The 72,089-nt window shown below is 44.7% G+C and overlaps 5 protein-coding genes and 1 pseudogene across 6 annotated transcripts in view; all 6 read left to right on the forward strand.

Annotated features, from left to right (window-relative positions):
• Positions 1–7,532: 7,532 nt before the first annotated feature.
• Positions 7,533–8,477, forward strand: LOC308387718 (olfactory receptor 8G17-like; the record flags this gene model as incomplete). Its single annotated transcript, XM_080867969.1, has 1 exon — positions 7,533–8,477. One exon carries the CDS (start codon positions 7,533–7,535, stop codon positions 8,475–8,477), a length of 945 nt encoding a protein of 314 aa, XP_080724095.1.
• A 13,698-nt stretch (positions 8,478–22,175) lies between these two features.
• LOC308387720 (olfactory receptor 8G17-like) lies at positions 22,176–23,120 on the forward strand (the record flags this gene model as incomplete). The annotated part of the gene is made up of 1 exon (XM_080867971.1): positions 22,176–23,120. One exon carries the CDS (start codon positions 22,176–22,178, stop codon positions 23,118–23,120), a length of 945 nt encoding a protein of 314 aa, XP_080724097.1.
• Positions 23,121–32,424: 9,304 nt separating this feature from the next.
• Positions 32,425–33,820, forward strand: LOC308387516 (olfactory receptor 8G17-like; annotated as a pseudogene). Its single transcript has 2 exons — positions 32,425–32,955; positions 33,582–33,820. The product of its transcript is annotated as an olfactory receptor 8G17-like (transcript).
• Positions 33,821–34,017: 197 nt separating this feature from the next.
• LOC308387716 (olfactory receptor 8G17-like) lies at positions 34,018–34,962 on the forward strand (the record flags this gene model as incomplete). Its single annotated transcript, XM_080867967.1, has 1 exon — positions 34,018–34,962. The coding sequence occupies one exon, from the start codon at positions 34,018–34,020 to the stop codon at positions 34,960–34,962; it is 945 nt and encodes a 314-aa protein (XP_080724093.1).
• Positions 34,963–44,850: 9,888 nt separating this feature from the next.
• On the forward strand, positions 44,851–45,795 carry LOC308387717 (olfactory receptor 8G17-like; the record flags this gene model as incomplete). The annotated part of the gene is made up of 1 exon (XM_080867968.1): positions 44,851–45,795. The coding sequence occupies one exon, from the start codon at positions 44,851–44,853 to the stop codon at positions 45,793–45,795; it is 945 nt and encodes a 314-aa protein (XP_080724094.1).
• Positions 45,796–71,877: 26,082 nt separating this feature from the next.
• LOC308387517 (olfactory receptor 4K2-like) overlaps positions 71,878–72,089 on the forward strand; it is a gene marked incomplete at both ends in the record, with an annotated part of 833 nt that continues 621 nt past the window's right edge. Inside the window, 2 exon segments of the mRNA XM_080867622.1 lie at positions 71,878–71,890; positions 71,893–72,089. The exon segment at positions 71,893–72,089 is cut by the window's right edge and continues 621 nt beyond it. Of these exon segments, the coding sequence (XP_080723748.1) occupies positions 71,878–71,890; positions 71,893–72,089 (210 nt within the window).

Genomic DNA, 72,089 nt, shown 5'->3' on the forward strand with positions numbered 1-72,089 from the left:
ATAAACACATCACAGAGAGATGTGGCATTCTTCAAAGGCTGTTACCAGGGGACGTAGTATTGGCTGACAGAGGCTTTAACATCAGAGATGCTGTAGGAATGATGTGTGCGGAGGTCAAGATTCCAGCTTTCACAAAAGGCTACTGTCAACTTGATGCAAGGGACGTTGAACAAACGAGAGCAACTGCCCACCTGAGAATTCATGTTGAGCGAGTAATAGGTAGTTTGCGCAATACGTTCAAAATGTTACACACTACAATGCCAATCCGATTACTCTTATCATGTGAGGCTGAAGACACAACATTTCTTGATAAGATCGTTAAGGTTTGCTGTGTTTTTGTTAATATGTACCCCAGTGTTGTTGTCAAACCAGGGCCAAATGACATTTGCTCCTGTTGAGTATTCTTAAAGCTGTTTTTTTGGATGTACAGTACATTGTAAATAGTTGTACTATGTGTGAAGTTGTTTTAATAAAACAAAAAAGAATAGTATATTTGTTTGTTTTTCTTTATTATAGATCTATTCACATGTACACAGCAATCACATAAAAATGAAATGCAAACTATTTACATCGCACCACACAGCTGTCATCAATCTTTAACCAGAACATGAAACATTACAGGCTATTTAGAGCAGCACGTTGTTTCCAGAAGTATTTCCCAACAAGTTCAGGAAGGCACACTTTACGAAAGAAGTCTTGTGCTTGCTTTAAGCGCGGTTTCCAGAAATCCACAGCAGGGAAGGGAATCACAGCAAGGTCTCTCTGTGTCCACACAACGAGGTCACAAAGATGCACGCAATTTTTTCAAAGTACTGTCTCTTGGCGTCTGGGCACAATCGGTTGCGATAAAGCTCTTTGTCTTTTGCGCTGATTTTGAGCATGGTTCTGGCAGTCCCGAATCCAACACTCCAGTACTGTGCGCTTGTTTTGCTTTCTGGCTTACTGACATGGCGCCATGATCCCTGCGGCATGACATCAACTCCAAAGCCCTATTAGGATAACCATCTTAGCAGGGGCGACCGCGTCCTCACAAAAGTTGAGATAGTCTGTCAGACAGTGTGTCGCCCCCTCTATCTCCTCACCCTGTGGGTTCAGAAGCACATCCCAATCTGTGGTGTCATAACAGTCCCTCAGAGCATCCTCCTTTTCTGGGGTCCATCTTCTAATGGAGCGTGTTGTCACAGGCTGCCTTTGGACAAAGGGTGTGTATTGTGGCTGTAGGTAAACCAGATTGTAGTCTGACTTCCCTAGTGGGGGGACACATTAGCATACAGTAGGTCAATTGTCCTGTTGCTCCTTGTGGGACAATTCACAAACTGGTGAAAAGCAGTCAGAGTAGAATCCAGTGTGGCATGATTAAAGTCTCCAGATATAATAATGAAAGCCTTGGGGTGTTGTGTCTGCAGTCTTGCTGTAACTGTGCGTATTTTCTCACAGACAGCTGTTGCGTCGGCCCTTGGAGGGATGTAAACACACACACAGATCACATGACTGAACTCCCGAGGTAGATAATACGGCCGCAAGCTAATGCCTAGCAGCTCCAGGTCCGGTCGGCATACCGATACTTTAACGGAGACGTGTCCAGGGTTACAAAATGTACAAAATGTTAAAATGTAGACAGTGAGTCCCCCACCTCCGCTTTTTCCGCTGGCCTGTGTCCCTTATCGGCTCTCACGGATGTGAATCCACATAGATCTATGTTAGCCTGCGGCGTTAGCTTGGTAAGCCATGTCTCCGTGAAGATAAACAAACTGCACCCACGGTAGAGTCGGTGGTTGTTCAGAGCGCACAGGTCATCAATCGTATTCTGTAACAAGTTCACGTTGCCCATTATCACTGTCGGGATTGATGGCATGAATCGCCTTTGGTGATCCGCTTTCCTCACTCCAGCCTTGCGGCCTCTGTAGCTCCTGTTTCGCTCGGCTGGGATGTTGTGTCTCATGCCAGTCTGTGTCTTTGTGTTTAGTGCCAGCAGCTCCATTCTCGAGTAGATGAAGGAGCTGGTTCCAGAAGTTTTAAAAAGTGCGTTATCCATACTATATCTAAAAGGTAGAAAGTAAAGTAACTTGTTAAGGTTCAAAAATTGAGGAAGGAGAGTACAAAACACCATGGTCCAGAAGAGCTTGGTCAAACAATTGATTTTAATGAAATACACGCGTGGGGGGACCAGCTCCGTTCGCAGACAGCGCTGATCTCCGACTGATCAAAGCATAAGCAGATATTTGTTACCATCAGGGCTTGAATTTAATGACGCCCCTTCAACGTCAGATACATTTCATACATAGGTCAGATCAAAACCACAATGACTTTTAACACAACTGAAACAATATGTGTAATATATTGAATAAATGTCCTAATCAAGAACCTCTACTAAAAGCTTAATCAACAGATATAAATGAAATAAAAGATAACAATGAATAACGTGGTTATTCAAATAGCATCATCCAAACAGCTCCTCAGAATAACCTGCACTTAGACTCTGCTTTCGGTTTCACTTCTGCAAAAGGCACACTCTGCAAACATGCAATCAGCCTGCAACTTAGTCTTTCTGAAAGACACACACTGTTTAAACATCTGAATGCAATATCAATGCTGTAGATTATATTATTAATGCAATGGTAATGATGATGATTATTAACAATAGCAGCAAAATAAGTTCCCTGCTCTCCACAAACTAAAGGAAGGTGGAGAAAAAAAAGTTTGAAAGACAGCGCCGTCTTGAAACTTCCAATGCTATTAATACACAGGTTTAACGATCAAAAGAAACTGAATCGTGTTTAGAAGATAAAATGCCTGTGTTCATTTAGTGCATTTTCATGAGGAGACAGGCTGAACAAAACACATGCTCTATTGTTCACATGTTAAAATGTGTGAAACGAGGGAAGGTTAGGGTTGAAAATGTTTGATTTATTTTACTAAAATAAGCAGTTATAATTATTTTCATACACACATTGTGAATGTGCTCATAAGAGTTGGCACTCAGTCTTTTGAAGGCCAAAAGCTTTGTTCCGCGTGATTGTCCGGACTGATATATTGTATACTGAAATGACTTAGAGTGCAGAGGGGTAATTGCAAACACACTTAAACACATAGATTATGATTAGAATAAGTCTCTGGGTCAGAGAGCTCCGAATATGATATTCTAAACCAACTTTGAATCACTAGAAGAACAATGGATAATAACAGTAGATTATTAAGGCTAGGCAAAGAGGTGTTTTTGTTTTCTGTCTCTTACAGAGAAAGGAGCAGACACTAGGTGAGGTCACGGAGATACGAGGATCCTTGGTAGCAGAAGCCGAGACTGCCAAGATAGCAATTGGGGTCAAGGGTCATGCCATTTGGGCTCCTGCTAGTCACCTCGTGAGGATTCTAGAACCACAGCAATAATCACGAAGGGGGTTGGTGGAAATACAGAAGCACTGCACCAAAGAGGCCGGAGGTCCTGACTTGGCTGAGTCAGAAAAAATCCCGGACCTCAGGGTATTCCACCCCTGAGTTTGAAGCAAGAAGAGGAAAAGAGCGGAGAGAATCACCCGTCCTGGAAGATTAGCTGTTTAACTGTAAAGAAGGTCACAAGAATAGAATAGAATAGCCTTTTATTGTCATTGTACAGAGTACAACGAAATTGGAGTGCCACTCCCTTGGTGCAAGTTTCAATAATAAATATAAATGTAAAATATAAAAAGTACAAAAAAACAATCGTAAGTACTCAAACAATAGTATGTACAATATATACAGGATAGCAGCATAATATAATGACAGTATGAATAGCAGCATAATATAATGACAGTGACGGTATGGAATAGGTTCAATTGTCTGTGAAGGTTCTCAGTCATCCAGGTCATCGTAGTCAAAGGAGTTTGCAAAGAAAAGCGTCTGGACTTTGACCCTTTGACTCCCTCTTTGACTCCCATCACCCTTTGGAACACAAACTTGGAGTAATCAGGACCCTACACAACCGGGCAGAACATGTTCCCTCTAAGCCTGAAGGAAAAAAGAAGGAACACACACATGTAAAGGAAGCACTCAAAACGTGCGGCTATCCTAAATGGGCGTTCTTAAAGTCAGCAAAGAGGCACAGAAAAGAAGACCAGACACCAGCGAGGGAGGATAAGAAGGACAGACGCAACAACATTGTCATCCCCTATGTAGCCGGTGTATCAGAAAAACTCAGGAGAGTTTTCTCCAAGCATGACATCCCGGTGCATTTCAGACCCAGCAACACGCTCAGACAAAAACTGGTTCACCCGAAAGACAAAACGCCAAAACACAGACTAAACAATGTGGTGTGTGCTGTACAGTACAGCGAGGAATGCTCAGACCTCTACATTGGAGAGACCAAACAGCCACTTCACAAGCACATGGCACAACACAGAAGAGCCACCTCCACAGGACAAGACTCAGCAGTCCATCTGCATCTTAAGGATAAAGGACACACTTTCGAGGATGCCAATGGTCACATTTTGGACAGAGAGGACAGATGGTTTGAAAGAGGAGTGAAAGAAGCCATCTATGTCCACTGTGAGCGACCATCTTTGAACAGAGGCGGTGGTTTACGACACCAACTCTCTGCCATCTATAATCCAGTTTTGAGATCCTTCCCAGACGCCTTAACGCCCACTCACATCCTGGGCCATCTGACCTCAGGAATTCGCATGATAAGGTGGGGCCAGGTTTCACAATGAACTCACCCGAAACTCTGGCTGATTGGGACCCACACCCAGTTTCACACCTTGGCTCAGGCGATTAGAGGATCATCAAGGGGTCCTTTTGTCCCTCTGTGGGGGGTTACTCCCACTAGGTTATATCTGGGACTCTCCACCATTTGACCTTAGAACTGAAGAAGCTTCTCGGATGAGAGGTGAAACGTCTTCAAGCAACTTAAAGAAGTCCAGACGCTTTTCTTTGCAAGCTCCTTTGACAATAGGTTCAATTGTTTTTGTGCTTATTTACTACGGTGATAGCTCTGGGAAAGAAGCTATCCCTGAATCTGTTTGTCCTGGTTTTATGTGACCTGTACCGTCGGCCTGACGGTAATAGTTCAAACAGTTGGTTGCTGGGGTGAGAGTGGTCCTTGATGATATTGCCAGCTCTGCTGAGGTACCGAGAGTTTGCAGTGACCTCCAGGCTGGGCAGAGAGCAGCCAGTGATCTTCTGGGCTGTGTTGATGACCCTCTGCAGTACTTTCCTGTCCGCAGCTGAGCACCCTGCATACCATGATGTTATGCCGTACGTTAGGATGCTCTCTATGGTGGCTCTGTAAAATGTCACCAGCAGCCTCTCCTCCAGGTTGTTCCTCCTGAGCACTCTCAGAAAGTGGAGACGCTGCTGGGCCTTTTTAACCACCGCCGTAGTATTTGCAGTCCAGGAGAGGTCATCAGATATCTGCACACCCAGAAACCTCATGGAGTGTACCCTCTCCACACAGTTCCCGTGAATGTAAAGTGGGGCCGGGTCTGCTCTGCCCTTCCTGAAGTCCAAGATAAGTTCTTTAGTTTTTGTGGTGTTCAGTTGGAGGTTGTTAACTGAACACCACTCAGTCAGTCTGTTGACCTCATCTCTGTAGTCCGACTCATCCCCCCTTGAGATGAGTCCAACCACTGTGGTGTCATCCGCGAACTTTATGATGGTGTTTGAGAGATGGGTAGGGGAGCAGTCGGATGTGTAGAGCGTAAACAGGAGGGGACTCAAAACACATCCTTGTGGAGACCCGGTGCTGAGTGTGATGGTGCTGGACAGGTGGGGGCCGAGTCTGACTGACTGTGGTCTATTTGTCAGGAAGTCCTTGATCCAGAGGCAGATGGGGGTGGAGAGTCCCAGGTGAGACAGTTTCTGGACCAGGATCTCCGGGATGATATGATTGAATGCTGAGCTAAAGTCCAGAAAGAGCATTCTCACATAGCTCACAAGCCCCTCAGAAAGAGGTTCTTGTTTGAGCACAAAGGTGGCAGCAGGAAACAACAAGATTTGGGTGAAGCTGGAAAGTAATGGGAGAGTATTAGCATAAAATCACAAACTATTACGAAAGCTATGTCAATTGCCCGAATACAGCGGTCATCCCACATGTGGTCCATCCGTTAAAGGGGGAGAGAGGGCCCATAGAAAGAAAAGAAGCGTAACAACTAGGAGAACCGACACCTAGTGAGTATAAAGATAGCAATCTGTGGCTAGATTGGCTAATTTAAAATACAAAAGAGCAAAAGGTGTTAGACTGTGTGGTGTGCGCAGCCGCCCGCCCACATGTATTCACTGAACCTGGTCCTCTGTATCCCATTGATACATGGGGGACTTGGTTGTATGTTTAAATTAACTGGAAGTGCTGTTTCTACAGGAAACTACTCCACTTTGGCCAGGCTGTCCCCACAAATTTACGACAAAACAGGTCCAGGACATTTCACCCCGAGAAAAGCTAACTATACTTGTTTTAATTTTACAGTAAGCGATCAGGGAAGCCACAAGCACGACGCTGGAGATGTCGACTCTGACTGGTGATCCGCTGTGATGTATCTGTCCAGAGGAAAGGTAAATCAAATCGGTGAGTACAGGCTATTCGTCAGAATCCCTAGCTGGACTTCTGGCCTGTGTGTCATGGTACGTGTCGGGGCGCCTTTAGTTTTAGTGGGTGAAAAGGGGGTGCGACTGGGTGAACCCGGCATTGCCCAATTAACAGCGAAGCGTGGATGCCATGTTTTGAGGAAGCGCTTGATAGGCTCATTTGACCTTTCTGTGGGTTCACCAACGTGTATAGAGGCTATTGGGCTGCCTAGAGGGGTTCCAAACGAATATAAATTGGCTGACCAAATTGTGGCTGGGTTTAAAACGTTGCCAGTAGTTGTGGGGATTATTTCAATTATCCCAATTACTCCAAATTAGATTGTTGACCTTATTAATTACATCCACTACAATGTGCTTAGGTACGCAAACTTAACTTGTGATGCAGTAGAAGGATTAGCAGAGCAATTAGGACCCACTTCTCTTCTCAACAATACTCCCCCTGATGAAACTGTGACCAGAGCACTGGAAGGCCTGAAGACCTTGTCTCAACTCATGTATGAGCTCTTGGGAGTTGACAATCCGCTGGAGGAGGGGATGACCTCTTTCTCTGGGCAATGGAAAGGTTGCATTATGTCCATTAGGGTTTTCTTATCATAGCTATTTTGGTCATTTGTGGGTGTTGTGTGCCTTCTCTTGGAGGATTATTTGGTAAGGGCCCTGATAACAAAGGATTTGCCTTGAGTTTTCATGAACAAAGCACCTTTGATCTTATTATCATTGCAATTACATCATTCAAAATCTGAGGCAATGTGGACACCCTCTGGGAGTCTGTGCCTATAAGACAGCGGAGAACAGTGACAAACAAGCTGTGCGTTGATGTATTAGTCTACCAACAGCTTTACATCAGCTTTTCTATAACTCAGCCTCATTGTTTTCACTACTATAAAGTTCCTCCTGTAACTTTTATTGTTTCTGATAAGATCATATGGACTTACTATCTCATAAGATCTGTAAGTGTAAAATAACGTTCTTTCAGGATGATGGAGAACTACACCTACAACAGCTACATCCTCCAGTTAGAGGGCTTAAACACTTCAAAGGATTCTCTCTACCCCGCCTTTCTTTTCTTGTTTTTCTCCTACCTGTTTATAATGATTATAAATGTGGGCATTACTATTTTGATTGTCATGAACAAGAATCTTCACCAGCCCATGTATCTCCTTTTTTGCAACTTGCCATTGACTGATATTCTTGTAAACTCTATCGTGGTGCCCCGTTTGCTTATAGACCTTATGAGACCTCCATCTGAGCGCCTCATTAGTTATTATCAATGTGTTGTTCAGGCCTACATTGCGCACTTGGTTGGAACCACAAGTCACACTGTTCTCATGATTATGGCCTATGACAGATATGTGGCCATTTGTAATCCTTTTCACTATGTTTCCATAATGACCAACAAAATGATGATCAAGCTGACAGTTTGTGCCTGGGGAGTGGGCTTTGTTTTGGTCGGGATTCTTCTAGGTCTGACCACACGACTGAGTCGATGCAGGACTTTGATCACAAACCCCTACTGTGACAATGCCTCATTGTTTAAACTTTCCTGTGAAAGTGTGGTCATTAACAACATCTATGGTATCACTTTCACTGTGGCTCTTTATGTGGGCTCTATAGGGGCAATAGTTCTTTCCTATACAAGCATTGCAGTGGTTTGTCTGACCAGTAAGAACAAGTCTTTGAACAGTAAAGCGTTGAAGACCTGCAGCACTCATCTGGTTGTTTATCTGATTTTGACACTTAGTGGAATGGCACTTATTACTCTGCATCGCTTCCCTCAGTACTCAGAGTACAGAAAAATCTCTGCTCTTCTGTGTTATATGGTTCCAGGCAGTCTGAACCCCATTATTTATGGTGTGCAGTCCAAAGACCTACAAAAAGCCCTTTTGAAGTTTTGTGTATCCAAGAAGGTTTTGGCATCATAAACAGAATGTGTTTCTGTTTGTTTTTATAGAAATTCAACATCTAAAGGGAGATCATCTCTGACAGCTATTTTAATCATAATTAGATGGAAGTTAATGTTTTTACTGCTGTAAGAAACTAATGTATAAAACTTTAGTCAGCATTTCAAAATGTGTGTATGTTTGTGTAAAATAAAAGCTTAAGCCAATCTGTGGTTTTGTCTCATTCATGAAGTTTAATTTACATTAGATGACGTTAAAGACAAAAGCAAATGTTCGCTATCTGCTGGTAAGCCTTTGTTAAACACAGACACAAGGACTGTGCAGTTTTATTGGAGCTAAATACATAATTAGTATTTAAGAAAGAACATAATGGTATGAAACCAGCAATAACACCCGGTTATACCGATGTAATGAATCAGAGTAATGGCCAAGAGAATACCTTTGCATGGGAGTAATTTTTAGTATTCTTACTTATACCATAGCTTTCATTTAAAACCAAAAAAGACAATCTCTGGACTAGGGATGGGTACCGGTGTCCGGTGCCATGATGGCACCGGTTCTGACATAAACGGTAGTAACCAGACCGAAAAGCAGCGCACATTTCGGTGCTTTATTTCGGTGCTTTTTTTCCCTGAGCTGTGATACACTTCTAGACAATCATTTTACGTTTCCGAGGATAGTAGGCGGGGCCAGGTACGTACGTTCTTTTATGCAGAGCTACAGATTAAAAATGCCCAAGGCGAAGCGGTCAAAAGTCTGGCTGTACTTCACAGCAAAAGATGCAAACTCAGCAGCCTGCAACAAGTGCTTTAAGCTGATACTGTCAAAGGAGGTAACTCCTCAAATCCGATGAAACACCTAGCGACGCATAGCGTTTTTTTCTCTCCAAAAACCAAGAAATGCGCTGTATTTGATAGCTTGCTGCGAGATCTCACACCGAGCGCATCTACTGCGGTGTGGTGCCTGTTATCGGACCCGGAGTTAGCAACATACCTAAAAACACGAAGAGGAGAGTCCTGGCCCCTAGCCCTGCCAGTGTAGCAGAAATGATGACGGATGATGATGGCAGCAGCAGCAGCAGCCGTTCTTCTCTGCGTGAGTAATTTACGTTGAGTAGGCTAACCACGTTATTAAATTAATGCATGTAAGGTGAACTAGCAAACATCATCATATCTACATGCGGCTGTCTTCTTGTTTGATGGCAGCTACTCCCTTCACCCTGGCCAAAAAGGCTAAAATGACCAAAGAAAAAGAGGGAAACAGCTGAACATGAGCGGTTTTTGGACAAAGTTTGTGTTTTTTCCATTGATTAAGCACTGCTTCCAGCCAAGAGTGATACCATATATGCCCTATAGCTGCAGAAAAGGCTAACATTGTTATCTTTTTACAAAAACCAAATCAAATCAAATCACTTTTATTGTCACATCACATGTGCAGGTACATTGGTACAGCACATGTGAGTGAAATTCTTGTGTGCGAGCTTCACAAGCAACAGAGTTGTGCAAAATACAATAATGTAAACAAGCAAAATACAAGAATGGCTACATCTGAAACTAATAAATATATGTACAATATATAATAGTATATGCATTTCTGGATGTGTATAGTAAATATTTTCCTACGTGTGTGTGTGTGTGTGTGTGTGTACACATATTTTACAAATTAAATAGAGTAAACAATAAATAAAATATATAAAATATACAGAGTTGAGACATGTGCAAAACAGTGGCATTACTGTACAGTATGGAGTGCATAATGTTAAAGTTCCAGTAGTGAAGCTGAGGTGTCTATGACGTGTTCAGCAGTCTGATGGCCTGGTGAACCAGCTGAACATGAGAGGTTTTTGGACCAATTTTGTATTCTCCATTCTTTAAGCACCGGTTTGAGCACCGTTTAAGCACCGGCACCGTTTCAAAAGTACCGATTTGGCACCGGTATCGGATAAAACCTAAACGATACCCATCCCTACTCTGGACTTATATCTGATTGAGATGTTTATATGAACTTAAACAGGCCGCTTAAAATACAGCTGAATTAAAACAATACTCCAAATCCCTCACATTTATGACACATGCACACTAGCCAATTTTGTTCTTACTACTGTGCATATGTTGGCAAATCAGACTGGAACAGTGAATTAGGAACAGTTCACAAAATCAGCACATATCACCATTTTGGTTCAGTATTGTATATGTAAGAAACTGAACCTAAACTGAAAGAATAATAATAAGTGTGTGAATGCGAGAGTGAATGAATAGTGGAAATTAGTCGAATTGTAAAGCGCTTTGGGTGCCCTGAAAAGTGTTATATAAAACCAATCCATTATAATAAGGCAATTTGGCATTAGGCATGTCATTGTGATAATCTTAAGTGAGATTCTTGTACAGTAAAATTTGAGTTGTTGATTTCCAAATGCATTTCATTTGTGAGGTAAAAAAACCCCATTAAGATTGTTTTCTTTAAATTCATAAAGTTACTGCATAAAGTACATCAATAGTTACTCATTCTCTCATGTTAACTAAAAGGAAAATGTTTTTAAAGAGTATGATTTTTATGCTAAAATACAATGACCCTGCCATCTGTCAGACCTTTCGTGCATGTTCAGAACACAAAGGGTATAAAGTTCAGTCTTTTTTTTTTTACTCTTGGTCTGCTTCACCTTCTTCACTTTGGGGCCTAGTTGTCTGAGACAAAAAGAAATTACAAACAGAGATTAACAATAACCCAGTTATTTATAATACAATAAGGTTTTGGAGGGAAATGCACAAAAGGTTGGGCAGAGAAGATTTTTTTGACTCCTTTATTGAGAAACAAAGACTTTGTTCTAGGAATGTCTCGCAGTCTGTTTGATATGTGGCATAACAACAGGCTAAGGGTGATTTGTATTTAAACAACACACTGATGAACTTTCAGCAACTGGATTCAAATTTTAATATTCCTAGAGAAAAAATTTTTTTGGGCTTTCTCCATGTTTGTCATTTTGTTAATTCTGAAATTTCACAATCTGCAGAAACAGCTATATATGAAGATTTGGAGACTTTTCTTATTAAACAAAAAGACAGAACTCATTTTATTTCTGCCTTTTATTCTTTACTTTATACTCATAGTAGCAGCACATTGAGTGCTATTCATAAATGGGAGAGAGATCTTAATAATCAATATGTGGAGGAGGAGTGGAAACATAGCTAGATCTACTTTTACTTGCAACTGTTTGCAAGATACCCAATAAAAAAATTTGACACCGCCTAACTCCTAATGCCTGCATAAGATTACACCTGATGTGTCTGTATCAAATCAAATTCAAATTTTTATTTGTCACGTACACAGTCATACACAGTACGATATGTAGTGAAATGCTTGGACAACTGCTCGTGACCTAAAGAGAACAAAAAAGGAAAAGGCTATGAATAAGATAGGAAATAAATATGAAAAATTAAAAAGGGTAAATTTAACTAGGAAGGAATAAAATATAAATTAAGGTTAAAAATGAAATAACTGTACAACACAAATTAGAATGAAGGGTAAATTTAACTGGGAAGAATAAGATAAAGATAAATATATAAATTAAAGTTGAAAATAAAATAACTGTACAACAAAATACACAATACACAATATAGAACTATATAAGAATGTATGAAGAAATCTAAATCTAAATAAATATATACACAATAACAGCAGCTGTACAAGTATTAACCGGAAATGAAGAATATAGTGACCAGTGTTGTGCAAAACCAAAGTCCAGAAAGTCCAGTGTGTGTGTAAGAACCATATGTGTGGGTCAGTACTGTGTGGTGGTGTGATTGAGAGACCGTATCGCCTGCGGGAAGAAGCTCCTCCTCAGTCTCTCTGTGTTGGTCTTCAGGGAGCGGAATCGCTTTCCTGACCTCAACAGAGAGAACAGTCTGTTGTTGGGATGGCTGAGGTCCTTCACGATCTTCCTGGCCTTGGTCCAGCACCGCCTGCTGTAGATTGAGTGCAGGTCAGGGAGCTCGGAGCGGATGGTGCGCTCAGCTGACCGCACAACCCTCTGTAGAGCTCGTCTGTCCTGCATGGTGCTGTTCCCGAACCAGGTTAAGATGTTTCCCGCCAGGATGCTCTCTATGGTGCACGAGTAAAAGTTCCTGAGCACCTTGGAGGGCAGTTGGAAGTCTCTCAAGCGTCTGAGGTGGTAGAGACGCTGTCAGGCCTTTTTCACCACGGTGTTGATGTGACAGGACCATGACAGGTCCTGCGTGATGTGAACTCCGAGGTATTTGAAGCTGTCCACTCTCTCCACTGGGCACTCGTTGATGACGGGGGTCTGGTAGTTCCTCTCCTGCTTAGTGCTGAAGTCCACTATCAGCTCCTTTGTCTTACTGACGTTTAGAAGGAGGTTGTTCCTCTGGCACCAGTTCTCCAGATTCCTAATCTCCTTCAGGTAGGCCGTCTCGTTGTTATCAGAGATCAGGCCCACCACGACGGTGTCGTCAGCAAACTTGATGATGGTGGTGGAGCTGGTAGTGGCCACACAGTCATATGTGTACAAAGAGTACAGCAGGGGGCTCAGAACACACCCCTGGGGGGCTCCAGTGCTGAGAGTGGTGGAGGCTGAGACATGTCCGCCCATCCTTACTGCCTGTGGTCTGCCAGTTAGGAAGTTGGAGATCCACTGACACATAGATGAGCTGAGTCCCAGATGCTCCAGCTTGGTGGTGAGTGTGGAGGGAATTATGGTGTTAAATGCAGAGCTGTAGTCTATGAAGAGCATTTTAACATAATTCCCCCTTCTAGTGTCCAAGTGAGTGAGTGATGTGTGGAGGAGATGAGAGATGGCATCGTCTGTGGAACGATTTGGATGGTAAGCGAACTGTAGTGGGTCCAGTGTGTCTGGTAGTGAAGAAATGATGAAGTCTCTGACCAGGCGTTCAAAGCACTTCATCACTACTGAGGTGAGGGCTACAGGGCGATAGTCATTGAGAGAAGCAGGGTGGGGTTTCTTCGGGACAGGAACAATGATGGACTCTTTGAAGCATGTGGGGATCACCGACTGAGATAAAGAGATGTTGAATATCTCAGTGAACACAGGAGCTAGCTGGTATGCGCAGTCTCTGAGGATACGACCTGGGATGCCGTCTGGTCCTGCTGCTTTCCTGGTGTTCACTCTCTTGAAGGCTCTCCTTACTTCATGCTCGGAGATGACGAGCACGTTTCCGGTGCTGGCAGTATCTTCCTGTCTGCAGCCGTTAGCGCCGCTAACACTAGCATTGTTGGAGACTTTAGCTGCAGCCTCGAAGCGAGCATAGAAAGTGTTCAGCTCGTCTGCCAGAGTCACGGCCGCGTTCGTCATACCGGTTGTTGGTGCTTTATAGTCCGTTATTGTCCTTAGTCCCCGCCACAGGCTCCTAGAGTCACTCTGTTGGAGTTGTGACTCTAGTTTCCTCCCGTAGCGCTGCTTCGCCTCTTTCACCGCCCTCCGCACGTTATATGACGCGGCTTTGTACGGGTCCATGTCCCCCGTCATGAGTCCCGTGTTGTAGGCAGCGGTGCGGGATCTCAGAGCGTCGCGGATGGTTTTATCCACCCACGGCTTCTGGTTGGGAAACGTTGTGATAGTCTTTGTCTCCACGGTATCATCCGCTAGTTTCCCGATGAATCCCACAACCGCTTCCGTAAACACGTTGACGTCATCGTCGGAGCTGTTTCTGAACATGCCCCAGTCTGCGTCATCGAGTGCGTCCTGTAACGCGGCCACCGATTGATCCGTCCAGCGCGCGACCTTCCTCTGAACCGGAACTTCCTGTTTCAGCCTTTGTTTGTATTTTGGCATGAGGAAGATGGCGGCGTGATCAGATTTGCCAAACGGGGGGCGGGATTGTGCCTTGTAGCCGTCCTTGACCGTAGTGTAGCAGTGGTCCAGTGTCCTTTCACCCCTGGTGGGGCAGGTGATGTGTTGATAAAAGTTCGGCGCTGCGCGTTTGAGGTTGGCGCTATTAAAGTCCCCCGTCACAATAAGCGCAGCGTCCCGGTGTTGTGTCTGGTGCTGTGTGAGTGCCTCATGCAGCTCGCATAAGGCGGTGACCGTGTCCGCTTGTGGTGGAATATAAACGGCACTTACAATGACCGATGTAAATTCCCGAGGTAGATAAAAAGGACGACACATGATGGACAGTAGTTCCAGATTTGGTGTGCAGGAGCGTGTGAGAGGAACAACGTTCGCACTGTTGCACCAGTTGTTGTTCACCATTAAACACACGCCGCCTCCCCTTGACTTCCCCGAGTCCCGTGTCCTGTCCATGCGGTGAACCGAGAAGAACTCGGCCGGCTGGATGGCGTGGTCCGGCACCGCTGGGTTCAGCCATGTCTCGGTGAAGCAGAGGAGATTGCAGTCCCGAATGTCTCTCTGGAACTTTATCCTGGCCCTGAGGTCGTCAAGCTTGTTCTCCAGTGACTGGACGTTGGCGAGCAGGATGCTAGGCAGAGGTGTGCGGTGTGCACGAGCTCTCAGCCTGTTCCTGACGCCGGCTCGCTTCCCTCTAGGCCGCCGCCGCTTCCCTTTGTTCTCCCTCGAGATCTCACTCGGCCAGCTCGGATCCGGAGTTAAAAACTTCGAATTGTGAGTACATTGAATACCAATAGAAACAAGAGTGTCACTGTCATACCTAATGTACCCAATGGTGATGATTTTGCCGATTTAGAAACGCTGAAAACTAACTTAAAAAGCAAAGACAAAGAAAAAGTGGTCGGAGCAGTCGTGACGGCAGCCGACCTCACCGGCGCCATTAAATGTCAAAAAGAAACTTGTACCTTTTCCCATTACTTTTGGCAATGCAAACTAATTAAAAGATTTTGGAGTTCTATATCTCAAGATCTGAGTAATATCTTTAAGAATTGGATCCAAAAGGACCCTGGATATTTTATTCTTGGTTTACCTTCAAAAGAATTAACATTAACTTACTCACAGCGTAAATTATGTGATAAAATATTGTTGTTAGCTCAGAAATGTTTTCTTATTCTTAACTGGGTTAACTTCCTAAGACCTGAACTCTTCCACGGCATGCATTTTTAATTTCTCTTTGATATTTGGGCTGATTGGAACCCAATGAATGTAAAAACAAAGAATTACTGTTTTGTTTTTTTACCCGATTTTAGTTTCTAAGAAAAATGAGAGCCACATATGAAGAAATTCGTTTTAAATTTTGATAAAACAGAGGCAGTGTAATGTTCTCGTAAGTGGATATCAGTCCCTTGTGGAGCTAAAATTAGTATTTTGGTCTAGACAACCCAAAATGTGATTTTTAGATGGTGACTGGATTGCTTTTGAAATGCCTTTGAAATTGTCTTGTTCTTTCAGGTCCATGCAAAATAAAAACAACATCTTCACAATACAGCTGGAGGGTTTAAATGTCCCACAGGAAGCCACATATGCTGTGTTTCTTTTTCTTTTTTCTCCTACTTGTTTCTAATTGTTGCAAATGTGGGCATTGCTGTTTTGGTTTTTGTTGACAAGAGTCTTCACCAGCCCATGTATATCCTTTTTTGTAATCTGTCCATTAATGATTTATTTGGAAACTCTATCACGATCCCTCGTTTGCTTGTAGACATGTTGAGGCCTCCGTCTGAGCGCCTCATCAGTTATTATGAATGTGTGGTCCAAGCTTTCACCACACATATGTTTAGTACCACAGCTCACACAGTGCTTATGATAATGGCCTTTGACAGATATGTAGCGATCTGTAATCCTCTGCGTTATGCTGCAGTAATGACAAATAAGATGTTGATGAAGCTGACAGTTTCTGCCTGGGGGGTGGCCTTTGTTTTGGTTGGGATTCTGCTCGGTCTGACCTTGAGACTGGGCCGATGCAGAACTCTGATCAAAAGCCCCTATTGTGACAATGCTGCACTGTTTAACCTGTCCTGTGAGGATGTGTTCATTAACAATGTCTATGGCCTCACTTTCACTGTGCTTTTGTTCACAGGTTCTATTGGTAGCATGGTTCTTACCTATACTAAGATTACTGTGGTGTGTCTAACCACTAAGAACAAGTCCTTGAACAATAAAGCCTTGAAGACCTGCTGCACTCACCTGGTTGTATATCTGATTTTTTTGTTCAGTGGTATGTCCATAATCACTCTGCATCGCTTTCCTGAGTACTCAGGGAGCAGAAAAATTGTTGCTGTCCTGTATCACATCATCCCTGGAAGCCTCAATCCCATCATTTATGGTATGCAATCCAAAGAGATATATCAAATGTTAAGTTAAAGAAGGTTTTGCCATTATATTAAAGACAATTTTCAGGGTTATTTGAACAGTTTGAAGTGACATATTAATGTTTTTTAAACTGACAGTGTGCAGAGATTGTAACCTGATTGTAACCAGGGCGCCACGATCTTCAGTAAGTTGGACTTGCGCAACGCCTACCATCTGGTGAGAATCCGTGAAGGGGATGAGTGGAAAACGGCCTTCAATACTCACCTGGGCCATTTCGAGTACCTTGTGATGCCGTTTGGCCTGACCGATGTGCTTTTGTCTACTTAGAAGAGATTCTCGTCTTCTCCAAATCTAAAGCGGAACATGAGGTCCATGTAAGGCAGATCCTGCAGCGCCTACTGGAAAATAGGCTCTTTGTTAAAGGAGAGAAATGCGACTTCCACATGGATTCAGTGGCATTTGTGGGCTACATCATCACCAGAGGGGATTTGAAACCTGACCCGGCAAACGTTCAGGCAGTGTTGGACTGGCCCAAACCACCCGATCGCCGGCAGCTTCAGCGCCTTCGGGGGTTTGCTAACTTCTACAGACGTTTCATCAGGGATTTTAGTAAAGTTGCTCTACCTCTCACTAGGTTAACGTCACCCAAGGTGCCATTCCAATGGGACCGGCTGGCTCAGGAAGTCTTCTCTTGCCTCAAGGAACAGTTCGCCACCGCCCCAATCCTTCGCCAGCCAGACCTCTCCCTGCAGTTCATCATGGAGGTGGATGCATCAGAGACTGGAGTAGGGGCCGTGCTCTCTCAACAGTTCGAAGGTAAGCTCCACCCCTGTGCCTTTTTCTCCCGTCGTCTTTCCCTAGCCGAGAAGAATTATGACATCGGAGACCGCGAACTTCTGGCCGTGAAGCTGGCTCTGGAGCAGTGGAGACACTGGCTGGAGGGGGCCGCACAGCCGTTTATTGTATGGACTGAATACATCCGCTCGGCGAAATGGCTCAACACATGGCAGGCCTGGTGGGCTTTGTTTTTCACCCGGTTTAATTTCACCATCACTTACAGGCCAGGCTCCCGAAACGTTAAACCAGACGCTCTTTCCTGGCAATTCGCTCCAGTCGGAGAGAAGTCTGACCCTGGATCTGTTCTGCCTGCTTCCTGTATTATTGGAGCCGTTACGTGGGAGATCGAAGAGCTCGTCCGGGAGGCACAAGAAACCGACCCTGATCCTGGCACGGGCCCCCCTGATCAACTCTTCGTTCCGGCGGCTGTCCGGTCCCAAATGCTCCAGTGGGCTCACACAGCCCATTTTTCCTGCCATCCAGGAGTTAACCGCACCACTGCATTCCTGCGCAGGTATTTCTGGTGGCCCGCCCTCATTAAAGACTCACGGGAGTACGTAACCGCCTGCACCACTTGTGCTCAAAATAAGCACTCCAATCAACACCCGTCTGGACGTCTGCAGCCACTCTCCACACCCAGCCGACCCTGGTCCCACATCTCTCTGGATTTCGTCACTGGTCTGCCACCATCTGCAGGTAACACTACAATATTGACCATTGTTGACCGTTTCTCCAAAGCTGCCCATTTCATTGCGCTTCCTAAGCTCCCTACAGCCTTGGAGACTGCTCGACTCCTCACCACACATGTTTTTCGGCTCCATGGCATCCCTGAGGACATTGTCTCGGACGGGGCCCTCAGTTCACGTCACGGGTGTGGAAGGAGTTCTGCTCTGCCATAGGAGCCAAGGTCAGCCTCTCCTCTGGCTTCCATCCTTCCGCCATGGATGGAGTATGCTCACAACAGTCACACATCCTCTGCTACCGGCGTGTCACCCTTCAATGCTTCTCTGGGATACCAACCACCTCTGTTTCCCATGGTTGAAGGTGAGCATACTGTTCCATCTGTCCGACATCACCTCCGCATGTGTCGCAGGGCCTGGCGGGCCACTCAGGCGGCTTTACTCCGGATGAAGGAACGCAATAAAGCGCTCGCGGATTGCCACCGGAGGACAGCCGCCCCTGAATATGTGGTGGGGCAGAAGGTATGGCTCTCCACTTGATTCGTGCCCTTACGTGCCGAATCGAAAAAACTCTCCCCCAACTTCATCGGCCCATTTGAAATCAGTGCTATAATCAACCCTGCATCCGTCCGATTGGCACTGCCACGCAATATGCATGTTCATGATGTATTCCATGTCTCTCAGGTCAAGCCAGTGGTCTCCACCCCGGTGTGCCCTCGTTCGAGGCCCCGCCGCCCCCCCGGCTCGTGGATGGCCAGCTGGTTTACACCGTCTCGTGCGTCATGGACTCCCAGCGCCGGGGATTTCAGTACCTGGTTGACTGGGAGGGCTACGGGCTAGAGGAGCGTTCCTGGGTGCCCCGGTCGGCTAGCGTGGATAGAGGTCTGCTCCGGGACTTCCACTGCCTGCACCCGGGTAAGCCTGGTGGGTCACCGGGAGGCTCCCGTTGAGGGGGAGGGGGGGGGGGGGGGGGGGGGGGGAAGGGTACTGTCATGGTCCCTGTGCCTCCCCGGCCAGCCCAGTGTGGCCACAAGTTTTTGTTGTTTTTCTCTCTCTCCCTCTCTCTCTCCTACCTGTCTGCCTGGGTGGAGCTCTGATTGGGCTCCTGCCCTTGGCCCACGCACCTGCAGCTGATCTCGAATGAATTGCAGTTGATCCCTGGCTCTTCTTAAGGCTGGGGCTCTGAGCTATTCGTTGCTCGAATATTGAGTAACCCTCATCACTATTGCCTGGCTTCATTGTGAATCAGTGTTTCCCGTGCTTGCCGCCGACTTACCCTCGTCTATGTTTATAGGTTTATTTGGACCCGCCCGTTTTGACCCCGTGAGTGTGAGTGGGTTGCTCGTGTGAGGAGTGTTTAGACAAGGAGCGGAGCAAGTGTGAAGAAGTGTGTTTCCCCGGCCTATTGATCCCCGGGACCCTGGTGTTTCTCTCCACCCCCCCTTCACGTGTACATAGCGCACTGGAGTGATTAATAAAGTGTTGTTGAACCATGCTACCTCAGTCTGTGCCTGAGTCCGTCCACCACCGTGACAAACCTGGCTTAATAAATGAGATCTTTGCCAACTCGATCCGTTGTCACTATTACAAATTTACTTCTCCAATTCTATTAATATGAATTAAAGTCATTACATTTCTGTCAGTACCAGATTGCTAAAATAAAAGGGAGTAATGCAACACTGCTGAAACTGCTTCTGAAGCACTGCTTTTTGCACTCTATCTGCTAGGGGTGCAACAATACTCGTATCGATATTGAACCATTCGATACAGTGCTTTCGGTTCAGTACGCATATGTATTGAACAATACAAAATTTTTAATTTATTTTATCAACTTTCCTTCTGATGATGCTGTCTGTGTTTAATAGTTTAATAGTTTAATTATTTATATAGCACATTTAATTACAACAGGAGCGTTGACCAAAGTGCTGTACAAGAATACAACATACATAATAAAAACAACTTAGAGTATTAAAGGCAAACACCAAATATGAATTAACAAATAACTCTCATGCTGTATTAAAAGCCAGTAAATAAAAATGCATTTTAAGATAAGATTTAAAAAGATTGACAGTATGAGCCTGTCTGATGTGTAGGGGTAAATTATTCCACAGCTTAGGCGCTACGACTGCAAATGCTCGATCACCTCTATGAACCAGCCTCGACCTTGGTACAGCTAAAAGCAAAAGATCACTTGATCTAAGAGATCTAAGGGGGGTATAAGTCTGCAAGAGGTCAGACAAATACCCGGGAGCCTGTCCATTCAGGGCTTTGTAAGTCAACAATAAAATTTTAAAATTAATTCTTAAGCGGACAGGGAGCCAATAAAGGGAGGCAAGTACCGGGGAAATGTGTTCACATCTTTTAGTACGTGTCAGAAGACGAGCTGCAGAATTCTGGACCAACTGCAGCCTTGCCAGGCAGGTCTGGCTGTCTCCAGCATATAAGGAGTTACAATAGTCCAGCTGGGATATAATAAAAGCATGAATCGCTCGTTCAAAGTTTTTAAAAGATAAAAATGATCTCACCTTAGATAAAAGCCTCAGTTTGAAGAAAGACCGCTGTACAACTGAGCTAATTTGTTTTTCAAAGGTGAAATTGCTGTCAAGTATAACCCCCAAATTTTTGGCATGTGATTTGACAAAAGTGTGCACTGTGTTGAGCGCTCAGTGGATCTGCGCTCGACAGTGCAGCCTAGGCGGAGTAGTCGAACGCAGATTCACTGAGCGCAGGGCAAGCTAGCGAGACAGAAGTTAAGCTCTCGTTGCAACATGGCAAACTGAACCTCCCCCAACCTCATTCTGGCGTTTGGAACTATTTTGGTTTTCATGTGACGTATGACCCTGAAGGTAAGCGCGTCATGGACAAAAGTAAAACAGTATGTCGGATGTGCCACGCAATGCTCAATTACATGGGTGGGAACTAGTGTGTTAGCGCAGTTAGCTCGTTAACGTGTTGGCCGTCCAGCCCCATGCACGGGGCGATCCGTGGTAGCTCGTTAACGGAGATTTGCTGTGTTGTGGCGTTAACGTCATTTCAACGAGATTAACGCTGACAGCACTAGTGGGAACACAACGAATATGACTGCACATTTACTCCGACAGCATCCTAGTGCAAAGACAAGTGGAAGCAGACAAAAACAACAAGCACGCATGCTACAAACTTTACCCGAGTCATTTAGACAGCCGTTAGCACAGGATTCTCCTTATGGGGACCTGATATGTTTAATATGCTGCTGAGAATATAGCCCAGAAGAAGCGTATAGTATAGCTTTTATTTGGGAAAGAGCCATTTCTCTGTAATAAACTCTCTTTTCCAAAGATGAGTGATTCCTCCATCAGATAGATTTATTATTTTGTTACTTTGTTGTTTCAGCAACATTAAATTTAAAAACTGTACTTTTGAGTTAAAATATATATTTATAATTTTAATAAATGACAAATTAAAAAGGCATGAACATTTTTTTTGTATCGAAAAAATATCGAACCGTGACACCAAAGAATCGAACCGAACCGTGAATTTTGTGTATCGTTGCAGCCCTACTATCTGCGTGTATTATAAGGAAAAGATGGAAAGAAATTCCTTGTCAAAATAAAAGATACCTGAATGAATTGAAATGGTAAAATGCTTGTTCCTACTAATTTGGTCATTTGTGGGTGTTGTGTGCTTTCTCTTGGAGGATTATTTGGTAAGGGCCCTGATAACAAAGGAATTGCCTTGAGTTTTCATGAACAAAGCACCTTTGATCTTATTATCATTGCAATTACATCATTCAAAATCTGAGGCAATGTGGACACCCTCTGGGAGTCTGTGCCTATAAGACAGCGGAGAACAGTGACAAACAAGCTGTGCGTTGATGTATTAGTCTACCAACAGCTTTACATCAGCTTTTCTATAACTCAGCCTCATTGTTTTCACTACTATAAAGTTCCTCCTGTAACTTTTATTGTTTCTGATAAGATCATATGGACTTACAATCTCATAAGATCTGTAAGTGTAAAATAACGTTCTTTCAGGATGATGGAGAACTACACCTACAACAGCTACATCCTCCAGTTAGAGGGCTTAAACACTTCAAAGGATTCTCTCTACCCCGCCTTTCTTTTCTTGTTTTTCTCCTACCTGTTTATAATGATTATAAATGTGGGCATTACTATTTTGATTGTCATGAACAAGAATCTTCACCAGCCCATGTATCTCCTTTTTTGCAACTTGCCATTGAATGATATTCTTGTAAACTCTAACGTGGTGCCCCGTTTGCTTATAGACCTTATGAGACCTCCATCTGAGCGCCTCATTAGTTATTATCAATGTGTTGTTCAGGCCTACATTGCGCACTTGGTTGGAACCACAAGTCACACTGTTCTCATGATTATGGCCTATGACAGATATGTGGCCATTTGTAATCCTTTTCACTATGTTTCCATAATGACCAACAAAATGATGATCAAGCTGACAGTTTGTGCCTGGGGAGTGGGCTTTGTTTTGGTCGGGATTCTTCTAGGTCTGACCACACGACTGAGTCGATGCAGGACTTTGATCACACACCCCTACTGTGACAATGCCTCACTGTTTAAACTTTCCTGTGAAAGTGTGGTCATTAACAACATCTATGGTATCACTTTCACTGTGGCTCTTTATGTGGGCTCTATAGGGGCAATAGTTCTTTCCTATACAAGCATTGCAGTGGTTTGTCTGACCAGTAAGAACAAGTCTTTGAACAGTAAAGCGTTGAAGACCTGCAGCACTCATCTGGTTGTTTATCTGATTTTGACACTTAGTGGAATGGCACTTATTACTCTGCATCGCTTCCCTCAGTACTCAGAGTACAGAAAAATCTCTGCTCTTCTGTGTTATATGGTTCCAGGCAGTCTGAACCCCATTATTTATGGTGTGCAGTCCAAAGACCTACAAAAAGCCCTTTTGAAGTTTTGTGTATCCAAGAAGGTTTTGGCATCATAAACAGAATGTGTTTCTGTTTGTTTTTATAGAAATTCAACATCTAAAGGGAGATCATCTCTGACAGCTATTTTAATCATAATTAGATGGAAGTTAATGTTTTTACTACTGTAAGAAACGAATGTATAAAACTTTAGTCAGCATTTCAAAATGTGTGTATGTTTGTGTAAAATAAAAGCTTAAGCCAATCTGTGGTTTTGTCTCATTCATGAAGTTTAATTTACATTAGATGACGTTAAAGACAAAAGCAAATGTTCGCTATCTGCTGGTAAGCCTTTGTTAAACACAGACACAAGGACTGTGCAGTTTTATTGGAGCTAAATACATAATTAGTATTTAAGAAGAACATAATGGTATGAAACCAGCAATAACACCCGGTTATACCGATGTAATGAATCAGAGTAATGGCCAAGAGAATACCTTTGCATGGAAGTAATTTTTAGTATTCTTACTTATACCGTAACTTTCATTTAAAACCAAAAAAGACAATCTCTGGACTTAAATCTGATTGAGATGTTTATATGAACTTAAACAGGCCGTTTAAAATACAGCTGAATTAAAACAATACTCCAAATCCCTCACATTTATGACACATGCACACTAGCCAATTTTGTTCTTACTACTGTGCATATGTTGGCAAATCAGACTGGAACAGTGAATTTGGAACAGTTCACAAAATCAGCACATATCACCATTTTGGTTCAGTATTGTATATGTAAGAAACTGAACCTAAACTGAAAGAATAATAATAAGTGTGTGAATGCGAGAGTGAATGAATAGTGGAAATTAGTCGAATTGTAAAGCGCTTTGGGTGCCCTGAAAAGTGCTATATAAAACCAATCCATTATAATAAGGCAATTTGGCATTAGGCATGTCATTGTGATAATCTTAAGTGAGATTCTTGTACAGTAAAATTTGAGTTGTTGATTTCCAAATGCATTTCATTTGTGAGGTAAAAAAAAACCCCATTAAGATTGTTTTCTTTAAATTCATAAAGTTACTGCATAAAGTACATCAATAGTTACTCATTCTCTCATGTTAACTAAAAGGAAAATGTTTTTAAAGAGTATGATTTTTATGCTAAAATACAATGACCCTGCCATCTGTCAGACCTTTCGTGCATGTTCAGAACACAAAGGGTATAAAGTTCAGTCTTTTTTTTTTTACTCTTGGTCTGCTTCACCTTCTTCACTTTGGGGCCTAGTTGTCTGTGACAAAAAGAAATTACAAACAGAGATTAACAATAACCCAGTTATTTATAATACAATAAGGTTTTGGAGGGAAATGCACAAAAGGTTGGGCAGAGATTTTTTTGACTCCTTTATTGAGAAACAAAGACTTTGTTCTAGGAATGTCTCGCAGTCTGTTTGATATGTGGCATAACAACAGGCTAAGGGCGATTTGTATTTAAACAACGCACTGATGAACTTTCAGCAACTGGATTCAAATTTTAATATTCCTAGAGAAAAATTTTTTGGGCTTCCTCCATGTTTGTCATTTTGTTGATTCTGAAATTTCACAATCTGCAGAAACAGCTATATATGAAGATTTGGAGACTTTTCTTATTAAACAAAAAGACAGAACTCATTTTATTTCTGCCTTTTTGTCACAGCTCGGGGCAGCAGCCATGTGAAGAGTGGAAGGAGGACTCAAACGCAGCACTATTTCAGACGTGAAGGGTGATTTATTGACAATACTGAACATAAAGTGGAGATGGCAAACAGAACTAAGGACGAACTAAACTGGGAGAAACTACACAAAGGAGTGGCAAACCTGAAAAACCTGGCAAAACACAGGTGGAGAAGCAGCCACAGGTGGAGAAGCAGCCACAGGAGGCCGGACGGGCTCCTCGGGCCCCCCAGCCGACGTGGCAGCCGGTGTGGCATGAGGCCGGACGGGCTCCTCGGGCCCCCCAGCTAGCGAAGCAGGAGGCTGGACGGGCTCCTCGGGCCCCCCAGCAAAAACAGCCGCAGAACCAGCGGGCACCGGGGCCCCCGGCACACACAAAACAAAACTAGGAGGCACGTGGGCCTCTGGCACACATGAAACAAAACTAGGAGGCACGTGGGCCTCTGGCACACATGAAACAAAACTAGGAGGCACGTGGGCCTTTGGCACACATGAAACAAAACTAGGAGGCACGCGGGCCTCCGGCACGCATGAAAAAGAACCAGTAGGCACGTGGGCCTCTGGCACGCATGAAAAAAAACCAGTAGGCACGTGGGCCTCTGGCACACACGAAACAAAACCAGTAGGCACGTGGGCCTCTGGCACACACGAAACAAAACCAGTAGGCACGTGGGCCTCTGGCACACATACAGAGGGCTGCAGCTGCGCAGAGCACTGACCCTGCTCAGGCAGTGACAGCCCGGTGCAGTTCACAGCTGGCATCTTGGCCTCCAGGGGTCCAGAGTAAGCTGAGGGCAGTAACCCAGCCTCTGGGGAAGCCCCGGAGTGAGCAATAGTCTCTATTGTTGCCAGCTTTTGAGGAACAGGTCCGTTGTAAAACAGTTCATCTCCCTGCTTAGAAACAGCGGTGGAAAAACAGTGTGAATATTGTGACTCAGCCATTAACTGAACTACGGGTTGTGGTGATGCACTTAAACCCCCGCGGAGCCATCATTTTACCCCCGCGGAGCCATCATTTTGCGTTTCTACCTTTAAAAGCCGGAGAGCAGTCAAATGCTGGAGGAAGCTAAATTGGCTAGTCATTCATATGTATATTAGGCTGTTACCTAGGAATTCTGGAGGGAGGGGAGTGGGGGGGGGGGGTGATTGAGGGGGTGGGGGAGCTGCTAAAAGCTGTGAACTTCCCTTTTGTGTTTCATCTTGATGCATTCTCAATCATCCAGGGAAATAAATCTCCAAAAGTCACCAACTTGGAGTGTTTCAGTTTGCCATCTTAGGGAGAAATCAACACACATGGGTGTATGTCCTTTGTTGCTGAGATTTATTGATAAAAACAGTACAAAAAACCAACCATTTGTACACATATTTACAAATAATAATAAAAAGCGAGTGAGTACATTACAACATTTTCAGCAATCACTCACAATCCTGGCACTGCCATGGTATCTGTAGTCTGCATTTACCACATGTGTATCTGTAGCAGTGAACACATCGCACAGTGGCCTGATTTTTCTTGCATTTGTGTTTGACCTGACACGTGGCTCTTTTTCTAGGGCTAGGTGTGGAGGGTTGTGCCCGAAGCAACTGTTCTTTTCTTGCCTTCTTCGCAGCTACATGAGAGCGAGCCAACTCTGTTGCAAGCGCCACCAGGAAGTCCACCCGTCTTTCCTTCGTCCCGGTGCATGCTTGATACAGCACATGTGCATTCAGTGCTGCCATGTCAATCATGTTATAAAACACGGCGACTGGCCAGCGCCGTGTTCCTTTGCGGACAGTGTACTCCCGAACCATCTGGTCCATCACATCCACGCCACACTTTGTTTTGTTGTAAAGGGTGACAGTGTTTGGCTTCCTTTTGGTAGTGTTATCAGTCTGAACCACGCTGTGCATGCTGCTAAGAATATAGACTGTCTTCTTCCGTTTGGCCGCATACGCCGTCAGCGTGGCAGCAGAGGTTGAAAACACCTAAGAAATAAGATAAATTGTTATTTCCATAGCCCTTTTACACACAATGAAACACATAAACATAGAACCACAAAAGACCTGCAACATACCTGAGTGGTGAACTCATTGCGATCTGTCTGTCTAGTGGATTGAGGAATTTCCCTGCGAATCCTGTTGACTGTGCCGAGGATGGTGGTTTTCCGTCTAAGAAGTTTTTGCGCAAGTGAAAGCGATGTGAAAAAATTGTCCGTGGTAACATTTCTGCCCTTGTCTAGGAATGGTTCCATCAGCCTCATTACTACATTTTCAGAAAGTCTCTCCCCATTGGGACGATTGGGGTCCTTGCCAAGATATGGGAAGACATTGCAAATGTACTTGGATTTTAGGTCGCAAGCCACCCAAAACTTGATCCCAAACTTGTCCGGCTTACTTGCAATATACTGCAGGAAACAGCACCGAGTCTTTGATGGGAAAAGCTGTTCATCAACGGTGATATGTAGACCAGGGTTGTAGCATGTGATGCAGTTGGTGACAAATGATCCCCACAGACTGGAAATTGCAGCGAACTTGTCAGTCTTTGCTCGATCACAGCGGGTGGACTTGTCATCAAAGCGTAGGTGTTGCATGATGTCTTGGAAGCGGTTTCGTGCCATAGTTCCAATTATCTGTGGGTTTCCCAGGTTTGCTGACCAGCAGTCATTTACAGATGGAACCCTGTAAACCCCCCGCAAGATGACAATTGCGATAAATGCCATTAGTTCAAGGAGGTCCATGAACCAATGAACATGCTCCGTTTGCTGTGCATGTTGAATAGTCCATTCTTGAATGCTACGAAGCATGTCAAGAGTGATGAAACACAGGAAGCTCTGAAGGCGACTCGAGATACTTCTCCTGGCCTTAGCCGTTGGCTCTCCATCTGCAGCGTACGCTTCTATTGGGGTGAAAGGGAGACGGGTCCCCACATGTTCTTCACGCCACACTGTGCCATCTTTCGCTGTCTCAGTCCCCAAACAAGCTCTCTTTTTCGGTGGAGAAGCAGTCTCCTCATCTGCAGTGTGAACAAATTCAAATTGTGAGCAATGGGAAGGTCAAACAAAATCACAAATGCATGCATAGATACTAATTATAATTCCAGTATCTCTTCCTCTGTATCAGAATAATGTCTGAAATATCTTACTTACTAACTACATCCACTTACTTGTTTGAAATGAAAAAGGAAATAACATGAAATGAAACTAACCGGAAGACTGATCAGACAGCTCTGAGTCCGAATCCGGCTGAACTTCTAGGTCTTCTCCATCCGAGTCACAAGGGTCGACTTCCCTCAGGATCATTTCCAAGGCCTGCTGAGTGGTGAGTCTTCTCTGCATTTTCTTTCCTTGGAGAGGAGGTCCGTACACCACAGAATTCTTCAGGGCAATGAAGGATTAGGCTAAGTGCAGTGAGATTGTATCATATATATACCCATATATCAGACCACTGGTACAATAAAAGCATAATCGCTTGCAGTGTCGCTAAGCGGGGTGTGACGGGTTGCCACAATGGACGGGTCTGATTGATGCCACAATGGATGACTGATCATTGTGACTGGTCCATTGTGGCATCAATCAGACCACTGGTATAATAAAAGCATAATCACAACTGATAAGTTCGCTGCAATTTCCAGTGTGTGGGGATCATTTGTCACCAACTATGGTGGACTTGCATTTGTGTTTGACCTGACAGTCAAACACAAATGCAAGAAAAATCAGGCCACTGTGCGATGTGTTCACTGCTACAGATACACATGTGGTAAATGCAGACTACAGATACCATGGCAGTGCCAGGATTGTGAGTGATTGCTGAAAATGTTGTAATGTACTCACTCGCTTTTTATTATTATTTGTAAATATGTGTACAAATGGTTGGTTTTTTGTACTGTTTTTATCAATAAATCTCAGCAACAAAGGACATACACCCATGTGTGTTGATTTCTCCCTAAGATGGCAAACTGAAACACTCCAAGTTGGTGACTTTTGGAGATTTATTTCCCTGGATGATTGAGAATGCATCAAGATGAAACACAAAAGGGAAGTTCACAGCTTTTAGCAGCTCCCCCACCCCCTCAATCACTCACCCCCACTCCCCTCCCTCCAGAATTCCCAGGTAAACAATCAGAAGAGTCTGTTCAGTGACAGGTTGCTTCTCCCCAAGACAAGAACTAACAGACTTAAAAACTCCTTTGTCCCACACGCCATCAAACTGTTTAACTCCTCTCTGGAGGGGAGAGGGAGGGAAAACAGGAGAACAAAGGAGGGGGGAACAACTAAGCTGTAGTGCCTCTTCACCTCACTGTGCAATACCTTGTGCAATACTTTTTGTAAATAGTCAACAGTCCAATAGACTCAATACTTGAAATGTGCAATTCACTTGTATTTTTATTTTTTATTCCTATTTATTCTATTTATCCCCTTTGTATATTTTATTTATATTTGTCTCTGTATTTATATATGTGTGTGTGTGTGTGTGTGTGTGTGTGTGTGTGTGTGTGTGTGTGTGTGTGTGTGTGTGTGTGTGTGTGTGTGTGTATATATATATATATAACAATTCTGTAACTGTAACTTCGGTCGTTGCTGTGCTTTTTGGAAGTCGAATTTCCCAGAGGAACCCACCCGAGGGATTAATAAAGTTCTATCTTATCTTATCTTATCTTATCTTAATATACATATGAATGACTAGCCAATTTAGCTTCCACTTCCACCATTTGACTGCTCTCCGGGTTTTATAGGTAGAAAGGTAGAAGCCTGGGGATGCTAGTGAACTACGGGTTGCGGTGATGCAAGCGGTGGTGGTGGCTGAGTGGCTAACTGGAGCGGTGGCAGAACAGGTAATTGTGTCCTTGGGGAGGCTAGCGGTTGAGCTACAGACTGGGAGGCTTGTGGCTGGACACAGAACTGAGCCGGAGAATGGCGATAAAGTCCTGGCTCAGAAGGGGCGGCAGAGAAACAGTCTCTCGGTTTCACAGAGGGTTTGTACACGCCCACTTGCGAAGGATCTGTTACCACGAAGGTAGGTAAGCGACCCGTACAGTCTCCCATCCCGCTCTGAATAGCCCCAGAAAACAAAGTCCCGGAATCTGGGGAAGCCAATGCATCCCGCTCACTCACCGCCTCGGGGTGCTCGAAAGTAAATGCAGATGGGGGGTGAAGTCCAAGGTCCAAAAGGAGAAACTCCCGCTCCCACGAACAGAGCGAGTCCAGAAGCCATGGGAGACCGGTCACCAGACGCTGTAGCCGCCTCTCTATAGCGCGCTGGGACGTGCCACCCGGGCTTTCCAGCCACAGGTCGATCAGCTCCTGTGTGGCATCGATGAGCGTCTCCCGTAGCTCCCTGGACGGATTAAGCGCTGCTGGGTCCATCTTGTGGTCGCGTCGTACTGTCACGGCTCGGGGCAGCAGCCGTGTGAAGAGTGGAAGGAGGACTCAAACGCAACACTATTTCAGACGTGAAGGGTGATTTATTGACAATACTGAACATAAAGTGGAGATGGCAAACAGAACTAAGGACGAACTAAACTGGGAGAAACTACACAAAGGAGTGGCAAACCTGAACATGAAGGGAGAACAGCAGGGAGAGCACGCAGGGAAATTCACCGGGTATGAACACAGACGACGCGACGAGGAACAGAGGCAAACACACACTATAAATACACAGAGAGACACTGGGAAATCACACACAGGTGGGAGACACAGCTGGACCTGATTAACCTGACGAGACAGGGGAACACTAACACCAGGGACCAATAGAGGGAGCACAAACCCAAAACCCAGTATCTAAAATCCCAAAACACAAACCATCCCAAAACAGCCCAAGAATAATAAAGAGAATAATAACAATAAGGAACACAAACACAAAGTCACTGAGTCATGGCCGCAGGACCATGACACTTTTATTCTTTACTATATACTCATAGTAGCAGCACATTGAGTGCTATTCATAAATGGGAGAGAGATCTTAATAATCAATATGTGGAGGAGGAGTGGAAACATAGCTAGATCTACTTTTACTTGCAACTGTTTGCAAGATACCCAATAAAAAAATTCGACACCGCCTAACTCCTAATGCCTGCATAAGATTACACCTGATGTGTCTGTATCAAATGTCAAAAAGAAACTTGTACCTTTTTCCATTACTATTGGCAATGCAAACTAATTAAAAGATTTTGGAGTTCTATATCTCAAGATCTGAGTAATATCTTTAAGATTTGGATCCAAAAGGACCCTGGATATTTTATTCTTGGTTTACCTTCAAAATAATTAACATTAACTTACTCACAGCGTAAATTATGTGATAAAATATTGCTGTTAGCTCGGAAATGTTTTCTTATTCTTAACTCAGTTAACTTCCTAAGACCTGAACTCTTCCACGGCATGCATTTTTAATTTCTCTTTGATATTTGGGCTGATTGGAACCCAATGAATGTAAAAACAAAGAATTACTGTTTTTTTTTTACCCGATTTTTGTTTCTAAGAAAAATGAGAGCCACATATGAAGAAATTTGTTTTAAATTTTGATAAAACAGAGGCAGTGTAATGTTCTCGTAAGTGGATATCAGTCCCTTGTGGAGCTAAATTTAGTATTTTGGTCTAGACCAGTGTTGGTCAAGTTACTTGAAAAAAGTAATCAGTAACGAATTACTGATTACTTCCCCAAAAAAGTAATCCCGTTACCTTACTGATTACTTATTTTCAAAAGTAATTAATTAGTTAGTTACTTAGTTACTTTTTAAAAACACGATTTACAACCTGAAGAGGTGATAAAGCGATAGATCTTTCAGCCCAATTCTACTTTTTCTACATAATCCATCATACAAAATGTAATCAAATGGAAAAGTCTCTTTTTAAAACTTGTTTTATTAGTTTTAATCTTTTAACTTTATGCATCAAGCAAAAATTTAATTATATGCATCATTCTCTGACTTGAATAAATTAGTTTAAGATTTAAACCTATTTTCTGCACATTCCAGCACATAAAATAAAATTTGTTTTGTGTTTACACTCAGTCTTTCAAATAGATGCAAGTAAAACACAGCAGAAAATAAATAAAGTCAAAGACTAAGCGGTCCTTTTGCTCTATTTTCACCTGTAAAGCAGGACTGCAGTAGGCGGAGGTTTACCTTGGTGCAGGTGTGCCGCGGTCAGTGGAAGAATCCGCGAGTTTCTCTGTGAGTTTCCCATTACGTCGTAGCTACTCGGTGCTTGCTTGGAAGTTTAGGGGTTTTTTCGCTGTAAAAAGTTTTCTTCCCACGCACGATGGACGCTAATGTTTTTGTCACTTTTTATGGAATTAAACTCAAAGTAAGGTCAGTACTTCCACGCTTTAAACGCTTCACGCTCATACACAATCGATATGTGATCCATTGTTGATCTGCACACAGGTGTTGTCAGAACGGCGCACTCGCTTACGCCACTGTCGTGAGACATTCTCGCAAAAAAAATCACGGTTTTAGTAACGCAGTAACGCAGCGTTCCTAGGGGAAAGTAACAGTAATCTAATTACCGTTTTTGCAATAGTAATCCCTTACTTTACTCGTTACTTGAAAAAAGTAATCAGATTACAGTAACGCGTTACCAGTAAAGCGTTACTAGTAAAGCGTTACTGCCCATCTCTGGTCTAGACAACCCAAAATGTGATTTTAGATAGTTACTGGATTGCTTTTGAAATGCCTTTGAAATTGTCTTGTTCTTTCAGGTCCATGCAAAATACAAACAACATCTTCACAATACAGCTGGAGGGTTTAAATGTCCCACAGGAAGCCACATATGCTATGTTTCTTTTTCTTTTTTCTCCTACTTGTTTCTAATTGTTGCAAATGTGGGCATTGCTGTTTTGGTTTTTGTTGACAAGAGTCTTCACCAGCCCATGTATATCCTTTTTTGTAATCTGTCCATTAATGATTTATTTGGAAACTCTATCATGATCCCTCGTTTGCTTGTAGACATGTTGAGGCCTCCGTCTGAGCGCCTCATCAGTTATTATGAATGTGTGGTCCAAGCTTTCACCACACATATGTTTAGTACCACAGCTCACACAGTGCTTATGATAATGGCCTTTGACAGATATGTAGCCATCTGTAATCCTCTATGTTATGCTGCAGTAATGACAAATAAGATGTTGATGAAGCTGACAGTTTCTGCCTGGGGGGTGGCCTTTGTTTTGGTTGGGATTCTGCTCGGTCTGACCTTGAGACCGGGCCGATGCAGAACTCTGATCAAAAGCCCCTATTGTGACAATGATAAGATAACTCTTTATTGTCATTGCACAGTCATACATAGTACAGTAGTACAATGAAATTAGAAAACTGTCCTACGTCGGCACTACATATAACACAACACGACACGATATGACACATCACAACGCAACAAACAACACAACACAGTATATTAACTTAGTATAAAAAAGAAGAATCAGTGCATGTGTATCGCACACTGTTATTATTGCACATTAATTATTATTGCACCTTGTTATAAATATAAATATAAATATAATTATTGTTATTGTTTTAAACATTGTTTCCTGCCCCCCCCCCCCCCCCCCCCCCCCCCCTTAAAAAAGTCCAGGGAGGTATCCAGTCAGGTCAGCTATTTACATTGGTCTGGAAGTCCAGCAGTTCATCTAAACAAAAGGCACTTAGCCTAAAACAGATATAGACACGTTTATCCTACCATAAAACAATAAGACAAGGTACGACCTCTCCAATGCAAACTTTGTGTGCATTCCAGAGTGCTCTGGAATGCACACAAAGTTTGCAGACTATTAAGGATCAAACCTCTACCAATCTACAACTAATTATAAAAGTCTAAGCATATATAAGTAGATATTTCTAAGCATAAATGACAATAAACAATACAAAACCTAACACTGCACTGTTTAACCTGTCCTTTGAGGATGTGTTCATTAACAATGTCTATGGCCTCACTTTCACTGTGCTTTTGTTCACAGGTTCTATTGGTAGCATGGTTCTTACCTATACTAAGATTACTGTGGTGTGTCTAACCACTAAGAACAAGTCCCTGATCTTATTATCATTGCAATTACATCATTCAAAATCTGAGGCAATGTGGACACCCTCTGGGAGTCTGTGCCTATAAGACAGCGGAGAACAGTGGCAAACAAGCTGTGCGTTGATGTATTAGTCTACCAACAGCTTTACATCAGCTTTTCTATAACTCAGCCTCATTGTTTTCACTACTATAAAGTTCCTCCTGTAACTTTTATTGTTTCTGATAAGATCATATGGACTTACTATCTCATAAGATCTGTAAGTGTAAAATAACGTTCTTTCAGGATGATGGAGAACTACACCTACAACAGCTACATCCTCCAGTTAGAGGGCTTAAACACTTCAAAGGATTCTCTCTACCCCGCCTTTCTTTTCTTGTTTTTCTCCTACCTGTTTATAATGATTATAAATGTGGGCATTACTATTTTGATTGTCATGAACAAGAATCTTCACCAGCCCATGTATCTCCTTTTTTGCAACTTGCCATTGACTGATATTCTTGCAAACTCTATCGTGGTGCCCCGTTTGCTTATAGACCTTATGAGACCTCCATCTGAGCGCCTCATTAGTTATTATCAATGTGTTGTTCAGGCCTACATTGCGCACTTGGTTGGAACCACAAGTCACACTGTTCTCATGATTATGGCCTATGACAGATATGTGGCCATTTGTAATCCTTTTCACTATGTTTCCATAATGACCAACAAAATGATGATCAAGCTGACAGTTTGTGCCTGGGGAGTGGCCTTTGTTTTGGTCGGGATTCTTCTAGGTCTGACCACACGACTGAGTCGATGCAGGACTTTGATCACAAACCCCTACTGTGACAATGCCTCATTGTTTAAACTTTCCTGTGAAAGTGTGGTCATTAACAACATCTATGGTATCACTTTCACTGTGGCTCTTTATGTGGGCTCTATAGGGGCAATAGTTCTTTCCTATACAAGCATTGCAGTGGTTTGTCTGACCAGTAAGAACAAGTCTTTGAACAGTAAAGCGTTGAAGACCTGCAGCACTCATCTGGTTGTTTATCTGATTTTGACACTTAGTGGAATGACACGTATTACTCTGCATCGCTTCCCTCAGTACTCAGAGTACAGAAAAATCTTTGCTGTTTTGTTTCCTATTTTTCCAGGCAGTCTGAACCCCATTATTTATGGTGTGCAGTCCAAAGACCTACAAAAAGCCCTTTTGAAGTTTTGTGTATCCAAGAAGGTTTTGGCATCATGAACAGAATGTGTTTCTGTTTGTTTTTATAGAAATTCAACATCTAAAGGGAGATCATCTCTGACAGCTATTTTAATCATAATTAGATGGAAGTTAATGTTTTTACTGCTGTAAGAAACGAATGTATAAAACTTTAGTCAGCATTTCAAAATGTGTGTATGTTTGTGTAAAATAAAAGCTTAAGCCAATCTGTGGTTTTGTCTCATTCATGAAGTTTAATTTACATTAGATGACGTTAAATACAAAAGCAAATGTTCGCTATCTGCTGGTAAGCCTTTGTTAAACACAGACACAAGGACTGTGCAGTTTTATTGGAGCTAAATACATAATTAGTATTTAAGAAAGAACATAATGGTATGAAACCAGCAATAACACCCGGTTATACCGATGTAATGAATCAGAGTAATGGCCAAGAGAATACCTTTGCATGGAAGTAATTTTTAGTATTCTTACTTATACCGTAGCTTTCATTTAAAACCAAAAAAGACAATCTCTGGACTTAAATCTGATTGAGATGTTTATATGAACTTAAACAGGCCGCTTAAAATACAGCTGAATTAAAACAATACTCCAAATCCCTCATATTTATGACACATGCACACTAGCCAATTTTGTTCTTACTACTGTGCATATGTTGGCAAATCAGACTGGAACAGTGAATTAGGAACAGTTCACAAAATCAGCACATATCACCATTTTGGTTCAGTATTGTATATGTAAGAAACTGAACCTAAACTGAAAGAATAATAATAAGTGTGTGAATGCGAGAGTGAATGAATAGTGGAAATTAGTCGAATTGTAAAGCGCTTTGGGTGCCCTGAAAAGTGCTATATAAAACCAATCCATTATAATAAGGCAATTTGGCATTAGGCATGTCATTGTGATAATCTTAAGTGAGATTCTTGTACAGTAAAATTTGAGTTGTTGATTTCCAAATGCATTTCATTTGTGAGGTAAAAAACCCCCCATTAAGATTGTTTTCTTTAAATTCATAAAGTTACTGTATAAAGTACATCAATAGTTACTCATTCTCTCATGTTAACTAAGAGGAAAATGTTTTTAAAGAGTATGATTTTTATGCTAAAATACAATGACCCTGCCATCTGTCAGACCTTTCGTGCATGTTCAGAACACAAAGGGTATAAAGTTCAGTCTTTTTTTTTTGACTCTTGGTCTGCTTCACCTTCTTCACTTTGGGGCCTAGTTGTCTGTGACAAAAAGAAATTACAAACAGAGATTAACAATAACCCAGTTATTTATAATACAATAAGGTTTTGGAGGGAAATGCACAAAAGGTTGGGCAGAGAAGATTTTTTTGACTCCTTTATTGAGAAACAAAGACTTTGTTCTAGGAATGTCTCGCAGTCTGTTTGATATGTGGCATAACAACAGGCTAAGGGCGATTTGTATTTAAACAACACACTGATGAACTTTCAGGAACTGGATTCAAATTTTAATATTCCTAGAGAAATTTTTTTTTGGGCTTTCTCCATGTTTGTCATTTTGTTGATTCTGAAATTTCACAATCTGCAGAAACAGCTATATATGAAGATTTGGAGACTTTTCTTATTAAACAAAAAGACAGAACTCATTTTATTTCTGCCTTTTATTCTTTACTATATACTCATAGTAGCAGCACATTGAGTGCTATTCATAAATGGGAGAGAGATCTTAATAATCAATATGTGGAGGAGGAGTGGAAACATAGCTAGATCTACTTTTACTTGCAACTGTTTGCAAGATACCCAATAAAAAAATTTGACACCGCCTAACTCCTAATGCCTGCATAAGATTACACCTGATGTGTCTGTATCAAATGTCAAAAAGAAACTTGTACCTTTTCCTATTACTTTTGGCAATGCAAACTAATTAAAAGATTTTGGAGTTCTATATCTCAAGATCTGAGTAATATCTTTAAGAATTGGATCCAAAAGGACCCTGGATATTTTATTCTTGGTTTACCTTCAAAAGAATTAACATTAACTTACTCACAGCGTAAATTATGTGATAAAATATTGCTGTTAGCTCGGAAATGTTTTCTTATTCTTAACTGGGTTAACCTCCTAAGACCTGAACTCTTCCACGGCATGCATTTTTAATTTCTCTTTGATATTTGGGCTGATTGGAACCCAATGAATGTAAAAACAAAGAATTACCAGATTTTTTTTTACCCAATTTTTGTTTCTAAGAAAAACGAGAGCCACATATGAAGATATTTGTTTTAAATTTTGATAAAACAGAGGCAGTGTAATGTTCTCGTAAGTGGATATCAGTCCCTTGTGGAGCTAAATTTAGTATTTTGGTCTAGACCAGTGTTGGTCAAGTTACTTGAAAAAAGTAATCAGTTCCCCAAAAAAGTAATCCCGTTACTTTACTGATTACTTATTTTCAAAAGTAATTAATTAGTTAGTTACTTAGTTACTTTTTAAAAACACGATTTAGAGGTGATAAAGTGATAGATCTTTCAGCCCAATTCTACTTTTTCTGCATAATCCATCATACAAAATGTAATCAAATGGAAAAGTCTCCTTTTAAAACTTGTTTTTATCAGTTTTAATCTTTTAACTTTATGCATCAAGCAAAAATGTAATTATATGCAACATTCTCTGACTTGAATAAATTAGTTTAACATTTAAACCTATTTTCTGCACATTCCAGCACATAAAATAAAATATTTTTTTTGTTTACACTCAGTCTTTCAAATAGATGCAAGTAAAACACAGCAGAAAATAAATAAAGTCAAAGACTCAGCGGTCCTGTTGCTCTATTTTCACCTGTAAAGCAGGACTGCAGTAGGCGGAGGTTTACCTTGGTGCAGGTGTGCCGCGGTCAGTTGCGCATTACGTCGTAGCTACTCGGTGCTTGCTTGGAAGTTTAGGGGTTTTTTTTCGCTGTAAAAAGAAGTTTTCTTCCCACGCACGATGGACGCTAATGTTTTTGTCACTTTTTATGGAATCAAACTCAAAGTAAGGTCAGTACTTCCACGCTTTAAACGCTTCACGCTCATACACAATCGATATGTGATCCATTGTTGATCTGCACACAGCTGTTGTGAGAACGGCGCACTCGCTTACGCCACTGTCGTGAGACATTCTCGCAAAAAAATCCCGGTTTTAGTAACGCAGTAACGCAGCGTTCCTACGGGAAAGTAACAGTAATCTAATTACCGTTTTTGCAATAGTAATCCCTTACTTTACTCGTTACTTGAAAAAAGTAATCAGATTACAGTAACGCGTTACCAGTAAAGCGTTACTAGTAAAGCGTTACTGCCCATCTCTGGTCTAGACAACCCAAAATGTGATTTTAGATAGTTACTGGATTGCTTTTGAAATGCCTTTGAAATTGTCTTGTTCTTTCAGGTCCATGCAAAATACAAACAACATCTTCACAATACAGCTGGAGGGTTTAAATGTCCCACAGGAAGCCACATATGCTATGTTTCTTTTTCTTTTTTCTCCTACTTGTTTCTAATTGTTGCAAATGTGGGCATTGCTGTTTTGGTTTTTGTTGACAAGAGTCTTCACCAGCCCATGTATATCCTTTTTTGTAATCTGTCCATTAATGATTTATTTGGAAACTCTATCATGATCCCTCGTTTGCTTGTAGACATGTTGAGGCCTCCGTCTGAGCGCCTCATCAGTTATTATGAATGTGTGGTCCAAGCTTTCACCACACAAATGTTTAGTACCACAGCTCACACAGTGCTTATGATAATGGCCTTTGACAGATATGTAGCGATCTGTAATCCTCTGCGTTATGCTGCAGTAATGACAAATAAGATGTTGATGAAGCTGACAGTTTCTGCCTGGGGGGTGGCCTTTGTTTTGGTTGGGATTCTGCTTGGTCTGACCTTGAGACCGGGCCGATGCAGAACTCTGATCAAAAGCCCCTATTGTGACAATGCTGCACTGTTTAACCTGTCCTGTGAGGATGTGTTCATTAACAATGTCTATGGCCTCACTTTCACTGTGCTTTTGTTCACAGGTTCTATCGGTAGCATGGTTCTTACCTATACTAAGATTACTGTGGTGTGTCTAACCACTAAGAACAAGTCCTTGAACAATAAAGCCTTGAAGACCTGCTGCACTCACCTGGTTGTATATCTGATTTTTTTGTTCAGTGGTATGTCCATAATCACTCTGCATCGCTTTCCTGAGTACTAAGGGAGCAGAAAAATTGTTGCTGTCCTGTATCACATCATCCCTGGAAGCCTCAATCCCATCATTTATGGTATGCAATCCAAAGAGATATATCAAATGTTAAGTTAAAGAAGGTTTTGCCATTATTTTAAAGACAATTTTCAGGGTTATTTGAACAGTTTGAAGTGACATATTAATGTTTTTTAAACTGACAGTGTGCAGAGATTGTAACCTGATTTTAACCAGGGCGCCACGATCTTCAGTACGTTGGACTTGCGCAACGCCTACCATCTGGTGAGAATCCGTGAAGGGGATGAGTGGAAAACGGCCTTCAATACTCACCTGGGCCATTTCGAGTACCTTGTGATGCCGTTCGGCCTGACCAACGCCCCAGCCGTGTTCCAGGCTCTTGTTAATGATGTTCTCAGAGACTTTATTAACCGATGTGCTTTTGTCTACTTAGATGAGATTCTCGTCTTCTCCAAATCTAAAGCGGAACATAAGGTCCATGTAAGGCAGATCCTGCAGTGTCTACTGGAAAATAGGCTCTTTGTTAAAGGAGAGAAATGCGACTTCCACATGGATTCAGTGGCATTTATGGGCTACATCATCACCAGAGGGGATTTGAAACCTGACCCGGCAAAAGTTCAGGCAGTGTTGGACTGGCCCAAACCACCCGATCGCCGGCAGCTTCAGCGCCTTCTGGGGTTTGCTAACTTCTACAGACGTTTCATCGGGGATTTTAGTAAAGTTGCTCTGCCTCTCACTAGGTTAACGTCACCCAAGGTGCCATTCCAATGGGACCGGCTGGCTCAGGAAGTCTTCTCTTGCCTCAAGGAACAGTTCGCCACCGCCCCAATCCTTCGCCAGCCAGACCTCTCCCTGAAGTTCATCGTGGAGGTGGATGCATCAGAGACTGGCGTAGGGGCCGTGCTCTCTCAACAGTTCGAGGGCAAGCTCCACCCCTGTGCCTTTTTCTCTCGTCGTCTTTCCCTAGCCGAGAAGAATTATGACATCGGAGACTGCGAACTTCTGGCCGTGAAGCTGGCTCTGGAGCAGTGGAGACACTGGCTGGAGGGGGCCACACAGCCGTTTATTGTATGGACTGATCATAAAAACCTTGAATACATCCGCTCGGCGAAATGGCTCAACTCATGGCAGGCCAGGTGGGCTTTGTTTTTCACCCGGTTTAATTTCACCATCACTTACAGGCCAGGCTCCCGAAACGTTAAACCAGACGCTCTTTCCTGGCAATTCGCTCCAGTCGGAGAGAAGTCCGACCCTGGATCTGTTCTGCCTGCTTCCTGTATTATTGGAGCCGTTACGTGGGAGATCGAAGAGCTCGTCCGGGAGGCACAAGAAACCGACCCTGATCCTGGCACGGGCCCCCCTGATCGACTCTTCGTTCCGGCGGCTGTCCGGTCCCGAGTGCTCCAGTGGGCTCACACAGCCCATTTTTCCTGCCATCCAGGAGTTAACCGCACCACTGCATTCCTGCGCAGGTATTTCTGGTGGCCCGCCCTCATTAACCCTTATGAGCCGGTCGGAGCGGGCACGCTCTGTTTTGCATAACTATTTTTAAATCCTGGTAGCTCTGCAACCACGTAAGCTAGCGCAATAATTTTTTTTGCATATGAAACCGGAGGAGTTGTACTTACATCTTATGCCATCAGCTTGTCCTATGTCACAGTTTCCTTCCACATATAGCTTTGCAAAAACTGCATAAAAAGCGCTTGCAGCAACAAAAACATAATATTCCAGAAACACGCTTTTGCCGATCCTTCCAGCTGTTCATAACACTTCCTACGTTGGAATAGACGTCAGCGCGAACTTTTGCATGTCCGCCATTACCTGCCCGAAACCGGAAGTGACGTCATTTTCGCGGAAATGTAGTTTGTTTTTACCATCAGGGACTCAGGGCCTATACTGGTGTTTTTAAAAGTTATATTTGACTTTGTGACTTTCTGTGTCTTTTCTGGGATGCTTAGGACTCATATTGCACTGCTGGAAATAGTTTTTGCAAATTTGCAGTATAATATTTATTTTAGTTTTTCCTGCAGTATATAAAAATTGGTGTATTTCAAAAATAAAACTATGAAGACACTCAAAATAAATTTCCTGTGGTAGGAAACTATTTTGTGCAACTTTTTTGTATTTACAGTTTTGAGGGATAAGCCTCTTAAATTTCTCTAACTAGAAATATATGTTAAAAAAGCAAAAACGATTTTCAATTTTTTTGTAGTTTATTGCACTTTTTTGCAATTTATGTAATTACTATGCACTTAATGAATACATATCATTAAAATCTGGGCTATAATTGTTGTATTGATGTATAGCAACTTGAAATGCTCCCAAAAATGGCACTACAGCATGTAAAAATATAATATAAGCTCTGGTGGACTTGGTTCTATGGTAGGTCTTAAAGGGTTAAAGACTCACGGGAGTACGTAACCGCCTGCACCACTTGTGCTCAAAATAAGCACTCCAATCAACACCCGTCTGGACGTCTGCAGCCACTCTCCACACCCAGCCGACCCTGGTCCCACATCTCTCTGGATTTCGTCACTGGTCTGCCACCATCTGCAGGTAACACTACAATATTGACCATTGTTGACCGTTTCTCCAAAGCTGCTCATTTCATTGCGCTTCCTAAGCTCCCTACAGCCTTGGAGACTGCCCGACTCCTCACCACACATGTTTTGCGGCTCCATGGCATCCCTGAGGACATTGTCTCGGACGGGGCCCTCAGTTTGCGTCATGGGTGTGGAAGGAGTTCTGCTCTGCCATAGGAGCCAAGGTCAGCCTCTCCTCTGGCTTCCATCCTTCCGCCATGGATGGAGTATGCTCACAACAGTCACACATCCTCTGCTACCGGCGTGTCACCCTTCAAGGCGTCTCTGGGATACCAACCCATGGTTCCCATGGTTGAAGGTGAGCATACTGTTCCATCTGTCCGACATCACCTCCGCATGTGTCGCAGGGCCTGGCGGGCCACTCAGGCGGCTTTACTCCGGATGAAGGAACACAATAAAGCACTCGCAGATCGCCACCGGACAGCCGCCCCTGAATATGTGGTGGGGCAGAAGGTATGGCTCTCCACTCGATTCATGCCCTTACGTGCCGAATCTAAAAAACTCTCCCCCAACTTCATCGGCCCGTTTGAAATCAGTGCTATAATCAACCCTGCATCCGTCTGATTGGCACTGCCACGCAATATGCATGTTCATGATGTATTCCATGTCTCTCAGGTCAAGCCAGTGGTCTCCAGCCCGGTATGCCCTCGTTGCAGGCCCCCGCCGCCCCCCCGGCTCGTGGATGGCCAGCTGGTTTACACCGTCTCGTGCATCATGGACTCCCGGCGCCGGGGTCGGGGATTTCAGTACCTGGTTGACTGGGAGGGCTACGGGCTAGAGGAACGTTCCTGGGTGCCCCGGTCGGCTATCGTGGATAGGGGTCTGCTCCGGGACTTCCACCGCCTGCACCCGGGTAAGCCTGGTGGGTCGCCGGGAGGCTCCCGTTGAGGGGGGGGGGTACTGTCATGGTCCCTGTGCCTCCCTGGCCAGCCCAGTGTGGCCACAAGTTTTTGTTGTTTTTCTCTCTCTCCCTCTCTCTCTCCTACCTGTCTGCCTGGGCGGAGCTCTGATTGGGCTCCTGCCCTTGGCCCACGCACCTGCAGCTGATCTCGAGTGAATTGCAGTTGATCCCTGGCTCTTCTTAAGGCTGGGGCTCTGAGCTATTCGTTGCTGGAATATTGAGTAACCCTCATCAGTATTGCCTGGCTTCATTGTGAATCAGTTGTTCCCGTGCTTGCCGCCGACTTACCCTCGTCTATGTTTATAGGTTTATTTGGACCCGCCCGTTTTGACTCCGTGAGTGTGAGTGGGTTGCTCGTGTGAGGAGTGTTTGGACAAGGAGCGGAGCAAGTGTGAAGAAGTGTGTTTCCCCGGCCTATTTATCCCTGGGACCCTGGTGTTTCTCTCCACCCCCCCTTCATGTGTACATAGCGCACTGGAGTTATTAATAAAGTGTTGTTGAACCGTGATACCTCAGTCTGTGCCTGAGTCCGTCCACCACCGTGACAAACCTGGCTTAATAAATGAGATCTTTGCCAACTCGATCCGTTGTCAGTATTACAAATTTACTTCTCCAATTCTATTAATATGAATTAAAGTCATTACATTTCTGTCAGTACCAGATTGCTAAAATAAAAGGGAGTAATGCAACACTGCTGAAACTGCTTCTGAAGCACTGCTTTTTGCACTCTATATGCTAGGGGTGCAACGATACTCGTATCGATATTGAACCATTCGATACAGTGCTTTCGGTTCGGTACGCATATGTATCGAACAATACAAAATTTTTAATTTATTTTATCAACTTTCCTTCTGACGATGCTGTCTGTGTTGAGCGCTCAGTGATCTGCGCTCGACAGTGCAGCCTAGGCGGAGTAGTCGAACGCAGATTCACTGAGCGCAGGGCAAGCTAACGAGACAGAAGTTAAGCTCTCGTTGCAACATGGCAAATTGAACCTCCCCCACCCTCATTCTGGCGTTTGGAACTATTTTGGTTTCCATGTGACGGTATGACCCTGAAGGTAAGCGCGTCATGGACAAAAGTAAAACAGTATGTCGGATGTGCCACGTAATGCTCAATTACATGGGTGGGAACTAGTGCGTTAGCGCAGTTAGCTCGTTAACGTGTTGGCCGTCCAGCCCCATGCACGGGGCGATCCGTGTTAGCTTGTTAACGGAGATTTGCCGTGTTGTGGCGTTAACGTCATTTCAGATTAACGCTGACAGCTCTAGTGGGAACACAACGAATATGACTGCACATTTACTCCGACAGCATCCTAGTGCAAAGACAAGTGGAAGCAGACAAAAACAACAAGCAGGCTACAAACTTTACCCGAGTCGTTTAGACAGCCGTTAGCACAGGATTTTCCTTATGGGGACCTGATATGTTTAATATGCTGCTGAGAATATAGCCCAGAAGAAGCGTATAGTATAGCTTTTATTTTGGAAAGAGCCATTTCTCTGTAATAAACTCTTTTCCAAAGATGAGTGATTCCTCAATCAGATAGATTTATTATTTTGTTACTTTGTTGTTTCAGCAACATTAAATTTAAAAACTGTACTTTTGAGTTAAAATATATATTTATAATTTTAATAAATGACAAATTAAAAAGGCATGAACATTTTTTTTGTATCGAAAAAATATCGAACCGTGACACCAAAGAATCGAACCGAACCGTGAATTTTGTGTAGCGTTGCACCCCTACTATCTGCGTGTATTATAAGGAAAAGATGGAAAGAAATTCCTTGTCAAAATAAAAGATATCTGAATGAATTGAAATGGTAAAATGCTTGTTCCTACTATTTTGGTCATTTGTGGGTGTTGTGTGCTTTCTCTTGGAGGATTATTTGGTAAGGGCCCTGATAACAAAGGAATTGCCTTGAGTTTTCACGAACAAAGCACCTTTGATCTTATTATCATTGCAATTACATCATTCAAAATCTGAGGCAATGTGGACACCCTCTGGGAGTCTGTGCCTATAAGACAGCGGAGAACAGTGGCAAACAAGCTGTGCGTTGATGTATTAGTCTACCAACAGCTTTACATCAGCTTTTCTATAACTCAGCCTCATTGTTTTCACTACTATAAAGTTCCTCCTGTAACTTTTATTGTTTCTGATAAGATCATATGGACTTACTATCTCATAAGATCTGTAAGTGTAAAATAACGTTCTTTCAGGATGATGGAGAACTACACCTACAACAGCTACATCCTCCAGTTAGAGGGCTTAAACACTTCAAAGGATTCTCTCTACCCCGCCTTTCTTTTCTTGTTTTTCTCCTACCTGTTTATAATGATTATAAATGTGGGCATTACTATTTTGATTGTCATGAACAAGAATCTTCACCAGCCCATGTATCTCCTTTTTTGCAACTTGCCATTGAATGATATTCTTGTAAACTCTAACGTGGTGCCCCGTTTGCTTATAGACCTTATGAGACCTCCATCTGAGCGCCTCATTAGTTATAATCAGTGTGTTGTTCAGGCCTACATTGCGCACTTGGTTGGAACCACAAGTCACACTGTTCTCATGATTATGGCCTATGACAGATATGTGGCCATTTGTAATCCTTTTCACTATGTTTCCATAATGACCAACAAAATGATGATCAAGCTGACAGTTTGTGCCTGGGGAGTGGCCTTTGTTTTGGTCGGGATTCTTCTAGGTCTGACCACACGACTGAGTCGATGCAGGACTTTGATCACAAACCCCTACTGTGACAATGCCTCATTGTTTAAACTTTCCTGTGAAAGTGTGGTCATTAACAACATCTATGGTATCACTTTCACTGTGGCTCTTTATGTGGGCTCTATAGGGGCAATAGTTATTTCCTATACAAGCATTGCAGTGGTTTGTCTGACCAGTAAGAACAAGTCTTTGAACAGTAAAGCGTTGAAGACCTGCAGCACTCATCTGGTTGTTTATCTGATTATGACACTTAGTGGAATGGCACTTATTACTCTGCATCGCTTCCCTCAGTACACAGAGTACAGAAAAATCTCTGCTATTCTGTTTGGTATATTTCCAGGCAGTCTGAACCCCATTATTTATGGTGTGCAGTCCAAAGACCTACAAAAAGCCCTTTTGAAGTTTTGTGTATCCAAGAAGGTTTTGGCATCATAAACAGAATGTGTTTCTGTTTGTTTTTATAGAAATTCAACATCTAAAGGGAGATCATCTCTGACAGCTATTTTAATCATAATTAGACGGAAGTTAATGTTTTTGCTGCTGTAAGAAACTAATGTATAAAACTTTAGTCAGCATTTCAAAATGTGTGTATGTTTGTGTAAAATAAAAGCTTAAGCCAATCTGTGGTTTTGTCTCATTCATGAAGTTTAATTTACATTAGATGACGTTAAATACAAAAGCAAATGTTCGCTATCTGCTGGTAAGCCTTTGTTAAACACAGACACAAGGACTGTGCAGTTTTATTGGAGCTAAATACATAATTAGTATTTAAGAAAGAACATAATGGTATGAAACCAGCAATAACACCCGGTTATACCGATGTAATGAATTTTAAAGGCCAAGAGAATACCTTTGCATGGAAGTAATTTTTAGTATTCTTACTTATACCGTAGCTTTCATTTAAAACCAAAAAAGACAATCTCTGGACTTAAATCTGATTGAGATGTTTATATGAACTTAAACAGGCCGCTTAAAATACAGCTGAATTAAAACAATACTGCAAAGGAGAGAGAGAGCTTTAATTAATCCAGTGACAAAAGACTCATTGGGAATAATTCACTAATATCAGCATGAAAAGCTTCTTACCCCATGAAAAAAATGTGTTTATTTTCTTGCAAAAATTAGCTTGTATGAAAAATCCCTCACATTTATGACACATGCACACTAGCCAATTTTGTTCTTACTACTGTGCATATGTTGGCAAATCAGACTGGAACAGTGAATTAGGAACAGTTCACAAAATCAGCACATATCACCATTTTGGTTCAGTATTGTATATGTAAGAAACTGAACCTAAACTGAAAGAATAATAATAAGTGTGTGAATGCGAGAGTGAATGAATAGTGGAAATTTGTGGAATTGTAAAGCGCTTTGGGTGCCTTGAAAAGTGCTATATAAATCCAATCCATTATAATAAGGCAATTTGGCATTAGGCATGTCATTGTGATAATCTTAAGTGAGATTCTTGTACAGTAAAATTTGAGTTGTTGATTTCCAAATGCATTTCATTTGTGAGGTAAAAAAACCCCCATTAAGATTGTTTTCTTTAAATTCATAAAGTTACTGCATAAAGTACATCAATAGTTACTCATTCTCTCATGTTAACTAAAAGGAAAATGTTTTTAAAGAGTATGATTTTTATGCTAAAATACAATGACCCTGCCATCTGTCAGACCTTTCGTGCATGTTCAGAACACAAAGGGTATAAAGTTCAGTCTTTTTTTTTTGACTCTTGGTCTGCTTCACCTTCTTCACTTTGGGGCCTAGTTGTCTGTGACAAAAAGAAATTACAAACAGAGATTAACAATAACCCAGTTATTTATAATACAATAAGGTTTTGGAGGGAAATGCACAAAAGGTTGGGCAGAGATTTTTTTGACTCCTTTATTGAGAAACAAAGACTTTGTTCTAGGAATGTCTCGCAGTCTGTTTGATATGTGGCATAACAACAGGCTAAGGGCGATTTGTATTTAAACAACACACTGATGAACTTTCAGCAACTGGATTCAAATTTTAATATTCCTAGAGAAATTTTTTTTGGGCTTTCTCCATGTTTGTCATTTTGTTGATTCTGAAATTTCACAATCTGCAGAAACAGCTATATATGAAGATTTGGAGACTTTTCTTATTAAACAAAAAGACAGAACTCATTTTATTTCTGCCTTTTATTCTTTACTATATACTCATAGTAGCAGCACATTGAGTGCTATTCATAAATGGGAGAGAGATCTTAATAATCAATATGTGGAGGAGGAGTGGAAACATAGCTAGATCTACTTTTACTTGCAACTGTTTGCAAGATACCCAATAAAAAAATTTGACACCGCCTAACTCCTAATGCCTGCATAAGATTACACCTGATGTGTCTGTATCAAATGTCAAAAAGAAACTTGTACCTTTTCCCATTACTTTTGGCAATGCAAACTAATTAAAAGATTTTGGAGTTCTATATCTCAAGATCTGAGTAATATCTTTAAGAATTGGATCCAAAAGAACCCTGGATATTTTATTCTTGGTTTACCTTCAAAATAATTAACATTAACTTACTCACAGCGTAAATTATGTGATAAAATATTGCTGTTAGCTCGGAAATGTTTTCTTATTCTTAACTCAGTTAACTTCCTAAGACCTGAACTCTTCCACGGCATGCATTTTTAATTTCTCTTTGATATTTGGGCTGATTGGAACCCAATGAATGTAAAAACAAAGAATTACCAGATTTTTTTTTACCCAATTTTTGTTTCTAAGAAAAACGAGAGCCACATATGAAGAAATTTGTTTTAAATTTTGATAAAACAGAGGCAGTGTAATGTTCTCGTAAGTGGATATCAGTCCCTTGTGGAGCTAAATTTAGTATTTTGGTCTATCCATCCATCCATCTTCATCCGCTTTATCCGAGGCCGGGTCGCGGGGCCAGCAGCCTAAGCAAAGAGGCCCAGACCTCCCTCTCCCCAGCCACCTCCTCCAGCTTATCCGGGGGAATACCAAGGCGTTCCCAGGCCAGCCGAGAGATATAATCTCTCCAGCGTGTCCTGGGTCTGCCCCGGGGCCTCCTCCCGGTGGGACATGCCTGGAACACCTCACACAGGAGGCGCCCAGGGGGCATCCTTGTCAGATGCCCGAACCACCTCAGCTGGCTCCTTTCGATGTGGAGCAGCAGCTGCTCTACTCTGAGCCCCTCCCGGATGGCCGAACTTCTCACCCTATCTCTAAGGGAGAGGCCAGCCACCCTTCGGAGGAAGCTCATTTCTGCCGCTTGTATCCGCGATCTCGTTCTTTCGGTCACTACCCACAGCTCGTGGCCATAGGTGAGGGTAGGGACATAGATCGACCGGTAAATTGAGAGCTTCGCTTTTACACTCAGCTCCCTCTTCACCACAACGGACCGGTGTAGCGTCCGCATTACTGCAGCTGCAGCCCCAATCCGTCTGTCGATCTCCGGCTCTCTTCTCCCATCACTCGCGAACAAGACCCCGAGATACTTGTACTCCACTTGGGGCAGGAACTCATCCCCGACCCGGAGTGGGCACTCCACCCTTTTCCAGCTGAGAACCATGGCCTCAGATTTGGAGGTGCTGATCCTGATATTTTGGTCTAGACAACCCAAAATGTGATGGCCACATATGTGGACACCAGGTCCTAGGAGGTTAACGTTAAACCGTTAAACCCACTGTTACTTTGTGGTACAGGGAATTGTTTAAAGTTATTTCTCATGAAAGATTTGCTGCTGCCTTAGCAGAAAATGAGGATTTGCTCCTCAATGTTTGGTCCCCTTTGCTTGTTTTTTTTTGCCAAATGATCTATCCCGGGCGACCGTGGCTCAAGCGTTGGGAGTTCGCCTTGTAATCGGAAGGTTGCCGGTCGAGCCCCGGCTCGGACAGTCTCGGTCGTTGTGTCCTTGGGCAAGACACTTCACCTACCGCCTACTGGTGTTGGTCAGAAGGGCCGATGGCACGATATGGCAGCCTCGCTTCTGTCAGTCTGCCCCAGGGCAGCTGTGGCTACAACTGTAGCTGCCTCCACCAGTGTGTGAATGTGTGTGTGAATGGGTGGATGACTGGGTGTGTAAAGTGCTTTGGGGTCCCTAGGCGGGACTAGTAAAAGCACTATACAAATACAGGCCATTTACCATCCCAATTCTTGAGAGGGGCTGGCTGTTTTTAAGGTGCCCCCAGGTAATTAGGAAGTCAGCATAAAGGATGAGAGTTCACACTTGTAGTTTATTTTTTAAATCTGTTGAGGAATAGATGGTAAATACTGTTTTTTCTTTCTTTGTAGGGCTTTTCCCCATATGTGTAGTCGGAAATGTATGTAATGACTTAAAATGTATGTGGATTTTAAAAAAGAAATATATATGTCTGTGAAATGCACTTCACACAGGTACACACACGCACATTTGTTTGTCGCCAGATGCCACGTTTATTTATAGTTTACATATGTTATGACCGACCACAATCTGACAGCTCCGGTCTCAGCTGATTTCCAGCCTCCCCTCCGCTCCTCTCCGTCTCACTATAAAAGGGAAGGAAACCATCATCAGTCCAAACGCCATCAGCTGTTCTCACCTGCGTCTCCAGCACCGCCCCGTTGAGCTCACTGCACCACTCCTCCCCTGCAGCTGCGCCCCCGGCCTATGGACCACCTTGAACTTAAAGAGCTGTAAAGCCAGATACCACTGGGTGATCCAGGCGTTGGCATCCTTCATGCGGTGGAGCTACTGCAGCGGGGCGTGGTCCGAGCAGAGGGTGAATGAGTGCCCCAGGAGGTAATAGCGAAGGGAGTCGACCGCCCACCGGATAGCCAAGCACTCCTTCTCCACAGTGCTGTACCGTCTTTCACGCTCTGCCAGCTTCCGGCTGATGTAAAGAACGGGACGGTCGGCCCCCCTTACCTGCTGGGACAAAACAGCCCCCAGCCCTCTGTTCGAGGCGTCAGTCTGCAGAACAAAAGGGAGGGAAAAGTTAGGAGTGTGAAGCAGCGGCTCCCCACAGAGAGCCTTTTTCACCTGCACAAATGCCGCCTGGCACGGCCCCGTCCACTGAACCAGATCTGGAGCACTCTTTCGGGTGAGATCGGTCAAGGGGCTGGTCAGCTGCGCAAACCCCGGCACGAAACGGTGGTAGTAACCTGCCAGCCCCAGAAACCATCTCACCTCCTTTTTAGTCTTGGGGCGCGGGCAGGATGCGATACCTGCCGTCTTCTCCACCTGTGGACGCACCTGCCCACCCCCCAAGTGGTACCCCAGATACTGTACCTCCCTCCGTCCAACTGCAGACTTCCCCGCCCTCCTCAGGTACTCCAGGACCGCGGACACCCGCTGCACATGCTCCGCCAAGATGTCGCTGTGGATGATCACGTCATCCAGGTAGGCAGCAGCATATGCAGCGTGCGGACGCAGCACCCGGTCCATGAGGCGCTGAAAGGTGGCAGGGGCTCCGAACAAGCCGAACGGAAGCGTAACGAATTGGTACAAACCGTACAGAGTGGAGAAGGCCGTTTTCTCCTTTGACTCAGCAGACAAGGGAATCTGCCAGTAGCCCTTGGTTAAATCCAGTGTCGTGAAAAAACGGGCCGTGCCCAACCGATCCAGGAGCTCGTCGACCCGGGGCATGGGATAAGCATCAAAGCGTGACACTTCATTCACCTTGCGATAGTCGACACAGAACCGTATAGACCCATCCTTCTTCACCACAAGAACGATGGGGCTACACCAGGCGCTGTGCGACTCTTCTATCACTCCCATTTTCAGCATTTCAGCTAATTCCCTCTGAACAATTTGCCGTTTATGCTCAGGAAGCCTGTAGGGCCGTGAACGCACCGTCATGCCAGGCTGCGTTTCAAAATGATGCTCAATGAGAGACGTTCGGCTGGGCAGGGGGGAGAACACATCAGCAAAACGCTGTTGTAACGCGACAACGTCCGCTCTCTGGGTCTGTGTGAGATGGTCATCACAAGGGAGGGAGGCGGGAATGATGGAATTTGGTACTTCCGGCCCCAACTCATCTCTCTCCTTAACCAGGCTTACCACAGAAGCGGTTTCAGCCTCTCTCCACTCTTTAAGGAGATTGAGGTGATAAATCTGCTTGGCCCCTCCCCTGTCCGACCGAGCGACCTCGTAGTCAACGTCCCCAACTCGCCGTGTGACCACAAAGGGTCCTTGCCACTTGGCGAGCAACTTTGAGCTAGAAGAAGGGAGTAATACAAGCACTTTTTCTCCCGGTGAAAATTGCCTGAGTCTAGCCCCTCTGTCATACAGGCGTTGCTGACGCTGCTGAGCCTGGAGCAAATTCTCCCGTGACAACCTCCCCAAAGTGTGGAGTTTCGCTCTCAGGTCCAACACGTACTTAATCTCATTCTTGGCGGGGCTCGGACCTTCCTCCCAGGTTTCTGTAATCAGGTAGAGTACTCCACGCGGCTTCCTGCCGAACAGCAGTTCAAAGGGAGAAAATCCCGTGGAGGCCTGGGGCACCTCCCGCACTGCAAATAACAGAGGGTCTAGCCAGCGATCCCAATTGCGTTCATCTTCGGTAATGAACTTACGAATCATGGATTTTAAAGTCTTATTCAACCGCTCCACCAGCCCATCTGTCTGAGGGTGGTAGACGCTGGTCTGAATAGATTTAATGCCCAGTAATTTGTACAGTTCCCGCAGTGTGCAAGACATGAACGACGTGCCCTGGTCAGTCAGTATCTCTTTCGGGATTCCGACTCGGGAGATGACCTGAAACAGTGCCTGCGCCACACTCTTTGCAGAGATGTTGCGCAGCGGGACTGCTTCCGGGTACCGCGTTGCATAATCCACCAGGACTAATACAAAGCGGTAGCTGCGTGCACTCCGATGAAATGGCCCGATGAGGTCCATGCCAATGTGCTCAAATGGGACCTCTATAAGTGGGAGTGGGCGCAAAGGCGCTTTTGGTATGGCCGGCTGATTAACAAGTTGGCAGTCCGGGCAGGACGCGCACCAGTGGCGCACATCCGCTCGGATGCCCGGCGAATAAAATCGGGCCGTTATTCACTCCAGAGTTTTTTCGTATCCCATATGCCCTGCCATGGGGTTATAATGAGCCGGCTGGAAAATCATTTCCCGGCGGCCCTGCGGCACCAACAACTGAGTGTGTGTCTCCTCCGTGGGAGTGTCACAACTCACTCGATATAACCTATCTTTTAATAAAATGAAGCGCGGGTAGGTCCGCACGACTTCAGGGCGCACCACGTGACCATCAATCTCAATCACCTGGTCAAAGGCTGAGCGTAGGGTGTCATCACGAGACTGCTCCAGTGGGAAATCACCCATGGGGGAAATTTCCGGAGCCGGCGGGGCCTCCCATGAAGGACCCGCTGTCTCCCCCTCCCCGGAGTCAGCGTCGGACGACCCCACGTCACCCCTGAGCGCCGCGCAGACACTACACGCTACTAACGGTCGTGATCACATCCCCGCATACTGCCCTAACAGATGATGAAACCCCGGTCAATTCGTGCCCAGAATTAGGGGATGCGACAGGCGCGGGCTAACCGCAGCTGTTACTCTATGCGTTTTGCCCTTATACTTTAATAACAGCGGCACTATGGGATACCAGTGAACATCACCATGGACACACTTCACCTCCACCCGTTCTGCCTCCAGCAATGCCCTAGGGCGAACCAAGCTTTGGTGCACGAGGGTCTGCGTACAGCCCGTGTCCACCAAAGCATGGCATATACCCCTCTCGAGTCCTTACCGGAATGCTGTATGTCCCTCCTGGACCGGGAGAGGGTGCTGGGGCACCGGTGACGCGGAACACCTGCCTTGGGTGTTCCTCATAGGGGTGTTCCTCATAGGGGCCCGTCCAGCCGCCACCTGTGGCTCCCACGCTGTCGCCTGCAGCGCCACCACCTGCGGCTCCCACGCCGTCGCCTGCAGCGCCACCCTCGTCTGGTCATGAAGCAGATGTGAGGAAGCAGTTTAAGAACCTGAATGCTCGGAAAGCTCCCGGCCCAGACGGTGTGTCTCCTGCCACCCTCAGACACTGTGCAAACGAGCTGGCCCCAGTGTTTTCTGGCATTTTCAACTCCTCACTGCAGGCATGTCATGTGCCTGCCTGCTTCAAGTCCTCCACCATAATCCCTGTCCCCAAGAAACCTAGGATCACTGGACTAAATGACTACAGACCCGTGGCTCTGACATCTGTGGTCATGAAGTCTTTTGAGCGCCTGGTTCTCTCCCATCTCAGGACCCTCACGGCCCCCCTCCTGGACCCCCTGCAGTTTGCATATAGAGCCAACAGGTCTGTAGACGACGCCATCAACATGGCCCTACACTTCATCCTGCAGCATCTGGACTCCCCAGGAACCTACGCCAGGATCCTGTTTGTGGACTTCAGCTCTGCCTTCAACACCATCCTTCCAGACCATCTCCGAGACAAGCTTTCCCAGATGAATGTGCCTGATCCCATCTGCCGGTGGATCACTGACTTCCTGACGGACAGGAAGCAGCATGTGAGGCTGGGAAAGAATGTCTCGGACTCCCGGACCATCAGCACCGGCTCCCCTCAGGGCTGTGTTCTTTCTCCTCTGCTCTTCTCCCTGTACACCAACTGCTGCACCTCCACCCACCAGTCTGTCATGCTAATCAAGTTTGCAGATGACACCACCGTTATTGGACTCATCTCGGACGGGGACGAGTCTACCTACAGGAGGGAGGTTGAACGTCTGGTGTCCTGGTGCAGCCACAACAACCTGGTGCTGAATGCCCAGAAGACAGTGGAGATTATTGTGGACTTCAGGAAGCACACAGCCCCACTCCCCCCCATCATCCTGACTGACACCCCCATCACCTCTGTGGACTCATTCTGCTTCCTGGGTACCACCATCACCCAGGACCTGAAGTGGGAGCCCACCATCACCTCCGTCATCAAGAAAGCCCAGCAGAGGATGTACTTCCTGAGGCAGCTGAAGAAATTCAACCTGCCAACACGGACGATGATGCATCACTCGCGAACAAGACCCCGAGATACTTGAACTCCACTTGGGGCAGGAACTCATCCCTGACCCGGAGTGGGCACTCCACCCTTTTCCGGCTGAGAACCATGGCCTCAGATTTGGAGGTGCTGATCCTCATTCCCGCTGCTTCACACTAGGCTGCGAACCGTTCCAGTGCGAGCTGGAGGCCCTCACCCGATGAAGCCAACAGAACCACATCATCCGCAAAAATCAGAGATGAGAGTCTGAGGCCACCAAAGCGAAAGCCCTCCGCCACTTGGCTGCGCCTAGAAATCCTGTCCATAAAAATTATGAACAGAACCGGAGACAAAGGGCAGCCCTGGTTTGCCCAACCAGTCTACACATGTAGACTGGTTGGGCAAACTCCCATGCACCCTCAAGTATCCTCGAGAGGATAAAGAGCTGGTCCAGTGTTCCGCGACCAGGACGAAAACCGCATTGTTCCTCGTGTACCGAGGTTCGACTAGCGGACGAACCCTCCTTTCCAGCACCCTGGCATAGACTTTCCCAGGAAGGCTGAGGAGTGGGATCCCCCTGTAGTTGGAACACACCCTCGGTCCCCCTTCTTAAAGATGGGGACCACTAAATGAAGACATGGATAGGCTCAATACAGCGGGAACTCAGCGTAATTGGCAGTCCACAAATATAATCAAAAAATATATGAGCGACTTTGGTCTTTGCGATGCATGGCGCTCCCTTCACCCCACCAGTAAGGAATATACTTTTTTCTCACATGTCCATCACTCCTACTCTCGTCTGGATTATTTTTTGGTCAGCAGCTCACTGCTGAACGACATTTCAGACACTGAGATTCACCCTATAGCTGTCAGCGATCATGGTCCTGTATCTTTAACACTAATGCACAAGAATAATACTACGCCAAGAAAAAACTGGAGATTTAATATATCACTACTTAAAGATGAAGACTTTATTAAATATTTTAAAAAAGAGTGGACTTCATATTTGAACTATAATGACACTCCCGAAACATCAGCTTCTGTTCTATGGGAAGCAGGGAAAGCTGTGATGAGAGGTAAAATAATTTCTTTCTCATCACATAAAAAGAAAAAAGAAAACAAAAATATTCAGGAATTAGAAAAAAACATCAAATCACTAGAAGAAGCCTACGCGTCCCACCAAGATCAGGAAACATTGAACAAAATACGCAAAACAAAACTAGAATTAAATGAGATAATTGATAAAAAAACAAAATTCTTAGTACAAAGACTACGCCTACAAAATTATGAACATGGTAATAAATCCGGTCAATTTCTAGCAAACCAGCTAAAAATAAATAAAGAAAAAACAACTATATGTGCTGTTCAAGATTCATCTGGGAACACATTATATGAACCGATACAAATAAACAACATTTTCAGGGATTTCTATAAAACGTTGTATTCACCACAAATAAACCCATCTAAAAAAGAAATTGATCAGTTTTTGGACAACATAACTCTTCCAAAATTATTGGACACTCAAGCAATGGCACTGGATTCACCACTGACACCAGGTGAACTCCAGGAAGCCCTGATAAGTATACCCAATAATAAGGCTCCAGGTCCAGATGGCTTTCCTGCAGAATTCTACAAAGAATTCTGGTCGATTCTAGCACCAGTTTTCTACAGAACGTTGTTGGAAATTAAAGAAAAGGGCAGACTTCCATCAAATATGAATTCTGCAAACATTAATCTCCTGCTAAAACCAGGCAAAGACCCTGTATATCCCTCAAGCTATCGTCCAATATCCCTTATAAATGTAGACCTTAAAATAATCTGCAAAGCTCTCTCAAAGAGACTGGAGAAAATAACCCCCCTCTTAATTCATCCTGACCAAACTGGTTTCATAAAAGGTAGGCACTCATCAACAAATACACGTAGATTACTTAATTTGATAGACTACTCATACAGTAAAAACCTAGAAACTACAATATTCTCTTTAGACGCAGAAAAAGCATTTGACAGAGTTAACTGGAAATTTCTATTTGCAACTTTACACAAATTTGGTTTTGGATCCTCTTTCATAAACTGGTTAAAAATATTATATAATTCCCCAACAGCTTGTGTTAGAACAAATGACCAGACATCCTCCAGCTTCTGTCTCTTGAGGGGCACCAGGCAGGGATGCCCACTCTCCCCTTCACTATTTGCAATTTTTATTGAACCACTAGCAGCAGCAATTAGACAGAATTCAGTAATTAAGGGCATAAAATGCAAGAACGTGGAACATAAAATCAGCCTTTATGCGGATGATGTGTTACTCTTTCTCCAAAATTCACAAACCAATATCTCTGGGGTGATTGAATTGATAAACGCTTTTGCAAGAATATCAGATTACTCAATTAACTGGTCAAAATCTACAGTCCTACCGATTAATTGCTCCTTCCATAATTCCTCTTCTACACCACTGCAATCGGGAAATATAAAATATTTAGGTATTAATGTTTCTCCCAAGCTTGCAGATCTAACTAAATTAAACCATATCCCACTTTTAAAGAAGGTAGAAGATGATCTGGCTAGATGGAAATGTCTACCCATATCACTCATGGGAAGGGTTGCCGCTATAAAAATGATGGTCTTACCAAAAATAAATTATTTATTCTCAATGATCCCAACTAAACCGCCACAAGATTGGTTCAGATCTCTAGATTCATGTATGTCCAAATTCCTTTGGAAAAATAAACCCCCACGTATAAGCTTAAAAACACTACAAAAGACCAAGGATAAAGGAGGACTAGAACTGCCTAACTTTCAGCACTACTTCTTAGCCAACAGGCTTCAGTTTATCTCAGGATGGCTAAAACACACCCTCTTAGATGAACCTTGGCTAGATGTAGAACAAGCACTCTGCAATAATCTAGATATCTCAGACCTACCATTTATCAGCTCAAACATCCAACGACATGAATGCTTTAAAAGCATCAACATCAGCTCTTCTCTGACAGCATGGTGGGAGTTTCTAAAATTGACGGCGTCTTCATTAATCCCATGCAAACGTACACCTATCTGGAACAACCCTGACATATTACAAAACAATAATATGATAAACTTTTCAGATTGGAGTGATAAAGGAATCAAATATTTAGAACATATACTAGAAGGAACAGAATTTATTTCATTTGACGGACTAGTTACACAATATGGGATCAACAAGAAAAGATTTTTAGAATATCAACAAATTAAATCCATAGTAAAAAAGAAATTTAAACCGGGTCAAGTTGAACTACAAACACCACCAAGTGTGGTTCAATTTCTTACTCTTAGACCCCCCAAATTACTATCCAAAATATACAGAATGCTTTCTAAAACAGATGAATCAATATCACTTCCTATTGCAAAATGGGAAGCGGATTTATCAGTTAACTTAGACCTAAACTTCTGGTCTCAGATTTGCTTAAAAACCTTTCATCTAATTAGAAATCCCAGTCTTCAATTAATTCAATACAAAATATTACATAGAGTACACTATACAGGTCATCGGATGTTCAAGATGGGCTTTACGTCTACCAACAACTGCTCACACTGCCAAACCAATTCACCGGACAATTATATCCACGCTCTTTGGTTCTGTCCACCAGTTCAGAAGTTTTGGCGCGAGATATGTGAAGACTTATCGAAGTGTCTGAAATGTAACATTCCAACTTCCCCCTTAGTGTGTTTGTTGGGCAGCTTAGATAATGTCACTTCAGAAAAGAATATCGCCCATATGGTTTTCACTGTCCTATGCATAGCCAAGAAAACAGTCCTCATGAACTGGAAAAATAAAAATAATCTTAATTCTAACCAATATAGAAATTATCTATTAGATTACATTAGTCTTGATACAGCCTCTGCCACCACATCAGATCAATTGCTCTGGGCTCCTTTGGGGGTGGGGGGTCATAGTTTGGTCCCGCCTTCACTGTTGTGATTGGTGTGGGGGTAGGGACAGGCTTAGGGCGTCGGGGGGTTCCCCGGAGGCATCTTCCTTGGGGAGCTCAACCCGGGGTAGCGGTCATGTCCGGTTAGGGGCTCTGTTGGCTCTCCGGTGACTGTTTCCTCGCGGCTGCGTGCAGCGGGGCTAGGGGAGGGTCTGTGCTGACGGACGTGGGTTACTGACCTGGTAGCCTGGCTGGCCCTGGGTGGGTCCGGGATGGGCGTGAGGTTCTGGGGGCGCTCCGTCTCTGGGCTGGGACCCGGACTGGGCCTCGGGGGCTTGGGTCCTGGTTTGTGTGTTGCCGGGGTTGTGGGCGGGTGGGTGCATGGGGGCCCAGCCCTGGAGCAGGGTGCCGCCGGTGCGTCGAGCCGCCTGGGGGGCTCTTCAACTGGTGGGGGAGATTGTCACATCTTGCAGGAGCTTTCCTCTCCTCAGGAGCTCCCTCTGCAGGAGGGGGAGATACAGGAGAGGTGGAGGAAGATCTCAGCCTGGGCGTTTATTGTCTCATGTAGTTTGGAAGATGAGTGGATGGTGGGGTGGGTGCAGTTTTCTCTGTGGTGGGGTTGGGTGGACTGTCCCGGGCTCTGTGGGGCCGGGCGGCGCTGCTGCACTGGGCCCGGTCTGGATGGGCCTGGGTCCCCTTTCCCTGGCGGGTCGCGGAGTATGGGGGTGCCTACTGGGGTCAGCGGGGGAGCTGGCCCCAGGGAGGGGTCACTTGCCCCTCCCTTCCTTCCCTCCCCATCTCCAGCTGCCTCCCTCTTCCCGCTCCACCACAACCACCCACACATGCAGGGCCTTGGAGTAGGGGTATGTCACCAGGGTGCAGAGGAGGCTACCCCCCCCCCCCCCCCCCCCCCCCTCTGTCCCCTTCTGGCTGCCTCTGCCTCAATTTTATCCCACAACTTAGACATTCACATTACTCACACTCTCATTACACATACATATAGGGTCTTGGGGGTGGGCACGATACACGGAGTCCAAAGTACCATCAGGGTGTACACCCCACCCCTGGCATCGTTGCCCACCTCTCAATTTTAAATACACGTAGACATTGAGGGCTAGCAGGAGGGACCATGCGCTTACCTGCTGCTCTCTGGCAGGTAGCTCCATGCCCTCCTGGGTTTTAAATGCACCTTAGAACACACATGCATCAACACTACAATGAGCGGGTGGAGGGAGGTTTGGAGTCTTCTCTCACCCCCGTTCTCTGCGACCTGCTGGAGCAGGGGGGCTAGGAGGAGGAGTTGGCCGTCCGACTGCGGTCTGGAGTGTGGAGCCTTCCTGCTGCTGCGGAGTCGGGGCGGTCTGCCTCCCCCCACCGCAGGGAAAAGGGAAACACCACCTGGGTCTGGGTGCAGTTCCCCCCTCCAGGGGCGAGGGCACCTAGACCCGGTTTGTAGAGTACGCTTGGGGAGTGTGATCGTGTGTACAACGTCTCTTTATGTCTGTCTCCACGTTGGTTTAGTGTGGAGTAAGTGCATATGAGAGCATGAGGGTGGGAATGGATGTTTGTATCTGTGTGTGCCTGTATGTCTGTGTCTATATGTCAGGTTGGGTGTCAGGCGCCACCTCTCTGGGGACATCTCAGGCCCTCCAAGGTTTGGAGGCCTATCTCCCCCTACCACCACTTCCCCTGCCAGTGGCGGACCCCCTCAGACATCGGTGCGTTGGTGGATCTTTGTGTCCGGGGATGGGCGTCCAGGTACACACCGGCTCACTCCTTGGCGGCCGCTTATCGGGGCCTGGAGCCTGGGGCTCGCTCGGGCCACTTCGGAGGTGGGGTGCCCCCGGCCTCTCGGCCTGGGGCTCGGTCACTCAGGCGCAGCTGGCTGCCGGCGGAGCTCACGGGCGCGTCACTGCAACTCCCCCTGGCTTCTGCTCCGCGGCTGCTGAGTGAGCCCTCATCTGGGACTCTCCTCAGCTCTTTCCGGGACAGTGGCGCAGCTGCCCCTCTGTTGGTCTTCCTTGGTCTCTTGTGTTCTGGGGGCCTCTGGATGTCTGGAGTTTTGATCTCCTCCACACCTGCTTCACGCCCTGGAGGACGGGGCTGTGGCCCCCCCACACCCTCTAGCAGATCATTACATGAAGGAACCTTTTAAAAAAACAAAAAACAAGCGCGTCCATGCTCACAGGTGTACACACGGGCGATCACACCCACAAACTACACCCTTTTTGGCTCCTACCTCAAAGCACACTGTGTTCTGTTGATCTTATGTGCTGCACAATAATGTTTAACATTTAGTATTTACTGTCATATTCCCATATATCATTGTGATGTTGTTTATTCTATTACTCTTGTTCTCTTCTGCTTGCTTTCTTTTTTCTTTCTCAGCAGGTGATCCAGGTGATTGATATATGCATTTTTTTTCTCTGCCCGTTCTGTTGGTTTTTGTCTTTTGCCCTTCTCCCCCGTCCCTCTTCTCAGCTGTTTCTCTTTCCCTCTTTCTTTCTCCCCTTCTTTCCCCCAGTCAAGTCTGTCCCGTATTCAGTAAGTGAAAATAAAATAAACAATAAAAGGTGAATCAAATGGACCATTACGGCAAGGCTGGGATGGTCAGTTTGGTAAAGTTTAGACAACAATTCTGATGGCAAAAGAGCCAAACGGGACAGGCCAAAAAAAAAAAAAAAAAAAAAAAATGAATAAAGAACCTCCCATTAAAAAAAAAAAAAGATGGGGACCACCACCCCGGTCTGCCAGTCCACAGGTACTGCCCCTGATCTCCACGCAACATTGCAGAGGCATGTCAACCAGGACAGCCCTACAACTTCCAGAGCCTTCAGGAACTCGGGGCGGACCTCATCAACACCAGGGGCTCTGCCACCAAGGAGTTGTTTAACTAAATTGTGTGTTCTAGCAAAAGTTCTAGAAAAGTTCATTAGTGAACAACTGAAAGACTTTTTGGACAAAAATTCAGTTCTTTCCCAACAAGTCAGGATTCAGAAAACAACACAGCACAATAACTGCTGCTATTAAAGTAGTTAATGACATTGTTGATTCAATGGACTGCAAAAAATACTGTGCTGCTCTTTTTCTTGACTTGTCAAAGGCTTTTGATACAGTTGACCATGCTATTTTATTAAATAGACTAAACAATATTGGTCTATCTGTAAATGATGTAAGTTGGTTTTCAAATTACTTGTCAGAAGAAAACAGTGTGTCCGTGCTGCTGGGTCTTCTTCCTCTTTTCTCCCAGTATCCAAAGGAGTTCCGCAGGGCTCCGTATTAGGACCATTGCTATTTTCTCTTTACATAAACAACCTTTGTGATAATTTGTCAAATGCAGCATTTCATCTTTATGCAGATGATACAATTATCTATTGTTCATCCCCTTCAGTAGCACAAACCCTGCAATTTCTGCAGTCTGCCTTTGATGTCGTTCAGTCCCATTTAACTCAACTTAAGTTGGTGTTAAATCCAGAGAAATCCAAGTTAATGTTATTCTCAAATGGCAAAGAGTTGTTAGCTATGTCTCCTAAGATTAAAACAATTCAAGGATCTGAAATTGAAATGGTCACATCTTACAAGTATCTAGGGGTCATTATAGATCAGAATTTGTCATTTAAGACTCACATTCAAAGGCTTGTGTCGAAGTTAAAACTAAAACTAGGTTACTTTTTTAGAAACCAATCCTGTTTCTCCCTCCAAGTAAGAAAACATTTGATTCGTGCAACCTTTTTACCTTTATTGGATTTTTTTTTTTTTTGTGTCCCGTTTGGATCTTTAGCCATCAGAATTGTTGTCTTAAGGCCAAGAAAGATGCCAAGCGGATTTATTTTACCAAGTGGCTCATCATGGCCTGATGTTGGAATTGAACTCAGGACCTTCTTGCTGTGCGGCAACAGTGCTAACCACCGTGCCACCGTGCTGCCAACATTCCAACATCAGGCCGGGGTCTTTCTGTGTGGAGTTTGCATGTTCTCCCCGTGTTTGTGTGGGTTCCCTCCGGGTACTCCGGCTTCCTCCCACCGTCCAAAGACATGCAGCTTGTGGGGATAGGTTAATTGGATAATCCAAATTGTCACTAGGTGTGACTGTGCGAATGAATGTGAGTGCGAATGGTTGTCTGTCCCTGTGTGTTGGCCCTGCGACAGACTGGCGACCTGTCCAGGGTGTACCCCGCCTCTCGCCCTATGACAGCTGGGATAGGCTCCAGCGCCCTCCGCGACCCTGAAAAGGATAAGCGGAAGCGAATGGATGGATGGATGGATGGATCATCATGGCCTTGCCATATTGGTCCATTTGATTGACCTTTATTATAATTATGAATGTATTTTATTTTCAGTTGCTACAAACGGGACAGACATGACTGGGGGATAGGACAGGGAGAAAGAATGAAAGAAAGAGAGGGAGAGAAAGAAGACCAAAGGGGAGAAGAGACGGTGAGAAGGGGGGGAAAAACAAAAACACCTGGGTCACCTGTATGGAGAAAAAAAACAGAAGAGAAAGCAAACAACAAAGAGCAACATAATAAAAAAAACGGCACCATCACAATAAACTAGCTAGCAGTAGATATCACTAGATACTAAATAATAAACGATATTGTGCAGCACGCAAGATAGACAGCGCACAATGTGCTTTGAGGCATCAGCCAAGAAAGCTGTAGTCCGCGTCTGTGAATACCCGTGTGTACACCTGTGTGCATACCTGTGTGGATCAGCATGCTTGCATTCCAAAGGTTTCTCCATGTAACGATCTGCTAGGGAGTGTGGGGAGCCACAGCCCCGTCCTCCAGGGCATGAAGCAGGTATGGAGGAGATCAAAACTCCAGACATCCAGAGGCCCCCAGAACACAAGAGACCAAGGAAGACCAACAGAGGGGCAGCCGCGCCACTGTCCCAGTAAGAGCTGAGGAGAGTCCCAGATGAGGGCTCACTCAGCAGAAGCCAGGGGGAGTTGCAGTGACGCGCCCGTGAGCCCCGCCGGCAGCCAGCTGTGCCTGAGTGACCGAGCCCCAGGCCGAGAGGCCGGGGGCACCCCACCTCCGAAGTGGCCCGAGCGAGCCCCAGGCTCCAGGCCCCGATAAGCGGCCGCCAAGGAGTGAGCCGGTGTGTACCCGGACGCCCACCCCCAGACACAAAGAACCACCAACGCACCGACACCTGAGGGAGTCCGCCACTGGCAGGGGAAGTGGTGGTGGGTGGAGATAGGCCTCCAAACCTTGGAGGGCCTGAGATGTCCCCAGAGAGGTGGCGTCTGATACCCAACCTGACATATAGACACAGACATACAGGCACACACAGACACAAACATCCATCCCCACCCTCATGCTCTCATATGCACTTACTCCACACTCAACCAACGTGGAGACAGACATAAAGAGACGCTGTTCACACGATCACACTCCCCAGGCGTACTCTACGAACCGGGTCTAGGTACCCTTGCCCCTGGAGGGGGGAACTGCACCCAGACCCAGGTGGTGTTACCCTTTTCCCTGCGGTGGGGAGAGGCAGACCGCCCCGACACCGCAGCAGCAGGGAGGCCCCACACTCCAGACCGCAGTCGGACGGCCAACTCCTCTTAGCCCGCCCCGCTCCAGCAGGCCGCAGAGAACGGGGGTGAGAGAAGACTCCAAACCTCCCTCCACCCGCTCATTGTAGTGTTGATGCATGTGTGTTCTAAGGTGCAATTAAAACCCAGGAGGGCATGGAGCTACCTGCCAGAGAGGAGCAGGTAAGCGCATAGTCCCTCCTGATAGCCCTCAATGTCTACGTGTATTTAAAATTGAGAGGTGGGCAACGACGCCAGGGGTGAAGTGTACACCCTGATGGTAATTTGGATCGTGCCCACCCCCAAGATCCTATATGTATGTGTAATGAGAGTGTGAGTAATGTGAATGTCTAAGTTGTGGGATAAAATTGAGGCAGAGGCAGCCAGAAGGGGACAGAGGGGGGGGTAGCCTCCTCTGCACCCTGGTGACATACCCCTACTCCAAGGCCCTGCATGTGTGGGTGGTTGTGGTGGAGCGGGAAGAGGGAGGCAGCTGGAGATGGGGAGGGAAGGAAGGGAGGGGCAGGTGACCCCTCCCTGGGGTCAGCTCCCCCGCTGACCCCAGTAGGCACTCCCATACTCCGCGACCCGCCAGGGAAAGGGGGCCCAGGCCCATCCAGACCGGGGCCCAGTGCAGCAGCGCCCCCCGGCCCCACAGAGCCCGGGACAGTCCACCCAACCCCACCACAGAGAAAACTGCACCCACCCCACCATCCATTCATCTTCCAGACTACATGAGACAATAGACGCCCAGGCTGAGATCTTCCTCCACCTCTCCTGTATCTCCCCCTCCTGCAGAGAGAGCTCCTGAGGAGAGGAAAGCTCCTGCAAGATGTGACAATCTCCCCCACCAGTTGAAGAGCCCCCCAGGCGGCTCGACGCACCGGCGGCACCCTGCGCCAGGGATGGGCCCCCATGCACCCACCCGCCCACAACCCCGGCAACACACAAACCAGGACCCAAGGCCCCGAGGCCCGGCCGGGGCCCCAGCCCAGAGACGGAGCGCCCCCAGAACCTCACGCCCATCCCGGACCCACCCAGGGCCAGCCAGGCTACCAGGTCAGTAACCCACGTCCGTCAGCACAGACCCTCCCCTAGCCCCGCTGCACGCAGCCACGAGGAAACAGTCACCCAAGAGCCAAAAGAGCCCCCACCCGGACATGACCGCTACCCCGGGTTGAGCCCCCCAAGGAAGATGCCTCCGGGGAACCCCCCCGACGCCCTAAGCCTGTCCCTACCCCCACACCAGTCACAACAGTGAAGGCGGGACCAAACTATGACCCCCCACCCCCACTAGGTGATGGAGCTGATCAAAGGAGCCCAGAGCAATTGATCTGATGTGGTGGCAGAGGCTGTATCAAGACTAATGTAATCTAATAGATAATTTCTATATTGGTTAGAATTAAGATTGTTTTTATTTTTCCAGTTCATGAGGACTGTTTTCTTGGCTATGCATAGGGCAGTGAAAACCATATGGGCGATATTCTTTTCTGAAGTGACATTATCTAAGCTGCCCAACAAACACACTAAGGGGGAAGTTGGAATGTTACATTTCAGACACTTTGATAAGTCTTCACATATCTCGCGCCAAAACTTCTGAACTGGTGGACAGAACCAAAGAGCGTGGATATAATTGTCTGGTGTATTCAAAGGAGCTTGCAAAGAAAAGCGTCTGGACTTCTTTAAGTTGCTTGAAGACGTTTCACCTCTCATCCGAGAAGCTTCTTCAGTTCTAAGGTCAAATGGTGGAGAGTCCCAGATATAAACCTAGTGGGAGTGACCCCCCACAGAGGGACAAAAGGACCCCCTGATGATCCTCTAGTCGCCTGTCTGGTGTATTGCCTTGACAGTGTGAGCAGTTGTTGGAAGATGTAAAGCCCATCTTGAACATCCGATGACCTGTATAGTGCACTCTATGTAGTATTTTGTATTGTATTAATTGCAGACTGGGATTTTTAATCAATTTAAAGGTTTTTAAGCATACCTGAGACCAGAAGTTTTGGTTTAAGCTGACTGATAAATCTGCTTCCCACTTTGCAATAGGAAGGGATATTGATTCATCTAATTTAGAAAGTGTTCTGTATATTTTAGATAATAATTTGGGGGATTTAAGAGTAAGGAAATGTGCCGCACTTGGTGGTGTTTGTAATTCAACTTGACTGAGGTTAAATTTCTTTTTTACTATGGATTTAATTTGTTGATATTCTAAAAATCTTTTCTTGTTGATCCCATATTGTGCAACTAGTCTGTCAAATGGAATAAATTCTGTTCCCTCTAATATATGTTCTAAGTATTTAATTCCTTTACAACTCCATTCTGGAAAATTAATCATATTATTGTTTTGTAATATGTCAGGGTTATTCCAGATAGGTGTACGTTTACATGGGATTAATGAAGACTCCGTTATTTTTAGAAACTCCCACCATGCTGTCAGAGAGAAGCTGATGTTGATACTTTTAAAGCATTCATGTCTTTTGATGTTTGAGCTAATAAATGGTAGGTCTGAAATCTCTAGATCCTTGCATAGTGCCTGTTCAACATCTAGCCAGGGCTCATCTAAGAAGGTATGTTTTAACCATTCTGAGATGAACTGAAGCCTGTTGGCTAAGAAGTATTGGTGAAAATTAGGCAGATCTAATCCTCCTCTATCCTTGGTTCTTTGTAGCGTTTTTAAGCTGATACGCGGGGGTTTATCTTTCCAAAGGAATTTGGAAATATATGAATCCAGAGATCTGAACCAATCTTGTGATGGTTTGTTAGGGATCATCAAAAATAAGTAATTTATTTTTGGCAAGATCATCATTTTTATAGTGGCGACCCTTCCCATGAGTGATATGGGTAAAGGTTTCCATCTAGTCAGATCGCCTTCTACTTTCTTTAGAAGTGGGATGTGGTTTAATTTAGTTAAGTCTGAAAGCTTAGGAGAGACATTAATACCTAAATATTTAATATTTCCGGATTGCAGTGGGGCAGAGGAAGAATTATGGAAGGAGCAGTTAATGGGGAGAACTGTAGATTTTGGCCAGTTAATTGAATAATCTGAAACTCTTGAAAACCAGTTTATTAGAGTAATTACCTCAGAGAGGTTGGTTTGTGTGTTTTGCAGAAAAAGCAACACATCATCCGCATAGAGACTGATTTTATGTTCTATGCTCTTACATTTTATGCCCTTAATTGTTGTAGCCTGTCTAAATGCTGCTGCTAGAGGTTCGATAAAAATTGCAAAAAGTGAAGGGGAGAGTGGGCATCCCTGTCTGGTGCCCCTCAGGTGACAGAAGCTGGAGGATGTCTGGTCTGGTCATTTGTTCTGATACGAGCTGTTGGGGAATTGTTTTATTTTATTGGATTATGGTGACCTGCTTTTTATGAATGCACCTGCCCACTACCTAAAGAGGTTGGATACTGTGTACCATTGTGCTTTACATTTTATTACTGGCTATGGAAATCATGTACATCATTGTTCTTTGTATGCTGCTGCTAAATGTCCATCTTTGCATATTCGCAGACTCTCCCATTGGTTGATCTTTATCTATAAATCTCTCCTTGGGCTGATTCCATCTTATTTATGTGTTTATATGTGTAAAAACCACAACCAATACAGCCTTCATTCGAACAAAATCATACAATTGATTGTCCCAAAAATCAGAACAGAATTGGGGAAAAGGGCTTTTAAATACGCTGCCCCTGCTTCCTGGAATAATCTGCAGAAGGAACTGAAATTATCAGAATTGGTTACCTTGGGAGAGTTTAAGTCTGTCTTAAAGGAACAAGAGAACAGCTCTTTTACTCAGTGTGATTGTTTTTAATGTACTCTTAATTTGATCTGTTATTGTATATTTTACACATGTTGGTATGGGATATTGTATTTGTTTTAAATGTTATATACCTATGTGGTATGTGACTTTTGTTGCCATGATGCCAGGTCTCTCTTGGAAATAAGATTTTTAATCTCAATGAGATTTTTTTTTACCTGGATAAATAAAGTATTAATAAATCAAATAATATAATAAACTCAAAAGTCCTGGGTCAACGACCCAGGCATCCTAACAGTTTGCTTCGCTTTCTATAGTGCCTCTTAGGCAGGGAAGGTAGAGGCAGTTCACCAGTGGACGGGTATATATGAAGCAAAGTAGCATCTCTTAAGTTCCAGCATGGGCATTGACATCAGAGAGGAATATTACCAAAAGAAGGACGAATAATACACAACAAACAAAAAAGAAAGATCGGAAACAGAGACGAGGACGGCCTGCTGTGCACACTGGCACCATCTTGTTTTTTCAATACAAAGTATATGAAATATGCTTTCTCCCCCTAATTTTTTTTATAGAGTGTTGATGACTATTTACCATTAATCCTGAGGTGCATTAAAGTTTCCCAGTGGACACCCATGTCCAACCACTGCACAAGATAAAGCTGTGCAGAGAAACAAGAAGCACATGAACTGATGCATTTCAGGTGATCATTAACAGTTTGCTTCTTGCCTTCAGATGATAACAAATTATCTTGTATGATCATTCAGAAAACATTATTCTGTGGGTCCTTTTCAGTTTATTTTTCTCCCTTGAACAAATATTTATCATAGTGTTTGTCCTCCATTTGCTGGTGGATACTAGATTAATATTTTACAATGTGTGACTTTTGAAAAAAGTTTGCCTCACTGCTAATATTTGATGTTTAATTTATTACATTTCAATTTTAGTTAATCTTTTTCCCTCCTTCTGCTTTTACTTCAGACAAGATGGAGAACTATATGTACAACAGTCCAACACTTCAACTTCAGGAGTTGAGGATTGTCAGGACTAACAAGTATCTGATCTAGAGATCAGCTGATCGCCCTGATGCCGGCCGGCTCGCTGGCCAGGCCCGCAGAAGTGCCCGCAGAAGTACCAGCTGAAATTTGGAGGAAAACACATCGGGGATGCAGAGGTCAAGGACAGAAGAGAAGAAAAAAGGTGACGGTGAGACAGCGGAGGCTCGAAGCGAGGAGGAGGTTTAAACCGTGTCTGCCGTCTATCGTGATGGGAAATGTGCGATCGTTGGCAAGTAAAATCGACGAGCTCTCAGCACTGGTACGGAGTCAGAGGGAATACCGAGAGTGTAGCCTGATGTGTTTCACCGAATCATGGCTGCACCAGGTCATTCCCGATGAGAATGCTTCCGTGGAAGGCTTCCACACTGTTCGGGCGGACAGGGACAGCATCGCTAGCGGTAAGCGTAAAGGAGGTGGGCTTGCTGTTTTAGTTAACAACCGGTGGTGTAACCCTGCCAACATAACAATCAAAGAAAGGATTTGTTGCCCGGACACTGAACTGTGTGCTGTTGGACTCAGGCCGTATTATTTACCCAGGGAATTCTCTCACGTCATCTTGGTGGCTGTTTATGTTCCCCCCTCTGCTAACCCCACAGCTGCATGTGACACTATCCACTCTGCCATAGCTCGGCTACAGACTCAGCACCCGAGTGCCTTTATTGTGATCTCGGGTGACTTCAACCATGTATCACTGGACAATACACTACCAACATTCAAACAATATGTGGACTGTCCCACCAGGGGAGAGAAAACTTTAGACTTACTGTATGCTAACGTCAAGGATGCATACAGCTCCTCCTCCCTCCCCCCACTTGGTAGGTCAGATCATAACCTGATTCACCTCACCCCCCGCTATGTGCCAATTGTGAGGCGGGAACCTGTGACCACCAGGACTGTTAGGAGGTGGTCAGAGGAGGCAATAGCGGAACTACAGGGCTGTTTCGAGGTGACCGACTGGGAAACACTCTGTGAGCCTCACGCCGAGGACATCAATGGGCTTACTGAGTGTATCACAGACTACATAACTTTCTGCACCGACTCCATTGTTCCAGCTCAGACTGTTCATTGTTACCCAAATAACAAGCCGTGGGTGACTAAGGACATCAAAGCCCTCCTCAACAACAAGAAGAGGGCTTTCAGAGGGGGCAACAAAGAGGAGGTGAGGAAGGTCCAGGTGTTACTAAAGGACAAGATCAGAAAGGCTAAGGACAATTACAGGAGGAAGCTGGAGTGGAAACTCCAGCAGAACAGCATGAGAGAGGTGTGGAGGGGCATGAAGACCATCACTGGATTCAGGCCAACCAACAGCAGGGGAGCTGAGGGAGGTGAGAATAGAGCCAATGAGTTGAATCTGTTTTTCAATAGATTCGACACCACAGTGTCTGCTCCCACCCCCACAACCTCACCTGCAGTCAGCCTGGAATCCAGAGCCACACCACTGTGCCAGCCTCTCTCTTCACATGTTGCCTCCTGTGAGATTCCTGACACCCCTCCCCCACCCATCACCTTCACTCAATACCAGGTTGAGATGCAAATGAGGAGACTTCACTCAGGCAAGTCTGCTGGACCAGACGGAGTGAGTCCCCTTGTCCTCAAGGCCTGTGCCCCCCAGCTGTGTGGAGTCTTTCATAAACTGTTTATGCTGAGTCTGAGTCTGCAGAGGGTCCCGGTGATGTGGAAGACATCATGCCTCGTCCCTGTACCAAAGACGCCTCGTCCCAGTGGCCCCCAGGATTACAGGCCCGTGGCACTGACCTCCCACATCATGAAGACCCTGGAAAGGCTCATCCTGGACCAGCTGCGACCCATAGTAAGACCACATCTGGATCCCCTTCAGTTCGCTTATCAGCCTCGTCTTGGAACAGAGGACGCCATCATCTACCTGCTCAATCGTGTCTACACCCATCTGGACCAGCCGGCGAGCACTGTGAGGGTCATGTTTTTGACTTTTCCAGTGCTTTCAACACCATCAGGCCGACCCTCCTGGGTGATAAGTTAGCAGCGATGCAGGTGGATGCTTCTCTGGTGTCCTGGATTGTTGATTACCTGACAGGAAGACCACAATATGTACGTCTCCCACAGTGTGTGTCTGACAAGGTGATTAGCAACACAGGGGCACCACAGGGGACTGTCCTCTCCCCCTTCCTCTTCACCCTCTACACCACAGACTTCAGCCACTGCACAGAGACCTGCCATCTTCAGAAGTTTTCTGATGACTCTGCGGTGGTTGGATGCATCAGCAGGGATGATGAGACAGAGTACCGGGCTGTGGTCGACTCCTTTGTCACGTGGTGTGAGCAGAATCATCTGCAGCTCAACGTGGCAAAGACCAAGGAACTGATCGTGGACTTCAGGAAGACCAGGAAACACTTGACCCCTGTTTCAATCCAGGGGGTCAGTGTTGACATTGTGGAGGACTATAAATACCTTGGAGTTCACATTGACAATAAACTGGACTGGGCTAAAAACACCACAGCACTTTACAGGAAGGGCCAGAGTCGTCTCTATTTTTTGAGGCGACTGAGGTCCTTCAACATCTGCCAGAAAATGCTGAGGATTTTCTATGAGTCTGTGGTGGCCAGTGCGATCCTCTATGCTGTTGCATGCTGGGGGAGCACGCTGAGGGTCGCAGATGCCAACAGACTTAATAAACTGATCCGTAAGGCCAGCAATGTTGTGGGGATGGAGCTGGACTCCCTCAAGGTGGTGTCGGAGAGGCGGATGCTGTCCAAGATAAAGACAATGTTGGATAACACCTCCCACCCACTCCATGACATGTTGGTCAGTCACAGGAGCTCGTTCAGTGAGAGACTGAGATTACCCATGATGCACCACTGAACGACACAGGAAATCATTCCTGCCTGTGGCCATCTCCCTGTACAACGCATCCACTTAACACACTGTTTGCTGCTACAACTACACATGTTTCTTTTCCAAATATTTATTTATAAGTGACTTATGTATGTATGTATGTATATATATGTATATATTGTACTATTCTTAGTTAGCGTATTGTCTGTCTTGTCTTAATGTTGGTTTAAAATGGAGCACTGTAACAAAAAATAATTTCCCCCAGGGATCAATAAAGTATTCTGATTCTGATTCTGATTCTGATCTCTGTCTTTTTTTGTGATATAAGCTCTTGTTTACAGATGTGGGAATGTCATGCGTGAAAGCTTTATTTAATGTTTTAGATAGTTACTGGATTGCTTTTGAAATGCCTTTGAAATTGTCTTGTTCTTTCAGGTCCATGCAAAATACAAACAACATCTTCACAATACAGCTGGAGGGTTTAAATGTCCCACAGGAAGCCACATATGCTATGTTTCTTTTTCTTTTTTCTCCTACTTGTTTCTAATTGTTGCAAATGTGGGCATTGCTGTTTTGGTTTTTGTTGACAAGAGTCTTCACCAGCCCATGTATATCCTTTTTTGTAATCTGTCCATTAATGATTTATTTGGAAACTCTATCATGATCCCTCGTTTGCTTGTAGACATGTCTGAGCGCCTCATCAGTTATTATGAATGTGTGGTC

Source organism: Rhamphochromis sp. 'chilingali' (genome assembly GCF_963969265.1).
Source record: "Rhamphochromis sp. 'chilingali' genome assembly, chromosome: 19".
Taxonomy (NCBI): Eukaryota; Metazoa; Chordata; class Actinopteri; order Cichliformes; family Cichlidae; genus Rhamphochromis; species Rhamphochromis sp. 'chilingali'.